At 37.6% G+C, this 65,500-nt stretch overlaps 1 protein-coding gene and 1 long non-coding RNA gene across 5 annotated transcripts; both read right to left on the bottom strand.

The window, feature by feature from the left end:
* Positions 1 to 9,109: 9,109 nt before the first annotated feature.
* LOC139940675 (uncharacterized) lies at positions 9,110 to 17,372 on the bottom strand. Its single transcript, XR_011786487.1, has 6 exons — positions 17,293 to 17,372; positions 16,442 to 16,556; positions 15,143 to 15,239; positions 14,235 to 14,342; positions 12,905 to 13,029; positions 9,110 to 11,756 (listed from the first exon to the last, which is right to left on the bottom strand). It is a non-coding gene; the product is annotated as an uncharacterized lncRNA (long non-coding RNA).
* A 1,487-nt stretch (positions 17,373 to 18,859) lies between these two features.
* LOC139940638 (protein NDRG1-like) lies at positions 18,860 to 65,157 on the bottom strand. 4 transcript variants are annotated; one of them, XM_071936987.1, is made up of 13 exons: positions 64,936 to 65,152; positions 49,255 to 49,305; positions 43,157 to 43,217; positions 38,641 to 38,758; positions 38,011 to 38,073; positions 36,708 to 36,777; positions 35,601 to 35,687; positions 32,423 to 32,503; positions 31,116 to 31,213; positions 29,799 to 29,886; positions 28,699 to 28,782; positions 25,648 to 25,699; positions 18,860 to 22,245 (listed from the first exon to the last, which is right to left on the bottom strand). In XM_071936987.1, exons 1-13 carry the CDS (start codon positions 64,987 to 64,989, stop codon positions 22,085 to 22,087), a joined length of 1,068 nt encoding a protein of 355 aa, XP_071793088.1. In that variant the 5' UTR covers positions 64,990 to 65,152; the 3' UTR covers positions 18,860 to 22,084. The 4 variants fall into 4 exon arrangements, with proteins under 4 accessions (XP_071793088.1, XP_071793089.1, XP_071793090.1 ...); XM_071936988.1 differs by lacking the exon at positions 64,936 to 65,152 and adding an exon at positions 62,580 to 62,762; XM_071936989.1 differs by lacking the exon at positions 64,936 to 65,152 and adding an exon at positions 51,429 to 51,566.
* Positions 65,158 to 65,500: the final 343 nt, after the last annotated feature.

Genomic DNA, 65,500 nt, shown 5'->3' with positions numbered 1-65,500 from the left:
CCTTAATCCTTGTAAAGCGAACTTGGACTTTGATCAAGTCCTCGTTTGCTCTTCTGTCCGGCATTGGTCCGACCAATCCGGCACAGGTGATAGTGAGATATTCTTTGTCTCGCTACCCTCTGTATGTTGGCTTTGCGCCTCTCTCATCCATGCTATGATGGTTGGGTCCCTTAATCCTTCTAAAGCGAACTTGGACTTTGATCAAGTCCTCATTTGCTCTTCTGTCCGGCATTGGTCCGACCAATTCGGCACAGGTGATAGTGAGATATTCTTTGTCTCGCTACCCTATGTATGTTGGCTTTGCGCCTCTCCCATCCATGCTATGATGGTTGGGTCCCTTAATCCTTCTAAAGCAACTTGGACTTTGATCAAGTCCTCATTTGCTCTTCTGTCCGGCATTGGTACGACCAATCCGGTACAGGTGATAGTGAGATATTCTTTGTCTCGCTACCCTCTGTATGTTGACTTTGCGCCTCTCCCATCCATGCTATGATGGTTGGGTCCCTTAATCCTTTTGAAGCAAACTTGGTCTTTGATCAAGTCCTCATTTGCTCTTCTGTCTGGCATTGGTCCAGGTGAAACTGGGAATCCTTTGCCCCACTACTCTCTTTATCTTGGCTCTTCGCCTCTCCCTTCATGCTGTGATGGTTTGGTCCTTTAATAATATTTCAAGCTCAATCCAGTCAAATGAAATGCCCTAACTTTAAGTTGTACACCCTTTCATTCAGTAAAAAATAAACGCAGAAAACTGCACAAGACGTGATCTGTGTGCAGCACGTTGGGCGAAAGTGTTTTAAAGTTTGTGAAGAAATTGCAAGAGCCTGAGCACACCCTTGGTAATGTGTCAGTAGATAAAAACCACTTGTTAGAGCAAGACGCTTTGGGGCAATTCTTGGTTGTGGCTGTTTTTTTCTCCCTTTTCATAAAATGTTGTAGGTGTACGATTTAGACTTTTGGTGTAAAAACTCATGTTTGACGCTCCGGCAGCAGTATCGTCATTGCGAGCGCACGGCAAAAAGGTTTTTAGCTCTTCGTGAAAATTTGATTCAAGGTTTGTGTCTTTCGTCAACGTGGAAAAATCCTTCATGAAGCTGCAGAAGACATATGTCTGGTGAGTACCTTTCGATGCTTGCAATGCTTATTTATTTTTGACTAAATGAAAACAATAATGTCCAATTTATAAGAGAAATGCATTTTATTTACTAATGGGAATTTCAAAGAAAAACAAAGGGATTTTTTTGCATTTTACCTGCCTTTGAGTAGCTTTGCAGCTTCCAAAGGCATTGACTGGTTAACAATTAGATGTCTAGGCCTAGCCTAAATTTATATGAGATGGACTCTCCTTGATCTTGTGGGTTTTTTCTAAATGATATCATACAAATGTTTTCATAATTATTAGGAAATCATTAACCCCTGTTAAGCAGAGAATACTGTTAGAAACGTCAAGACCCAATCGCCTCTTTTCAGAGCTAACACTCACCCTAAGAGATTTACACATGGTTGTACCCACAAGTTTACTATCTATTAATGTACAAACAAATTACTGATCATAACAACTAACACAAAAACTTTTTATATAGCGACCAATACAAACAACTTTTTCTTAATTAGAAATATATATATATTTTAGTTCCGTTAAGTTTTGCTACTAACATCTAAAAAGAAATAGCTCTCTAAGATTTTATTACTAACAACAAATGTACACAATGCAGAGGTATTTTAATAACATATATTAAACAAATTAATTATTAAACATGTAAAAATGTTCTAATTGCGCTAAGTGTTTGGTAGCTATTCATGCGACTAACATCTAAAAAGAAATAGCTCTCTATGATTTAATGACTAACAAAAAAGTACTTATTACAAAAGTATTTGATTATATAGATTATTAGAAATTAATGATTTAAAATGTTAAATTTATATAAGTTGGTCTGACCAATTGGTTGGATAATTATGAGGAAATCATTAACCCTGCAGGTTAAGAAGAAAACCAAACATTAATGTCCTCGATTCAAACTTGTTAAAGTATTGTCAGTTCAGAAAAGGTTTTTAATCAACCCTGCATTAGTTTTTGCGCACTGATGGCTTACAAATGTATTTTGTATTTTTTCCTTTCAGGATTAGAGATGTAGCTCCTAGTTCCCTGAAATCAAGTGCAGAGGGAATCTCCTCTACTGATATCTTGAAGGCTGCAGGGTACGCAGATCAAAACATCAGTATGATAAGACATCTTTAAAGCAGTTCATCTATAGATCATGAAAGAACAATCCAGCAATAAGTTGTCATCAATATTGAGTCATTGTAGGTGCAATATTTTGATATTGATAATGTTTGTAATCGTCCTATAGTGGGCTGTTTTATTTGTAGCACCATAAGTACACCATAAGCAAGCAAGCACAAATGCGTTTTTTTATGCTATGAAATTAGCGAGCGCGGCGGTCGAAAGGAATTGACGGAGGAGTGCGGCGGTCGAAAGGAATTGACGGAGGAGTGCGGCGGTCGAAAGGAATTGACGGAGGAGTGCGACGGTCGAAAGGAATTGACGGAGGAGTGCGGCGGTCGAAAGGAATTGACGGAGGAGTGCGGCGGTCGAAAGGAATTGACGGAGGAGTGCGGTGGTCGAAAGGAATTGACGGAGGAGTGCAGCGGTTGAAAGGAATTGACGGAGGAGTGCGGCAGTCGAAAGGAATTGACGGAGGAGTGCGGCGGTCGAAAAGGGACCTGGACACGTGCACGTGGCATGTGGGGTCCTACTTCCGGCTCGGGCCACTGGGTGGTTGATCTTAAAGGTGCATTTGGGCTCCTCATCTGTCAGGATGGTGCCGGTGTTATCACAAGTATGGTTGACCAACGGAAGTAGTCCCTAGTCCTTTCAACTAGGGACCGCGTTACTAAGGGTAGGGAGGCTGTCCTGGCGCCGAAGTTGGGACAGTGGACCGGACCCGTCCCACTTAGGGGGCGGTGCAATTGGCTCTTACGATCTCAGAAAGCGCGTGGGGCCGGTATCCTGGAACCTGCACGATGGTAGCCCTGCTAATTGAACTAAGCTAATCAGGATGACAATCAGCAAAATCTGATGACAAAAAAATGCTTGCGATGGTGTACTTATGTTTAATGGTGTGCTTTAAATATAAATGATTTGTAGAATGTATTGAACATATATTACGTCAACGGTGGGAGAGTGTTGAAGGTATGTCACCCCAGTATGATGTCTTGCAGTGTATCCCGTTATAGTCTGTCTCCTATCATGGGAGTGTCAGCTCCTATAATGGTGACATTGCAAGAATGCACTTATCATGCGAAGGTGCGTGCTGCTTCTGCATTGATGCCGAGGTGAATGCCACTTCTGCATTGATGAGGAGGTTCAGGATGCTTCTGCCTTGTGCGGAGCTGCGTGCTGCTTCTTCACGGTCAAACTCCCCCGGACTCAGGAAAATATAGCCAATCAATTAACTATGTTGAAGAAATCCCCCCCCCCCCCCATGAAAGAAAAAATTCATAATGCAATTAATCCCTCTTAATAGACGACTGAGTGTTGAAGGCGTGTCACCCCAGTATGATGTCTTGCAGTGTATCCCATTATAGTCTGTCTCCTATCATGGGAGTGTCAGCTCCTATAATGGTGACATTGCGAGAATGCACTTATCATGCAAAGGTGCGTGCCACTTCTGCAGTGATGCGGAGGTGTGTGCCGCTTCTGCCTTGTGCGGAAGTAGTGCTGCTTCTTCACGGTCAAACTCCCCCGGACTCAGGAAAATATAGCCAATCAATTAACTATGTTGAAGAAATCCCCCCCCCCCCCCCCCCATGAAAGAAAAAATTCATAATGCAATTAATCCCTCTTAATAGACGACTGAGTGTTGAAGGCGTGTCACCCAAGTATGATGTCTTGCAGTGTATCCCATTATAGTCTGTCTCCTATCATGGGAGTGTCAGCTCCTATAATGGTGACATTGCGAGAATGCACTTATCATGCGAAGGTGCGTGCCGCTTCTGCATTGATGCGGAGGTGCTTACCGCTTCTGCATTGATGCGGAGGTGCGTGCTACTTCTGCCTTGTGCAGAGGTGTGTGCTGCTTCTGCACAGTCAAGATCCAGAATCATAAGGACAAAAGAAGTTAACAGGACTGTAATGATAATGATACTGAAAAATGTAAAATTTATACACAATAAACGAAGACGACAATTAAATAAAAAAAATTAAAAGAGGAATGTAAAATGTTCCTGTGTGGTTTGCTTTTAGAGTGTCTAATTTTGTCCATTTATTTTGTCCACTTATTGAAGTGTCTTGTGTCTCTTTTTTTGGTAAAAAAATACGACTCAGGCGATTTTTCTTGAAGCGAGGCAGCTGCTGATGGGTTGAACGTGAGTCAGGCGGGTTGAAGCGTGAGTCGGGCGGAAAATAAAGTCGTCGTGCGTTTTCTGCTGCCGAATAAAAGTTTTCACCTTGTAAAGTTGCCATAAGACCATGAAATATGTACTGGAATATGTTATTTTATTGTTCCATAATTCACAGATAATGTATATATGTTACCAGATATGTTAAAGGGTTACACGACATGTACAAGTGTATATTAACATGTAAAATATATGAAATTTTATCAAATACTAAATCATATATAAAATGAATTATGAAGAAAGCTAAACTGGGGGGAAATAATTAATTAACCTCAACATCAAACAAGGAATTAACAATATTGTAGATTATATGTACATACAAATTACTGATTATAATAACTAACAAAATAACTGATGTATGTTATAGTGACTAATACAAACAACTTTTTCTTATTAATAAATATATATGTATTTTAGTTCCGTCAAGTTTTGCTACTTAAATCTAAAAAGACATGGCTCTCTATGATTTTATTACTAACAACAAATTGACACATTAAAAATATATATATATATATATTAACAATGAATTATTTAACATGTTCAATTATTTTAATTGCACCAAATGCTTGCTAGCTATACATGCTACTAACATCTAAAAGGAAATAGCATTCTATTATTTGATGACTAACAAAAAATTAACACATTACAAAAGTACTTGAATATATACATTATTAGTAAATGGGTAGGTTATTTTAATTGCTCTAAGTGCTTGCTAGCTAGACATGCTACTAACATGAAAAGAAATAGCTTGCAATGGTTATATTACTAACAAACAATTTACACATTACAAGAGTATTTTAGTAATATGTATGAAAAATTAATGAGTAAACATGGTTAATTATTTTAATTTGCATTAACTGTATGCTTTACTCTATGATTTAATTAACAAATGTTTGTGATGATTGTCTTTAGTAGTTCATGAATATTACAATAAGTATGTGATTAAGGTAGTGTAATGCCTCCTACTAACAATCAGTAACGAAATTGAGTTGTAATTAAATTTAACTGTTAAGACTATTTAAATACATTTCACTTTTGTACATTATATCACCATGTTTTTTTTTGTGTTTTCTTAATCTAAAATAATTTGAATATTTTTCAAAATTAAACGCATGTAATAACATTGTTAAAATGCTTTAATAACTAAAATAAAAATGTTTATACATGTAGGTCAATTTACATTAATTTTACAATTATCTAACTCTTAACAAGCCTATGTTTTAAAAATGCATAACTAACATGTAAAAATAAAATACTAACAATGAAATGTGTTTTTAGAACTAATTTAAACATGAACAATGTTAAAAAATAACCCTGATAAAATATTGGCAAACACCTAAGTATTAATTAAGTAATTAATAAAATCATTTGTAGGGGTAACAGATGAGATAAAATAAATTAAGTTGGGAATTGGGGTCCACCTCCAGGTTTATACAGACTGCTCGATGTTATCACTTTAAACTACAGTATAAAATAACATGTTATTTCTTTCTAATTATTTGAGTAAGTGTTATCACTATTGGGTGGGTTGGGGTATAAGTTTGTAGTACATGTAGTTTCAAACTTTCTTAATTAAGATACAACAATTACTAAAAGTTTTAATATTATGAATAATATAATCAATGTATATACTCTATCAATGTAGATTAATTTATTTAATACTTTACGTAAAAAAACGCTCTAATTATTACAAGTTTAGCTTTTGCCGGCGAAAAAGACTCTGCTGGGGTCGAAACATCGGGTCGAGTCGAAATATTTTTTGCGATACAAACTCTGCGGTGTCAGGATCGACGTGTTCGCCATCTCACTGATGCTACATCTGAGTCGTCCTGCTGATGAAGACTGCAAATTAAAGGTGCGAAAATAATTCCAGGGTGTTGTGATTTAAAGTTCACTAGTGGGTGGGGGGGGGGGGTGGCAATTAAGGGAAATAACATAACTATGTGGCATTATTTATCAGTGTATCATACTTTATCGCTCTGTAATGTATCATTAATTATGGGTTATTATTTAACTTAACTAAATTAGTTAGATTTAATTAGCATAATTATTAGGCGTTATTTATCAGTGTATCGTACCTTATCGCTATTTAACGTATCATTATTTACGGGTCATTATTTAACTTAACTAAATTAGTTAGATTTAAATAGCATAATTATTAGGCATTATTTATCAGTGTATCGTACCTTATCGCTATGTAACGTATCATTATTTACGGGTCATTATTCAACTTAGCTAAATTAGCTAGATTTAAGTGACATTATTAGGCGTAACCTATCGGTGTAGCATACTTTATCGCTATGTAACGTATCGTTAATTACGGGTTATTATTTAACTTAACTAAATTAGTTAGATTTAAATGACATAATTAATAGGCGTTATTTATCGGTGTACCGTACTTTATCGCTATGTAACGTATCGGTAATTATTTAACTTAACTAAATTAGTTAGATTTAAATTCAATTTTTAATGGACACCAACACAGTTGTTTAATTTTAGTAGTTTAATTTTTGTAGCTCATGTAAAGGTCGAAGGTCATTGGGTGTATTTTATTTTATTTTTTATTTTACCTTTCCATTCTAAGGTTTAAATATTAGTTCCGAGAATTTTTTTTAAGAAGCCGGGTAGCGCAGTGGGCTAGCTCACAGCTCCAGGAATCCTGGAGCTGTGAGCAGGCGGGGTTCAAATCCCCTGGGGAGCCTTTTTTTACCATTAAATAAGAAAAAAAATATTTTTTAGTAAAAATGGGTAGGGCTTGAACCGGGGACCTTCAGCTCTGTAAGCCCACTCTCTCACTGCTGTGCTACCGAGCTGTTATAAAAATCTAACGGTTTTTGGAGTGATGAAGTTAAAAATGGCTGACTTAGAAATTTTTTCAAAATATTTTCTCCAAGGCTAGACCCTTGGATTTCTAGCTGATCTGAGGGCTGAGCAAGGGCTGACCAAGGGCCTTGGAGCTTGGCTTGGGGAGTAAAATTTCTAAGTGCTGAGGGGCCAAGGAGGTTGCTGGATAGCAAGTCGGCCACTGGGTTGGGCTGGATGGGATGAGGGCTTGGGATGATGGTAGGAGTGATGGGGTTGGGTTGGACTTGTGATGAGAACTTGGAGCGATAGGCAAAGCTGGTTGGGATGAGGGCTTAGGGTAATGGTTCGGGTGATGGACTCGGCTGGTTGGGATGAGGACTTAGGGTGATGGTTTAAGTGATGGACTGGGCTGGTTGGGATGAGGGCTTAGGGTAATGGTTCAGGTGATGGACTCGGCTGGTTGGGATGAGGACTTAGGGTGATGGTTTAAGGGATGGGCTGGGCTGGTTGGGATGAGGACTTGGGGTAATGGTTTGGGTGATGGACTCGGCTGGTTTGAATGAGGACTTAGGGTGATGGTTTGGGTGATGGACTTGGCTGGTTGGGATGAGGACTTGGGGTGATGGTTTGGGTGATGGGCTGGGCTGGTTGGGATGAGGACTTTAGGGTGATGGTTTAAGTGATGGACTGGGCTGGTTGGGATGAGGACTTAGGGTGATGGTTTGGGTGATGATCTCGGCTGGTTGGGATGAGGACTTAGGGTGATTGTTTGGGTGATGGACTTGGCTGGTTGGGATGAGCACCTGGGGTGATTGTTTAAGTGATGGGCTGGGCTGGTTGGGATGAGGACTTGGGGTGATGGTTTGGGTGATGGACTCGGCTGGTTGGGATGAGGACTTAGGGTGATGGTTTGAGTGATGGACTCGGCTGGTTGGGATGAGGGCTTAGGGTGATAGTTTAAGTGATAAACTGGAAGATTTGGGATGAGGACTTAGGGTGATAGGCTGGGCTATTTGAGATGGGGACTTTGGAGTTGGTTTGGGATGAGGACGTGGGGCGATGGGATGGACTCATTGAGATGGGAGGTTGGTTTGGGATGAGGCTTAGGGACGATGGGATGGACTCGTTGAGATGGGTGCTTAGGGGGATGGGATGTAATCTTTGAGATGGGGGATTTAAAGTGGCAGTATTATTAATTTTAAAGGTTTATTTTTTTTTAAGCCATCGATTACTTTTTCTTATTAGGGTATTAAAGGTATTTTAATAGTGGTTATTTTGAATCAAAGATTTAGTATTTACTTCTTTCAAATTGAGTTTAAAGGGGTTGAACTTATTTTTAAATATTGGAAGTGTTTATTTTAAGGTATGATGAAAAGGTAGGGTCTTTTTTGGTGGGTTAAAGGTGTGACAAAGGTTTAGTAATCATTTCTTACAATTTGAGTTTAAAGGGATGGAATTCTTTTTTAAATATTGAAATGTTTTATTTTATGGTACAATTTAAAGGTTGGGTCTTTTTTGGGTGGTTTAAAGGTGTGACAAAGGTTTAGTAATAATTTCTTTCAAGTTGAGTTTAAAGGAGTGGAAATTTGTTTAAATATTGAAATGGTTTATTTTAAAGTACTTTTTAAAGGTAAGGTCTTTTTGGGTGGCTTAAAGGTGTGATAAAGGTTTAGTAATAATTTCTGTCAAATTGAGTTTAAAGGTGTGAAACTTTTTTTATTAATTATATTTAAATGGTTTATTTTAAGGTGTGATTTAAAGGTAATTTAAAGGTATAACATCACTGAATGGGACCAGTCCATTTTTAAGCGGGTGGATTTTTTCACTCAAGTTTCTTTACGTCTAGGATCAAATAACTTTAATAATTGTAACCATAATACATAACTTGTACAATAGAGCACGTAAAATAATGGAAGGAGAGATATTTCTTGCTACATTTATAGAATAATTTTATTTGACAACTCCAAATAATAAGATACAAACCATTAATATATTCACTTACGGCTAATACTTTCATAACTTTGAATCTTTAAGATTGATATTTTTACACTATTTTGCTCAGTTTTATTTAAGACTTATTTCAATTGTCTTATTTGATAATATGTATATGAACCCTTTAAAGGCAGTGAACACAGTTGGTAATTTATCAAAATATATTTTACCATAAAACCTTATTTGGTTATGAGCAAACAAAGAACTGTTGATAGTATAAAATACCATGAGAAATGGCTCCTCTGAAGTAACATAGATTTTGAGAACGAGGTAGTTTCTCACTCCAATAATTAAAAAAACCTCTGGCCAGAAGCCTCTTATTATCTGGAAGCACACCATTTTGTACATCAATGGTGTTTTTTCTTTCATCATTTTCTGGCAACTTCAATCATCAATTGAATCAAAATTTTCATAGACAGGTTCAGTGCCTTTAAAATTATTTGCACTATGCAAGCAGTTTTAGTAATTAAATCCAATTTCAAATACACACAATGTGTTCTTTGCTTGTAAATGGTGAGCTTACTTTTTACAATAAACATTCCTGAGAGGTAAGATTGCATCAGGGATTTATTTAACACCAATTAAACTGCCTTAAAGGCAGTGGACACTATTGGTAATTACTCAAAATAATTTTTAGCATAAAACCTTACTTGGTGACGAGTAATGGGGAGAGGTTGATAGTATAAATCTTTGTGAGAAATGACTCCCTCTGAAGTGACATAATTTTCGAGAAAGAAGTAATTTTCAATGAATTTGATTTCGAGACCTCAGATTTAGACTTTGAGGTCTTGAAATCAACCATCTAAATGCACACAACTTCATGTGAAAAGGGTGTTTTTTCTTACCTCGCAAATTAGATGACCAATTGAGCTTAAGTTTTCACAGGTTTGTTATTTAATGCATATGTTGAGATACACCAAGTGAGAAGACTGGTCTTTGACAATTACCAATAGTGTCCAGTGTCTTTAAATCTTACAATTAAAGTCAAAAGTTGTTTATCCATGATTACTTGATGTTTTAAATGCCTGAACCACATTTTATGTTTCCACTTTAGAATGCTCTCTGGAGCCTTTAAGATTGTAGTGCTATTAAAATGGACTGAAAACAAATTGACCTGGCCCTCCTCTGGTGATATCAATTTACTCAAGAACCATAATGTTTACTTTATTCTTAAAGGAACGTTACAGAATCGGTAAGAAGAAAAAAATTGTAAAGATCACAGATTTACATAAAACTTCAATGGTCTAATGATGATGATAGTAGAAAATATTCCTTTGAAATATTTCTGTCTGAAATGTCATACTATTTTGATGAGAATTATAAAATCTAATTTCGCATTTTGAGTTTATCGCTCAGTAAGCGTTTTATTAATTTTTATTTGGGCATTGATGCAATGCAAAATTTGTAATCGTTTTTTCACTATTCTCTTGTGACCCTGATGGCTGATCGTTTCCAAACTTCTACAGGTGTATATGGTGGAGTATATGGTGAATTACATAAACTGTTTTGTCAGCAAAGACCAATTCTGTAATATTCCTTTAACTAAGCTGTCTTATATCTTACAAATAAAGTCAACAAGTTGTTTATCCACAATTACTTGATGTTTTAAATGCCTTAACAATATTTTATGTTTCCAGTATAGATTGCTCCCCTAAAAACCCTGGAGCATTTAAGGTTGTAGTGCTATGAAAAGCTACTGAAAACAAATTGACCTTGGCCCAATTTCATAGCGCTGCTTAGCGGCCAATTTTGAGCTTACTGTGTGATTTCCATTTCATAGCGCTGCTAACCATAAGCACACGCAAAGTGTCCTTACTTTCTGGTGCTTACCGCACAAAATTAAATGACGTCAGAATGCAAGTCCATGGTAAGCGCGCAATATGGCCGCCCAATTTCTCTGCCGACCTGTGAAATACGCTTGTACCTTGGCAAAATTTTCTGCTACCGTTAAGCAGCGCTATGAAATTGCCCAGGCCCTCCTCTGGTGGTATCAGTTTACTCAAGAACCATAAATGTTTACTTGACTTCTTAAACAAAGTTTGTTTTATTTACAATTTTTTTTTTGAAAGACGAGAGTTCGGTAAACTCTTGTTCTTCAGCATCACATCTCAAAAATATTCATTACAAACTATTAATTAGTGTAACACAAAACTCTAATGTTTTATTTTGCATTTTGATCTTCAACTACACAACTCATCCATATCTGTACCATACAACCAACTTTTATAATTCACCATATAGGTGGTATGCTTTCAGGAGTGTGCTAATTATCTATATAAATAAAGGGTGTTGTTAATCAAAAACATGTTTCCTATTTTTTAAATCTGTAATTAATCTGAAGGGACGAACCACTCAAAATGGGTTGGACTGGTGTCCGCATAAACTCCCCATCAATGTTGTGGCATGTGTGGTTTTCTGTTTGTATAAGTGCTGCAAAAACAGACCACTTTTTGTGGTTAGTGAAAAACACCCACAGGGATTTTACATATACCTCCGTTCTGTTGTTTGACACTTAGTGGGCACTGTTGAAGGTCTTGAGAATCGTCAGGTAGATGACACACCTTCAAAATACAAACAAATAAAATCAACAACACATAAGATCAAACAAATTCTGATTCTATCTAGCAATAATCCACAAAGGAAACTTACAGAGTAAATTTGTCATAATTTTGGGTTGAACAAAGACAAATTTGCTAGAGCGCAACTTAACAAAACCCTGTGCACCATCAACTGATCAATCTAGTCCTAATTGGCTGTCTTCATAATCCAGACTACCAGTGTAGTTTGTACAAATCAGGCTCGCCAATATGTTTTGATATGGTGGAAATCATAAATTCAAATAATCTTAAATCCTTTCTTTGTCCCTCAGTTACCCGTCCCCAACCCCAACTGTGTGAGTCAAACGCCCTGAAATTGTCCCTTGGTTGCCCTTCCCCAAGAAGCCCAAATCCTTGAGTCTTGCACTGCCACTTCCAGTATGGTAAACTTGTAATACATGTAAGTTTGGGTTGAACGAAGACAAATTGACTAGAGCAGAAAAGCCCTATGTTGGCAGTCTCCACACACTCAAGACTACCAGTCGAGTTCCTACTTATCAGTCTTGCCGGTGTTTTTGATACAGTGGAAATCATAAATTCAAATGCTCTGAAATCCTTTCTTTGTCCCTCAGTTACCCTTCCCCAACCCCAACTCTGTGAGTCTAGCACTGCCACTTCCAGTCGGTTAAAAGCAGTGGACATTATTAGTAATTACTCAAAATAATTATAAGCATCGAACCTTACTTGGTAACGAGTGATGGGGGAAGGTTGGTGGTATAAAATATTGTGAGAAACGACTCCCTCTGAAGTGACAGTTTTTGAGAAAGAAGTAATTTTCCAAGGATTTGATTTCGAGACCTCAGAATTAGAGTGTGAGGTCTCGAAATAAACCATCTAAAAGCACACAACTTCTTGTGGCAAGGGTGTTTTTTCTTTCATTACTATTTTGCAACTTCGACGACCAATTGAGCGCAAATTTTCACAGGTTTGTAATTTTATGCATAATTATGTTGAGATACACCAAATGAGAAGACTGGTCTTTGACAATTACCAATAGTGTCCAGTGTCTTTAAATTACCAAGGGGAAACATAGAAATTTGTTTGTATCAAGGAAACTAGGGTAAATTTAAGAGGACTTGACAACTGCTTCAATGTTCAGGAGTTTGCCTTACCTTTTATCAAGGAGAGAGAAGTTTAATTTCCAGACTTGTTGTACATGAGGAAGCTCATTAACTGCAGGTCTCAGATACCTCCTTGGTTGTTGATGAGTAGATCTCTTTGGAGATGACAACCATCACTGTGTCGTGCAAACAAACAACACAATCATGTTTAAGTACACTTTACAAAATATTAATGAATAATTAATGCATAATGGAACACAAATGTAATTTGAGATCATCCTTTTCCCCATCATTAATCAATGGTCACTCTCACCATGGAGGAAGAAAATCACTCTAACCATTAATTCTTTGAACACATCAGTGTGAGAGTAAAACAAATATTATATTGCAATAACATTATATTGTTTATTTGAGATATTCACATGAAAGAACCAAAATCAAGTTCTTTACATCCAATATATAACTAAAGGAAAGGGGAGAACAGAATATTGAATTCAAGGAGTATTCACCAAGCTATCACTGTGTCCTTGTTTCTGCCCAAAGCAAGATAGATTAGTGTTTAATGAGGGGAAGTCAACCTAATAGATGGTCAATTGGTCATCCTGTTGGTTTGACCTTGTTCCAGGTCAGCAATGTACTGTTTAGCACACTGTGGACATAAACCAATGTTTACATTTGGAGTATAAAGCCTAATAACCCTCATGAGGCTAGGGAGTGGGGAAGTGGGAAATGACATTCCAGAGAATTATTCACCAATTAAAAAGGTCTGGGCTTGAATGGAAATCAGGGTTGAAAATCATGGAGGTCAGTCATTGGTCTGGAGACTCTTGTTTTCATCTAGGTGTTTAGAGAGAATTGCAATTCCCTTAAAGTCAATGGACATAGTTGGTTATTACTAAAAAATAATTATTGGCATAAAACCTTGCTTGGTAACGAGTAATGGGGAGCTGTCCATAGTGGTAGTTTTCGAAAAAGAAGTAACTTTCATCAAATTTCATTTGAGACCTCAGTATTAGATTTTGAAAGCACACAACTTCATGTGACAAGGGTGTTTTCTTTAATTATTATCTCGCAACTTTGACGACCAATTGAGCTCAAATTTTCATAGGTTTGTTATTTTCTGCATATGTTGAGATACACCAAGTGAGAAGAGATGTCTTTGAAAATTACCAATAGTGTCCAGTGCCTTTAAGGCATGGGTGAAAGAGAAATATTTCTTTGAATTAAAGCTAAATCCTGCTCTTCACTGAGATTTCACGGTGGTTTAGATTTTTTATACCAGGAAAAAATATACACTTCAAATCATGCTCATAGCCTATTATTATCAAAATATCCCAAATCATCTGTCTATCCATTTCAAATTGATGCTTTATAAATTTACCTGTTGATGGGGAAGACATCGTTGAGTCCTTAGCTGGGCTGTATTCCCACCAAGCATCTACTTCTGGAGAGGTAGACTTCATATGACAATGGTGTGTCTGTAGCTAGCCTAAATTGGAATAAAATATAAACAATATTTGGTGAAAGGGAAACTACTGATTAGGTTTATAAGGTGTTTAAAAAAAGAGAACAACTAAGCTCGAGGATTTTTCAAAAGGGAAACATTATGTGAGCTTTCAAAGCACTGATGGGGGAAGCAAAGCATGGTGGCGTAAACTTGCTGCCAAACCATACCAGAAATAATAATAATAATAATAATAACAAATGATTATATAGCGCGTTTCACAATAACCTTCTCAATGCGCTTGACATTAGTCCCCTGGTCATTAGGCCAATAGCATCACCTTTAGAAACACAGATGCAAGCGCCCCCTCAATGCTAGTGTTCTTGGTTCTTTTACATGTGTTACAAACAAACAAGACCTACAGCTGTATGCACCTTCCAGAGGATGAAGCAGATGTGTCCATCTCTTCAAAGAGACACAAGTGCCACAACACCCAGTGGAAGTGGTTAAAATCAACAATGAATGTTTAAAACTCTCTGGCAAAATCTCAAGTAAAAAGCAGTGGACACTATTGGTAAGTACTCAAAATAATTATTTGCATAAACCCTCACTTGGTAACGAGTATTGGGGAGTGGTTGATAGTATACAAATATTGAGTGGCTGAGAGTGGAATGGGAGGAATATTATAGCAAGGTAAAACTTGGACTGTTCCATTTCACGGGCGACCAATTGAGCTCATTCACAGGTCTGTTATTTTATGCATATGTTGAGATACACAAAGTGAGAAGACTGGTCTTTGACAAATACTTATAGTGTCCAGTGTCTCTAAAGGTTTATAAATTTACCTGCAATGGAGAAGACATCATTGAATCTTGAAGCTTGGCTGCATTCCAATCATGTATCTTCTTCTGGAGAGGTAGACTTCATCTGTCAATAGAGTGTCTGCAGATGGGAACAAAATATAAGCAACATTCTGTGAAAGGGTGTGTTGTTGTTTTGCTTTAGTTGCAGAAACGAAAGAGAGCACCATAAAGGGAATCTCAAAACACTTGCTAGACAGCTTGTGGTACCAAACACTACACGTTTCTAAGATGACATCATTTTCCCCTGGGGGTGTGTAAATTGTTTTGTGGGGTTTCAGTGACGATACCACTCTATTGGGGGTGGATCTCTGTGTACTTAAACATTGGTGCAGGTTTTCTTTAACATTTTACAATTACAATTTAATGTACATTTGTCACGAAAAAAGGAAATCTACCAATTTCATGGCAACTGTTTTGTCCCACAACTAATTAATTATGAGAAATTGACACGCTATTACTATTTAATGTACATTTGTCACGAAAAAAGGAAATCTACCAATTTCCTGGCAACTGTTTTGTCCCACAACTAATTAATTATGAGAAATTGACACGCTGTTACTATTGTGTTGTGGCTGGGTGGTTAAGACCACCGAGTTCAAACTCTGGTGTTTCTGATCAGCAGAGTGTAGGTTCGAATCCTCAGCCGTGACACTTGTGTCCTTAAGCAAGACATTTAACCATTGCTTCGTCCATCGGTTGGGATGTAAAGCCGTTGGCCCGTGTGTTGTGTAACACAGTAAAAGAACCCAGTGCACTTATCGAAAAGCGAAGGGGTTCGCCCCGGTGTTCCTGTGGCTGCTGTATGCCCCATAGCACCTTATAAGGTGCTAAATAATATGGTCTCAGAATTCATCACTGCAATTACCTATCGTTCTGAAAGTTTGTATATACTCAGCGCCTTGAGTACCTTGTTTGGTAGATACGTGCGCTATATAAAACTTTGATATTATTATTATTCGACATGGGAGGTAAAGCTTACAGCCAAGGTTAAGCAAATTCAAGGGAAATTAAATTTCCTACAATTTCTCAGAAGAGATAAAATAACTAAAGCATTTATTGTCTTTGCACGGTTAAGTCATGATTTCATTGTGACAAGCAGTCTAAAACATAGCAATAATTTTTTCAAAATATTTCAGAATGACCAGCGATAAGAAGTTGAATCCGGGAATAAACCTAGTTGGTCGTGTTACATATTTTCCTCAGAGACTACTATCATTAAACTGGATGACTGGATGTCCAATATCTTTTGATGTATCTCAAAATGCTTGTTCATCTATTTACCTTCTGTTGGTGCAGTCATCATTGAATCTTCAAGTTGAAGCTGGGCTGTATTCCCATCATGCATCTACCTCTGAAGAGGTTGACTTCATCAGTCAATGGTGTGTCTGCAGCTAACCTAAATGTAAAGACAATAAAAACAATTATATAAAAGGGAATATCTACCAATGAAGTCTTCAAGGCGCTTGAACAAAGAGCAAAACCAAGATAAACTGATCGACTTTTGTTGAAGAGATTGAAAAAAAAACATAAATTGAAGCGAGTGATCCGGAACCAGTGACTGTTATTTATTGTTAATTTTTATGGACCCGAACGGAAAAGTTTCCGTATGGCGCCACCACTTTTTCATTCGATATGAAATAATATAGGAAGTTATTTACTTGATTGATGTATCCCTTTTTGTAAAAATGAGTGAAAAAGTGGTGGCGCCATACGGAAACTTTTCCTAGAGAAGCTTTGGAAAAGTTTCCGTATGGCGCCACCACTTTTTCATTCGAAATAAAATAATATAGTATCTAATTTACCTGATTGATATATCCCTTTTTGTAAAAATGAGTGAAAAAGTGGTGGCGCCATACGGAAAGTTATCCGAAGCTTTATACCCAGGATACGAAGTGACTTGGGTCCGAAGTGACCGAAATCGCAGTGCAACGGAGGCTTGTGTGTCCTACTACCAACCACGTGCCGGGGTTCGGACGCACTTCCCCGGCAGCGTGCTCCCCGGCACCCGCTCAACAAGTTCGGAGTTGGAATTGACATCGGGGGTCAAAGTTACCCCTCACGTATCTTCAAATTCTTAATAAGAAAACTTATAACATAAAACCAGCATTATCACAATCAAATAAGCAACTCACCATTACAGTTTTATGGAAGTTGTGTCCTCAGAATTCGGTAAAAACTTGAATTGTTTGAGAACAAGCCACAGCAACTTTTGACGCAGTCAGTATGTATTTAAAAATGGCGGCTAGCCTTGTGTCATGTGATCTTGCAAGGGGGCCGGGCTTTCACAAACAACTAATAAATTTGCATAACAAAAGCAAAGTGTTCTCATTGGACAACACATTATTGGTCACCGACGGTTTGGGGTCATGAGTTTTTATCAGAGGAGGGGTGGGGGTCGAGGGGGTCGGATCTAGAGTTTGATAGCATCTGCAAGTAGCACACCTCAAACGCAAATTTTGATGAATATTATAATTGTATCGTTTGTTAAATGGGTATTATTAATGGGAATAACAGTGTGGGGAGTGGGTCTTCACTGTGTGGTATTAATGCCCTTTGTTGGTGGCTTGCTGCTGTTAAGGACCTTTACCTTTGGCTTGGTCAATCAACAGCAGCCATCCACAACTCTGGACACAATCTCAAAAAGCCCGTAAGCACAGCAAACATGCTAAGCACAAAAACAAAAACAAACTGTTGCTTCAACAAAAGTACAAATACATTTACCATTGCAGCAACTGGTACCCTGGTTTATTCTTGCTTTGTCAAGAAATTTGCTAACAGAATTTTCTGCTTAACAGCTTCCTGAAATTGAGCCCAAGGCCTGCCCAATGATTGCGTGCTTAGCAGAAATGAGAAGGGATATACCTGGCAACTTTATACTTGATGGGCCTACATGGTATTGAGGCTGGGAACCTTATTCTAAATTTCAGTAAGCATATATTTGTTGTGCTCAAACCCAGGCCATTGCCACGCAGTAAAGACCAGCTCCCCACACCTCATTTCTAATTGAAGGGGCTAGCTACCTCACTCATCGGTACCAATACAACAGACTAGACCAACTTACAATTCAAAAGTTGGAATGATGAAAATAGTTTTTTATTAATTTTTGTTTTAGATGCATTCAATAGATCGGTTCATTTAACAAACTACATTTATTCATAGCAATTATAACTACATTAATCTCTTAGAATAACCACAATGTCCCATAATACAATATTTGTCAACCAACAATTCTACAGTCATTTGTCTTGTCCATATTGAAAGATGTACTTTACAAGTATGGTCATCTCTGTTAAACTCAATATTATTAACAAACAAGCAACTTGGTTAATTAATCAGTTTTTAATAAACATTCATTGAATTTAAAACAAACAAACCTGTATTTCGTTATTATTTTTTGTGGTTATCTTTTTTGTATTTTTTCACAACTTACAACAACTTTTGAGATTTATGTTACAAAATCTGTAAAAACCATCTATTCCTTTGCAGATTGGACAAATAAAAGTTAAACATAATTGTCTTTGAAAATATTTTACTATTTAAACTATTAGAAAATGGCAAATATTTAAAGAAGACATCCAAGAAGATGTTTTAGGAGATGGGGTTATTTATTAGTATCGATATCTAAGATATTTTTGAACATCAAATGGTGAGGTGGCAGACCTATTACTAGCTAATTCTTAGAAAAAGCAAAGTGTGTGAATTACTTCCCTGAGATCTGTGGGAAAAGCACAGGCATATTATGGGTTTGGAATCGACCCAACAACCTTTGGTATGGATGTTAAAATAAATCTTTACCATCGTGCAATAATCTTGGTTCCAACTCTTGTGTATCTGATTGTTGTATAATCTATTACACTTTTACGTTGGTACAATTTACAAAGAACAACTCAAACGTCTGGAGAATAACATAATTTCTTATCTCATATCTTACCCTCTTATCTTCCAAAGAAACATAAGTGACTGAATACCAGTCTATTTGGGTTTAGTTGATAAATGGGTCTTTGTATGAATAATCAACTTCAGTTAATGGCATGTATTCACGTGTAGAGAATTCCAGCAACATATACAAACAGTGTTCCATTTTGACATGAAATCAAATGTTTAAAGGTTTGAAGTTAAACAATTTCTCTAATTTCTCAAACAATTTCTGACCAAATCATTAAGTTCCCTATAAATCCGAGTTAAAGATACCAAGCTAAGCATTAAATTAAATGCTCAGCAGAATTCTATCACACAATCAAGTGCAATAAGCCTCTTCAAAGCAAGTGACATTTTAAAAACAAATCTAAGATAATAACTAATGAAATCATAACCATACAGTGAATTTGCCTTTCGGGTTAAAACATTATACAAAGCTAAAGATAAATTCATCATAAACATACCTTTAAGAAATTCCATTGACAATTTTAGTCAATTGGGAAAAAAAGGTGCGCAAACTTGTTTAAGTGTTGAGCCATATGGACTCTTTGTTAAACATGCACAGATAAGTACAGTACAATCGGCTCGCAAATAATCTCATGTAATGCTAGACTTGTGGACAAGTCATTAAAGGTAACCTTGTATAGTTTTTCGGAGACTATTTACGGCTTGACAAGGATTGCTTGATAATACTTGTTGGACTCTGTGGAAACCTGAATTTTAAATCCCACTCAGTGTTTGTAATAATTCAGGAGGCCGGATGGCTGAAGATTGAACTTGAATATGCTTTTATTGCTGTATCTCATTTACTAAGACAGTTAAGTGTGTATCGCCTTAAAACACGGCCGCCTGCATACAACATTTACTTGTTACACACGGCCTCGTGAGGGCGCTCTTCTAATAACAAGCTGTATTACAACAGTGTTGTCTTGAAGTTAGTACATTTCTACTTTGCTTTGCACACAACGTAAAGTTCTACATATAAAATGTGCTTCTTAAACACCAATAACAACATGTGCGTAGAGAAAAATCAATCCAACTCATACCTTTATAATTTCTACAGTACAAAGCAATAAATGACAATTTGGGTGATCTAATATTAGCTAAATAAAACTGGCTTGAGCAACACAGAGCATGGGTTTCTGCCTGGTAGGGTTTTAACACACAGAGGTATGGAGCAACGAGGTTCGTTAAGTTGACCCATTAGTAATTTACCATGTACATGACTGACCAATTTCACTTCAAACTGCTAAACGTCTACAAAGATATATGTTTGCTAGAATCCATCACTGTACCTTTTCGCTGTTGATACATACAATTTAAACACAATGTAATAAAAACAAATTCAGAAAACGAAATTTCAGAAGAATTGTACTCGATGACACTTAGTTTTGAACTAAGCCTACTTGCAACTCTGAGTGGTTTGACCATTGGGCTATTATTGCATCATCGGTATATTGCCATGAACTGTTTCTCACATTTCAGATAAAAATTTAAAAATAAAAATAAAACCAATTCACTATGAATTATTTTTCACTTGTTTTCCTGCAATTTGTCTTTAGGAAACTTCAGATTTTAAAAACAACCATCAGAATACTTCACAGTACAACAAATTATATTGTTCAAAATATTTCATTTCTGTCTTCCTTAAGACATAGTGTACTTTTAAAGTTTGTATTTATTTTGTTTCACAATAAAACTTCCAATGTAAATAGAACTTTCTTTTTGTTATTTCATAAAACTATTTGTAAACTATATAATTTGGCAATGAGATGTAATAATTCATTTTTTTTTTAAGGAACATGAAGCTACGATGAATACATTTTCAATCGCTTACACGACAACAAAACCTAAAACACTCAAGGAATGTCAAATCAGAACACGTGCAGGATCGGCACAAAATGGTTGGCAAAACAGACAAATAAATGGACTAAAATTGAAATAACAGAAATATGGTAACATCAAAACGATGAAGTGAAATAGAAAGAATTGTCTATGTGAAACTTAAAATCAAGCAACACATCTAACACAACAGGACCAAACTCTTTTCTGGACAGTGACGAGAAATGAATCCAGAATCATTATTCAAATCAAAGATTGAATTGTAATATGATTAGGTTCAATCCATGATGAGAGTTGCAATTCTGGTTTACCAGTTATGACAACCTCCTCATTTTTTACACCAACAATAAAGATGTTTCAAGATACTGTTTTGGTATTCTACCAGGCTGTTTGTAGACTCATTTAGAGAGTATTTACATAAGTGCATAGTCTCTTAAAGGGAAGGTACACATTTGGTAAAAACTCAAAACAAATATTAACTTAGAAACTGACTTGGTAACGGGCATTGGAGAGCTTTTGATGGTATAAAACATTGTGAGAAACAACTCCCTCTGAAGTAACATAGTTTTTGAGAAAGAGGTAATTTTTCACTAAAATATTAAAAGACTTCCAGCTAGAAGTCTTTTATTCCTATCTGAAAGCAAACAAATTTGTCCAACAAGGGTGTTTGTTCTTTCATCATTTTCTCGCAACTTCGATGAACAATTGAGCCCAAGTTTTCACAGGCTTGTTATTTTATGCCTATGATGGGATACACCAAGTGAGAACACTGGTCTTTGACAATTACCAAACATGTACACTGCCTTTAAAGATGGCGCTGATGAATTTTGGGAAAATACAAACTCCTTGAGCCCTTTTCTTGATGTATGATTTGATTATCTTGAAGACATTGCTCCTGTTGTGTGATGTGGCAGCTCAGGCAAACCAACTCTTCATAATATGCATAAACAAAATAGGGTTGAGGTAAACATATAAAGTACGAACCAAAATTCTTTCAAATGCCACTTTGTATAAATTGAAAATGCCAGACTCTTACTTTATCTTAAATTGTTCATTTTTGTTTATTTTGTGGACAAGTTGCTTTTGACACTTTATAGATGTCCACATGGTACCCGGCATTCAATCAAACGAAACAGGGTTTGGCTTTGTTTTGATTGGATGGCTTCACTTTGCCGCCGCAGCGGTCTCATGATCAGCTGACTTCAAGTGATGATCCGCGTGGGGCTGGTCCATTTCAGACATACTCATGCTGTGGGATCGCTTCTCTTTAGGGGTTTCACCGAGGGATGCTGCTCGGCCTAAACGGGTCAGCGGGAGCGACGGTACTGCATGCAACACAAACACAAAACAAAGCACTCTTTTTAATGAAGAATATGAAGCGCACTACAGCACTATATGATAATACTGCAATTAATGTTCAATGATCATTCCGTACTATTATCTGGATGCAAGCATTTCCAATTCAAAGTTTTGCAACCTCCTACCTTTCACCAAACCTCCCCACAGCAAGAACAGATCAAGCAATTCTAAATCAGCATGAACAATACTTTAGTACCACTTTAAGAAACCAAGTAGTTTTTAAAGCATTAGGAATATTGAGATGATTTTATCAACTGACAGGCTATTTTGATATACACTTGTCATCACAGTGAAGTTTCTCTTTCCTATAATAAGTGCTATATTACATACATTCCATTAAGGATAAAATGAAAGATTAACCATAGATATTTACAATGTCGGATCAATTGACTGAAACCATTAGATGGATTGAGATATGTGGAGTTCCAATGAGTGTATGCTTTATTGGCCTGATCCTGGCCCAAGGTGTACATGACTCTGGGTCTTGCATCTGCAAGATGCAAGCCTGTACACTGGCTACAGGTTTGAGAAGTCAGATGAAATCCAAACTCCTTCCCATGAAACTTTAAGGCTGTGTCTGAATTGGCAGATGAAGTTATGGCTTTGGCTTATTGCTTATAGCATCCTAAGCTTCAATGCATGTTTATAATGACCAATAATCAAGCCAAAGCTACAGCTGTAGCCACCAGTTCAGCCCAAGTCTCATTAAAGGAACACGTTGCCTTGGACCGGTCGACGTGGTCTTTGAAAAGCATTTGCAACCGTTTATTATAAAATGCATATGATTAGAGAGATATTTTAAAAGTAGAATGTAATGATCCACATAAGTATCACTCGAAGTTGCGTGGTTTTCCTTTTACCTCGTCTACTAACACAGTCGGCCATTTGTGGGAGTCAAATGTTTGACTCCCATAAATGGCCGACCGTGTTAGTTCGCAAAGTAAAAGGAAAACCACGCAATTTCGAGGCAAATTTGTGTGGATCATTGTATTCTACTTTTAAATCATCTTTCTAACCATATGCATTTAATAGCAAATGGTTACAAACGCTTTTCAAAGACCAACTCGACCGATCCAAGGCAGTGTGTTCATTTAAGATACATGTACGTAGATTATGAAGGTGCTATGAATGATTTTGTGCTTTATGAAAAAGGTTTGTAAAATGAATACATTCAATAATGAGCGCAAGTCAACCACAGCATTAGCTTCAATTTCAAACACGGTCACATTTCACAGAGCTCGTCGGTAGAGAGTTTGCTTTTTCTCTCCCAAACTGACGTTAATAAGAAAGGAAATAGTCATAAATATTACAGTTTCACTGGGCATTTAGGCTGGTACCCTTTTACTGCTGAATAAGTTTCCCTGTATGAAGCGTCTCTATGAAGTGGATGCCATCCTCATATGCAAATAAGCATGAAACCATTCTGCACATTGTCAGAAGCAAATTCATATATCTAGACTACAAGAAGCAGTATCACCTTAGTATTCTAGATGAATTGTATTTATCCACACAGCTATGCAAACCAAAATCTTATCAATCGATATCAAGATAACTTATCAAGACATCTTATCGAGACATCTTACCAAGACTTCATATTAATACAACTTCTTAAGACATCTCATTTAGTTAAGTTAATTTCCTTGAATTTCAGAGACACAACTGCCAATGATTTAACGAGAAATATCATTGACCAAAGAAATATGTGAGACGTTTGTGATGAAACAACATGTTAAAGGGTCTGGGTACTTTTGACACAATGTCCACAGATTTACATAAAACTTTGTCATTTTGAAGATAATGACAATAGACAGCTTCCCTTAAATATTACTTGCTTAGGTGCTGTAGTTTTTGAGAAATGAGTAAAAGAATGTCACAACAACTATTTCAGTCTCAGTTTTAGCATGTAAAAAGGTATTAACCAGTTATAGTGTATCTTACCATAACATAACCATAACTGGTTAATACCTTTTTACGTCCAAAATCATTTTCTGGAGTGAGAAGAATTTTTTGTGTGTGGCTTGTTTCAGTACTCATTTCTACTATCATTATCTTCAAACTGAGTAAGTTTGATGTAAATCTGTGGTTATATGTTTTGTGTACAAAAAGTACCTAAATCCTTAAAGGTGCGCTATATAAAGTACAATGTTGACTTAATTTTGGAAATAATATACATGTACATCTAGCCTAAGCCCAAGGAATGTCAATATATAAGACCTATGCTAATTGGGTGAGCAGGCATCCTGGTGGTCAAAAGGACCAATCACAGTCCATAATCCATACTGCATTGGCGAGGGATTTTAGGCGTTTCTCCCAGAGAAGCTTTCCTTCCAAGTCTAGCCAGGGGAATTGAAGAGACTGGCTTGGACAAGTTCAAAGGAGAGAAAGGGGTGTGGGGCAGATTGGGGGAAGTGTGGTATGGATGCATGATAGATGCCAAATTTGTCCGGTTTATGATGAAAAACAAACAAGCATCAACATGCATGCAAACCATAGAAAATAAAATGAAATCATGGAAAGTAAACAATGATTAGAAATAACAGATGATTGAGAAATAAATGTATTATATCGGTTGATGAAGGAAACATTAACAACACCAGGTTTGAACATGATATGAAAATGAAGAAGTAACAAACAATAGAAAATGGGTAGGTAGTTCAAAGAAAAAGCAAGAATTCAGAAAGGTATGGAAGTAAAAGGTTTTGAGTTGGGTTAGTTTAGATGGAGAGATATAAACATAAAAAGAGAGAAAGAAATTAATTATATATTATTGACATAACGTTAATATGAACATAATTGTAAGGACAGATTGGAATATTAGATGAGGGAAGGGGTCAACCATGCAAAGGTAAACAAATTATTAGTGTCAACAACCAAGGGATGGAGGGAGAGCAAAAGAATTAGGTTAGTGACATGAATATGAAAATTGGCAATTCTCTACTTCAAAATGGACAACCCTAAATCCCATTGAATTAAGTAAAACATTTCTACTTTATAGAAAAGTTGATTTTCCCCAGTAGTACAGAAAAGCGGATTACAGAAAGGGGTTTACAGATTACGTTCGATTAGCTTCCCTGGGTCGACCCTGCGGTGCTCACTCGGATGAGCCCACGACTAGACCTAATCGAAGGACCACACTCGCCCTCTCGTGGTGACGGCATGCACCTCAGGTCACCCTAAGTGACCCACTCCACAAGCTGGGCACTGGGGGCTGACCCGTGTGAGCCCCATAAAAGTTATTCGAGCGTACCTGGGCAGACCGGGGTCGACCCAGGGAAGCTAAACAAACGCACCCATTGTGAATAGATGTAATAAATGTGTTGTTAATTTTGAAATGAGAGTAAATTGTAAGTAAATCTTGCAATACTTACGTCCACCTATTCCTTGAATGAAATACTGCATACTCTCAGCTAGCTTCTCAGGCTATAATTAAAGAACATTAAAAAAAAATTAAATAACTGAACGAGAAATGTCTGCTTATAGGAACACGTTGCCTTGGATCGTTCGAGTTGGTCTTTGAAAAGCGTTTGCAACCGTTTGTTATAAAATGCATATGGGTAGAAAGATGTTGTCAAAGTAGAATACAGTAATCTACACAAATATGCCTTGAAATTGCGTGGTTTTCGTTTTACTTAGCGAACTAACACAGTCGGCCATTTATATGGACGACCGTGTTTGTTGACAAGGTAAAAGGAAAAACCACGCAATTTCAAGGCATATTTGTGTTGATCATTGTATTCTACTTTTAAAACCTCTTTCTAACCATATGCATTTTATAACAAACAATTACAAACGCTTTGTATAGACCAACTCAACAGGTCCAAGGCAACGTGTTCCTTTAAAGGCAGTGGACACTATTGGTATTTGCTCAAAATAACTATTACCACAAAACCTTACTTGGTACCGAGTAATGTGGAGAGAATAAAAAAAGAGAAACGGCTCCCTCTGAGGTGACGTAGTTTTCGAGAAAGAAGTAATTTTCTACCTGCGAGGGTAGAGGTTGATATTGTGTATGAAAAAACTTCCAGAGCGCCACGGCAGCTCGGGCTGTATACTCCCCAAGGGAGCTGAGAAAGATTAACGGGATGTTATTGGCCCAATGACCAGAGCGCTAATGTAAAGCGCATTTAGATGGTTATTGTGAAATGCGCTATATAAGAATTCTTTATTGTTATCATTAAGCTTTTAGACTAAATTGAAACAACGCTTTCTACCATTAACAATCCTGTATAATATGGATCTTTGATTAACTCATCATGTCAACACCACTCATGAGATCTCCGTGTCATTGCCCTTTGAAAACATTTCAGATTTTGTTCTCCAGTTTTCCGAGAAGATGCACTTCATGCATGCTCTCACAAATGGTCATTACCATAAAAGCTTTTTGCAATCTATCTCCATAATGCCGAATTGACTGTCATAATAACTAACAAATGGTCAATTTATACAAGACGTTATCCTGAGCAAGCAGAACCAAATCATGAATGTTGAGACAGTAATTGTAAATAACTTCACCAATAGTAATTTCCCCTGGCACGTCTGCACTTCTTAAGTACGATGATTACAAGTTAAAGAACACGTATAAATCATCCGTTAGTGGTCCCTTCCACTCATGGCAATCCTTTCTAATAACATAGGTTTTGCACATCCTGTCGGCAATGCCTGCGATGCCCCAGGTCATTGCCTTGGGAGCCTGTCAAAGTATTCAAGTAGAATTCAAATTGTACTCAAAGTGATCAAGCTTAAACAGCACAGTATAAACAGTATAAACAGCACAGTGAATGATACTGGCAGAAACTTTCACGTCTTCATCCCTTTGTTTCTTGATTTATTTGAATAAATTTAAACCTTTTGCCTAAAGTATACAAAAGGAAATTGGAATTCCAATAAATGTTCAACCTATGACATTTACGCTCAGCTTTCGTCGCTGACTCTCGGATCTACAAATAGATTCAGTTCCAAACCTCCTCCCAGATGATATTATTTTGACGACATCTTTTACTAGAAACAAACCTGGACAGTACACTGGCAGGAGGTCAGATTGCTTTTAAGTGTGCCCAGTATACACAAGAGACTGACTGAAAATGTGTTTATCAGACTCTGTTTCTTGGGCTTTGAAGACAGGATGAGAAATTCTTACCCAGCATAAGTTACTCAAGAAATCAGAAGAAAATGAACTCACAGTCAGAAACCTAATCTTATCAAAATGGTTTACAGCAGTATTGCTTCAGATCCCATCCAAAAAAAAGGAAATGTCAAAAACATTAGGATTTGTGTAGTTATAAGTATGTCCAGGGGTGAAATAAGTACTTTACAATATGATTTGAAGCCCAGTGGGATAGAGGTTGAGCAGCCAGAATTTAAAGGTTCATCTCAGTTGGGAGTTTTCTCCAAAGAGTTGATTTTTCATCTTCAAGATATAAGTGTTTACTGAGATGACACTTAAAAGCTCAATAGTCTATTTGTCAGTAACCTATTAGCATATTCCTTACCAAGTGCCTCAAATGCCAAGATATAAATATCCAGAAAGAATTCTATCTGACATAACAACTTTTCTGGGAAATATCCCATCAATTGGAAATGAATCAACCAGCAGGATTTAGATACTGATTTACAATCCCTTAAAGACAGTGGACACTATTGGTAATTGTCAAAGACCAGTCTTCTCACTTGGTGTATCTGAACAAACATCATAACAAACCTGTGAAAGTTTGAGCTCAATCGGTCGTCGAAGTTGCATGATAATAATGAAAGAAAAAACACCCTTGTCACACGAAGTTGTGTGCTTTCAGATGCTCGATGTCGAGGTCTCAAATTCTATATCTGAGGTCTCGAAATCAAACTTGTGAAAAATTACTTCTTTCTCAAAAACTACGTCACTTCAGAGGGAGCCGCTTCTCACAATGCTTTATACCAACAACAGCTCCCCATTACTCGTTACCAAGTTAGGTTTTATTTTGAGTAATTACCAATAGTGTCCACTGCCTCTAAACCTGTCCTTTCTTACCCAGACAAATGTACAGTAACAAATATTTAAAATATCATCAGCTTGTTTATTTTGAACCATTTTATCCTGTTCACTTCATTTGTTACATTTCCACCTTGAAATAACATCATGCATCAGTGTACGACCTTTCTAGAAGTCCAACTACCAGTTCCTCACCACCTGAGCTACACTGACTGCCAAAATAACACCCACCTAACTAAGACTGTCATCAGCTTAGACTAGCCTCCTTCTATGTAATTAGATTTTCCTTCAATGCAGTTGTTAGATACATATTTGATTTCCAATCTTCATATCAATTCATCTAGACTGTTATTAGAATCCAACTTGAGAAAGTTTCAGCCAGTTTTATGATTTAAGAAGACCACCTTTCTTGCCACCAATTTTAAAAAAGAAGAGGTTCTTAAGATCAACTTACGTGTTCTACTTTGATGTCTCCACCAACGTCTTCAGCCTTTAGGAAAGTCTTCTCACCTTTGGGTAGAGCATTGAAGACTTTCTCCTGTGTTGGGTTAGAATGAAATAGTGATGAGGTCATAAGAGACAAACTAAAAGAAAGGTGTCTGGAATTTAACAAGATTCTTAGTGGTATGAGTGAAGTAACGGAAGACAAAGTCATTGCCAGATTTCCTATTTTTACAGAGGTTTAATTGAATACTTTCTCCTGTGTTGGGTTAGAATGAAATAATGATGAGGTCATCGGAGACAAACTAAAAGAATGATACCTAGAAAGAACTTAACAAGATTCTTAGTGGTATGAGCAAAGTAACGGAAGACAAAGTCATTGCCAGATTTCTTGTTTCTTATTTTTACAGAGGTTTAATTGAAGACTCTCTCCAGAGTTGGGTTAGAATGAAATAATGAGGTCATCGGAGAAAGATACCTAGAAAGAACTTAACAAGATTCTTAGTGGTATGACAAAGTAACGGAAGACAAAGTCATTGCCAGAATCCTTATTTCTTATTTTTACAGAGGTTTAAAGGCAGTGGACACTATTGGTAGTTACTCAAACTAATTATTAGCATAAAACCTCACTTGGTGACGAGTAATGGGGAGAGAGTTTGATAGTATAAAATATTGTGAGAAACAGCACCCTCTGAAGTGACATAGTTTTCGAGAAAGAAGTAATTTTCCACAAATTTCATTTCGAGACCTCAGATTAAGGATTTAAGGTCTCAAAATCAACCATCTAAAAGCACACTACTTCGTGTGACAAGGGTGTTTTTTCTTTCATTTTTATCTCGCAACTTCGACGACCAATTGAGCTCAAATTTTCACAGGTGTGTTATTTTATGCATATGTTGAGATACACCAAGTGCGAAGACTGGTCTTTGAAAATTACCAATAGTGTCCAGTGTCTTTAATTCTCTCTCAAGTCTTCCATTATGAAATGTATTCATCAGATGCACAGTTAGTAAATCCAGTGTAGCACAATTATGACAAGTAAACTTGTCGCTGTTTCCACAGCTTTTTCAAACTGTTTCTCTTGTGAAGCCATTGCAATTTCTAATTACTCACCACTTCGCTAATGTGTGGGGAGTCATGGCCGGTCACAATTAAGACAGGACAGGTAAGCTCCTTCAAACAATGAGTGATATCTGTACGGCTAGAGAGAGAGAGAGACAGACAAACATTAAACAAATAATGTCTTAAAGTATGAGATCATTTTGTGTGTATTGATGAGACTTATTCCTTGGGGTGGTGAATATTTAGATCCTTCACATTATCATAGGTTATTAAGAAGATCAACACCACTTTCGAAGTTGCCTTTATTAAGTACAAGCTGTAATTTGTGTTCATATTGTATCTGATTGTTGCTGATCAAATCATTGTATAATAATCTTGTTTTATCAAGTTATAAACCACAAGGGAAACTGTGTGGGTAAATATGCAAACAATTTAGGGTTGATATCTATTTGGTTTGCAGTAACACCATGTGTGTATCTACTTGCCAGGTAGAGTTTGTTCTTAGAGAACTGTCTTTCTTTATTCTACTACCCCAGAGTAGATTATCTGATGTTCGGGGGACTTCTCAGTTCTGAAAAGAACAGTCCTGCTTTTTAACTACTACCCAGGCGGAAGGTAAAGAAAGTTGGCTGGGACTACAACTTTAGCTGACAGGATCGTAAGTAACTGCACTACTGTGGAGTCAGTTCTTGAATTGGTCTCAACGTCTAGTCACCGTCAGGAGTCGAACAAGGACAAATTTACTCCAGTTAACTTGTGTTTAAGTAGGATTTGAAACTTTGCATGGTGGAAATACGATATGGAAAGGTTTGCGGTACACCATGATAATGACTATCTTCTCCAGAAGACGATCAGAGCATACTGATCGAAACGTCAAGTTGAAACCAACAGTTCTTTACAGAACCAACCCAACTCATTAGAAAAAGTCATTACGTGGTGTTACCGCAAACCTTTCCATAACTTGTGTTTGTTCAACTCCAAATAATTCTTGTTTTCACATCTTTTATATTTTTGATTTTGGGGTTGAACAAAGAATTGACTAGAGTGGGATTCGAACCAACGACCTCCGGATTAACGTGCCGGCGCTCTACCAACTGAGCTATCTACAGTAGCCCTATATTGGCGGTGTCCCTATTTTGTCAATATCTTTGTTCGGGGGTTATATAATAATAATAATCATAATAATTGTGGCTTCTTGTTTAGCGCACATGTCCGACACTCAGTGACGCCCCTGGCGCTGTAACATACAGTATTTCATGCCAGATGTGAGACTACATACATTTGAATTATGAGATCTAATTCTGATAGCACAAGTAATGTTTTACAAGGTGCTGTGGGGCAATTTGATGCCGAATACTCAATGCTTACCTTTGGAAGACATTAATGAAGAGAGAGAGATTGTGAGCGTTCATACGATCATGTAGACTGGAATGAAACTCCTTGGCAGCTTCAGCAGTTGCCTTCCTCTGAAACAAAAACAAATAACAAACTTGACATCTCATCTTTCTCATCAATGTGTTACCGAGTTGCCCCTATAAAGCAACCGCACAACATCGGTAAACAGTATTGTCCGAAGGCCCACACTTTGTGTATCACAACTTCTATGTAAAACAACAAACCTGTGAAAGTTTAGGCTCAATCAGTCATCGGAGTCGGGAGAAAATAACGGGAAAACCCACCCTTGTTTCAACACGTTTCGCCATGTCATGACATGTGTTTAAATTAAATTCGTTATTCTTGATATCGAGAATTGATCCAGTGTTTTAATGTTTTCTCAAAAAGTAAAGCATTTCATGGAGTAATATTTCAAGGGAGGTCTCTCACCATTACCTTCTGTAAACCCTGTAACTTATTTGTAAATCTGTGAACTTTTAATTTTTGTTCTGTTCAGAAAGTGTCCAATGGCCTTAAATTCATGAGGCCATTGTCACACGAGGCATTTTACAGGCAACCAGTTCCAGGCAATCTCAAAGAAGAAAAGACATTTATATTTCACTGTTCACACACTTTTCTTAATGGGGATCATACAAAAAAATTGAAAATTTCTTTGGTACTACCAAAGTGGTCCTGTATGATGCACTGCAGTTGGTTGCCTCAAAGTTGCCTCTAAAAGTTGCCTCATGTGACAAGGCCCTTTAGATGCAGCGACTGGGCTTTCATAAATAGTTGTCAGTCTATTGTAGTTTCATTTTTCAATCTCTCAAACTGTTGTTGTACAATGGACAGATCTGTCAAGAGTCTGGAGAGACCACAGTTTGGAGACACTGTGTATTGACGATGTGACCTGTGACATCACATGTTTACAAACGAGCCACAGAGCCTGGACTTCCTGCAGGCACGATTTGTACACAGCTCAATGGAAGAAAATCTTATATTTTATGGAGATTGCACTGTCTAATTCTTATCAACTTTTGATATGGTGAAAGGGGGCACATCTCACAACCCGTCCAGCTTTTGTTTTCAAAACTCTTGGCTTGGATTTATGACACAAAATGTCAACTTTTCCATATGACCAGTGCAGTATCTTGCCTGCCAGAATACCCAAACAATGTACAAGGTCATACTTATTGTAAACATAGTTCACATGGTCTATAGGTGTATGACCATGTTGTCTATGAGTGTACCGTGAAGCCCAATTGTAAAGTCTGTTGAAGAGGAGTGTTTAAGGCACTTACCCCACCATAGTGATGCCACAACAGGTACTTCTCAGTGGAGGGATTCATTTTGTGTAACTTGTCAAGTTTCCAAGATGCAAACTGAGGAGAGAATCAACAAAATTAGCATCATCAAAGCTAAAAATGTATATGTTAAGCTTTTTTTTACGCTTCGAGAAAGACTCTGCTAGGGTCGAAATGTCAGGCCATTACTATCTTTACATTTATACAACCGGTAATGTTTCAACACCTTTTACTGGTCATAAACACAGGTTTATACACACCCACATGACCGGCTCTCCACCAATAGGAATCGCGAAACTGTCTTAGGTATTTATGAATAATATTTTATATTGTTAATTAACACTACAGCCTTCGTTAAATGGTATGAATGCAACCTCAATCCCAGGGGTGATCGATCTCGCCGCGCCATCTTTTCCCAGCATGCCTTGCTCGATCATAACCCCTGGAAGTGTAACTCCAAAATATCCAAATATAAGGGATATTACAATTAGTCCTGTGGTTGATCCGTTCTGTATTGGACGTTAATCACTGGATGCGTTGTGTGTAATAAGCTTGGGCGGTTCCTTCGGTTACCCGGTTCTACCCGGTTAAAAATTGAAAACCGGACCGGCGGTTCCACTCTTCTGTGGAACCGGGTACCCGCTTTTGTCGGTTCCGATTTCAAAAGACCGAGTCCCAATTATAAAAGACTCTGTGGAGCCGATCCTGGGACGAACCGGCTCCAGAAATTGAGGCTTGATGTTGAAAACGGTGACCGCAGATACACTGTGCAAAGGCTTCAAGCCGACATGAGCATCAACTATCACATGTGGCTGCATTATTATACAACACACAGTGCACAGATGCATAGGCATATGCTGAGATATACAGAGTCCAAAGTCCAACCAGACAGCACGTTGTGATTGGCTGCCGATATATCCATATTCATAAAAGCTTGTCCCATGCACAAAACACACAGTACTGTATGCATGTACAGGCATGTACACTTCTATGTACAGAGACGACACACTGCATGCACTACGGACGTACAGCACTGCGGACGTACTGCACTGCGGACGTACTGCACTGCGGACGTACTGCACTATGGACGTACTGCACTACGGACGTACTGCACTACGGACGTACTGCACTACGGACGTACTGCACTACGGACGTACTGCACCACGGACGTACTGTTGCCGGACAAATCAAAGACTTGTATAAATGGACGGAGAATAGGTGCTCGGTGGCACGATGTCTGATTGACTTGGTGGGTATTCTGGTATTAATTTTTCGTTAAAAATAGATCGGCTCCAATTGTGTGCGTGTGTGTGTGTGAGCTCCGGACCGATGTCTGATTAACTTGGTTATTGGCAGTTAAAATAGATCGGCTCAATTGTGTGTGTGTGAGCTCGGGACGGGCGGCTTATGTTTTATATAGAGTGGAACCGGGTATGTCTCAGAACCGAGCTTTTTTTTGGAACCGGAACCGAGCCCCAAATTTCTGGAACCGCCCAAGCTTAGTGTGTAATAAAGTCATAAACTTGCCTTGGCGTTTAGTGTTGCGCGAAAAAAAAAAGTGAACACGTACATCTTTATACGTACGCGTTTCGGCATATAGAGCTTTTTGGAGACGCACAGCGTTTTAAATTTTGCGCGTATATGATAGCCAATGAAAGACACGGATCAGAGTTTCCCTCCCAGGGATTAGAGACGTACGCAGAGCTAGCGTGATACGGCGCGCTGCCCATGATAGTGAGGTTGGTATGAATGATCATGTTCATTTGATTTTCCCAAAGACAGTCATCGAAAACAAAGTAGAAATTCAACATCACTTCCTTATTAGGACAATTATAACCAAGAATGTATGATTAACTTTATCCCAAATGCTCCAGTTTATAACATTTGCTTTTTCAAAACTCAACATGTAAAAACCAAGTTACATGTATACACTTTTATTCTGACATAACAGTGCACTTAATAAACAGCTATATTAACTTCCCAAATTCAACAGACCGAGGCACATGACATTTTGCTGAGGCTGATTTATAGCCTTTCGTTTACATACTGCTATTTCATGATCCAAAATCCAGATGAGTAAATACACAATATGTATTTCACATTTAGGCCTATTGATTGCCGTTTAGGATTGACTGCTATTTCATGAATGTAAATCACACTGAGCTATAAAATATGTTCAAATATAAGCACATTCCATGCATTAGCTACACAGAATTTATGGTAGGGGGTGATCAGCATGTTAGTTTCATTGACATTCCCATGTGGTATTACGATGTTTAGTATCGAGATAAAAATAACTTAATACAACCCAAAACACAGCCAGTTCAGTTTGTAGTTGAATCAGGCAAGTCTAGATTTCCTCCCAAAACATATGTTTAGGTTTCTTCTAAATTATTTTGTTTTCAGACTGCTTGAGTGTGTCTGCAGATGTTTAAATGAGATGTTACTGTCATGTAAATGTAGATTGGCTTATTAAGCCTAAATAGGCACCATCTGTGCACCATCAGCATCCAAACAGTTCACACCTTTCTGTTTCATTCAGAGTTATTATACTGTTGTTTACAAAATCAACATTCCTATCTTAACTAATTTTTCCTTTTGTAAAAAAATAAAAGAAAAAAATAAATAAAGGGAAATTGCACAACACAATACTTGTAGCTCTGCAATATGTGGCTTATATTTCCCACAGGGGGTCTTGAGATGTTCTTCAATATGAAAATAACTGAAGTGATGAGAGAGGTTAAGGGATGTGATCATCTTGATTGATGAGTACCTGCTCTACATGCTTATATATATTTACTAGAAATGGTCCTTAATGCAACTCTAAGGCTAAGTGAACCATTGGTTTTTGGAACTGTTTGATTGTTTTAACCCTATATAAATGTGCAATGTAGATATATCCTAACCTGTGAAAATTTCATTTAAAAGGTAGTTGTATTTTTGAGTTATCCTCAAAAATCCAAAAGGATTTAAATCCTAATCCGAAATTGGAATACACAATCTAATTGCTAACAGTAACACTTCTCATATTCATTTTTTTTTTAATAAAAACTTATTCCCCCCCCCCCCCATAACCACATTACTGCAAAGTGAAATGATTCTTCAAACCAGGTAAGTTTGTATTGGCATTTTTTGAGAGTGATAAGAAATGTCGCTGAATGAAGAAAGTGTTTACCTTTCCCTCGGCCCATTCCAAGAAACCTGCAGAACCTGACGTACACTCCAGTAGAATCATTCCCAATATCCTCTTGCCTGCTATTCCCTGTTATATAAAATCAAATATCATTATTAGATTACAACAGTGTCAAGGTGCTCCAGTGGTTAGACTGCAGGACTTGCGATCATAAGGTTGTGGGTTCAAAACTCCAGCTAACCGCTGATTTCACAATGACTAGAATAAACATTGTTATCTAGTTACTGAACCACAATTTCTTGATTTGTTCAATTCATTGTCATAGACGTTAAACCAATGTTTGTACGAGAGAGATTGGCTGTTGCCAGCTTAGGGTTTATGTTATATCCCCCTGTGGGAGTTTGTTGAGTTCCCTTGATGGGAAGAAACAGACAACAACGCGCTTATCATACCATCATACAGTTCATAAGGATAGAAAGATACTGACAAAATAGGGAGATCGCCAACATAGGGCTTGATAGCTTAGTTGGTTTTACTTATTTACATTTTAATTTAATTATTAAAAAAAATAATCACTTCTACTGTTATAATAAAAACCAAATTCTACAAGTGTTGGGTTGGTTAGGCATTCATTCCCATCATGAAGAGAAAAACATTTGACCAATACCCAAATGCAAACACATTTGGGGATCTGCAAATCTTATTGAACACGCCTTGGGTTCCTTAATAAAAGAGATGAAGCCGAGTTATCTCAAGTCTGTTGTATAGACGATGTGACGTATGTTTACATTAAAACCGCCCTTTGTTGACAAAACACTATAAACATCATGTTTCGCCACCCAAAGAGTTGCGTAGTCATAGTAAGATTGCGTACACTTTCTAGCTGGCTGCCAAAACACAAAGGTTTTGCCCGGCGGTATGCGCGCGAATCATATTATGGTTTTCGTGTGACGTCAGAGGTCACATCGTCTATAAAACTCAAACTCAATTTGGACTAGTTCCAAGCACACCTTGGGCTCCAATTTCAAAGTTCATTTTGAAGTGATGTGCTATGAGTAAGGAACGTTAACGTGACTGGCAAGCCAGAGAAAAAGTTCTGAAGATGAAGATCTATAATTGTTAAGATTGTGATGTACAAAGTTTACTTACCGCAAATCTGACCATAATGGTAGAACCAGCTCCTTCACCAACACCAATCAGCTCTCTAGTCTCATCGATCCTAACAAACGACCATAATTAAATATTCCTCATCAATTACTAAAGTCTAATGAAATTAAATAAGTCATCAATTACCCACTCTTACCACACTCTGTAATTAAAAACCAGACTGGAGGGATGTTTCAGCTACAACAAGCAGGCCATTAGTGTAAGGGCTCATTTCATAGAGCTGCTTAATCTTGAAAAGTTACTAAGCGCAATTTAAGTATGCTTACTAGAATAAGGTTACGGGCAAAAATACCATGACACATAATATGTTTGATTTGTGACTGGTATCCCGCTCATTGTTGCTTAGCATACAATTGTTAAAGCCATTGGACCCCTTTTGTACAGAAAAAAAATATAAAAGTTCACAGATTTACAAATAACTTACAGGGTTTACAGAAGGTAATGGTGAAAGAATTCTCTTGAAATATTATTCCATGAAATGCTTTACTTTTTGAGAAAACAGTAAAACAATATCAATTCTCGATATCGAGAATTACAGATTTATTTTAAACACATGTCATGACATGGCGAAACGTGCGGATACAAGGGTGGGTTTTCCCGCTATTTTCTCCCGACTCCGATGACCGATTGAGTCTAAATTTTCAAACGTTTGTTATTTTATATAGAAGTTGTGATACACTAAGTGTGGGCCTTGGACAATACTGTTTACCGAAAGGGTCCAATGGCTTTAAGCACTATTTTCTACTAAATCAGCTCAATGAAATTGGGTAAAGGTTTTTAAATGTGCCAGACAGCACTTGATGGTTGATCAAATACATAAATAATTACCAGCAGAGTAGATTGAGTGTTTAACTTCCAGGTAGTTTGTTAAATAGGACCATTGGCAAATCAAATCACTCTTAAGCAACTGTCTGAATATATTGATGTTAAGAAACAGGTTGAACTGTCCATTATGATCAACATGTGTTACATCTCAATCTATCAATGCGTTACTAGCAGTTTAAATCTAATCATCAAACTGCCAAACAAAAATATAATTAGCCTTTTTGAGATACGGTTGACACTATAGAAGTGCATCATTTGGTTTGGGTGTTCACAGACAAATTTATCCAAACCTTATAGTGCTGCAGTACTGTGTCCACCATTATTTCAAAATGCGTTATCGTTTGACACTCAACAGGGATAGAGTGAGCAATTTCTGGCGATTGGTTCTATGATCCCAATCAACTCCTACATTTGAAGAGTGTATCACTCAATGGTACAGTATATGAGCAAGTTTACTCACCCAAGATTCTTCAAGATTTGAGGCATTTCTTCAGCAATCTGCTTCATGCTTGGATAGACGTATCTGTTGGATTACAGAACAATTCAATCATTTCATTTATCAGTAGTCACAACAAATTCAATTGACAAGTTTTTTCTATTAAGTTATAATCACTCGTAATGATACAGGCCTGATACTTCACGGAGGCAATGAAGGCGATTGACTCCAAGCCCCAAGGGCCCAATTTCATAGAGCTGCTAAGCACCAAAATTTGCTTAGCATGAATTTTCTTCCTTCATAAAAACAGGATTATCGACTAAATTTCCATTTGTTGCAATGGTTGCAATTGTTGTATTCAGCTGTCGTTTGCTTATCCTGAAAAATCCTAGGAAATCTGGCTGGTTATCCTGTTTTTATCAAGGAAGAAATTTCATGCTTAGCAATTTTTTTTGCAAAGCAGCTATATGAGATTGGGCCCTGGTCATTGCCTTGATACCCTTCAAATGCTCCAGTAGAAATTTAAAATTGTCTCATAGGGTGCCCTTTACCAAGGAGAGAATGCCTTGGTGCCTTGCCCTTTCAAAAAAACAAAGCATACATTGTACGGTCCTGATGATACTAGAGAAACTTGCAAGGAAATTTTAGTCTTACCCTTCTGGTAAATTCTCTGCTTTATCTTGCTGACCAGGAGCATTGATGTGAACAAATGAAGCTTTAGAAGCAAAGGACTCCATGCTCTTTGTCCTCAGAAACTTCACCCAAGAAGCATCTACCAAAGAAAGTTACAAATTGTTCTCTTAGAATCCTTTAAAGGTAAATGTGTACATAGTGACTCAATGATAACCAGGGCCCAATTTCATAGAGCTGCTAAGCACACAAATTTGCTAAGCATGAAATGTTTTCCCTAATAAAAACAGGATTAAGGCCCAGTCACACTGCAGCGATAACGAAAACGATAACGACGCAGAGAGAATGCATTCTATTGGTTGATTTGCTCCATGCAGAATACGCACAAGCTCACTCAACCAATGGAATGCGTTCTCTTTGCGTCGTTATCGTTATCGTTCTAGTTATCGCTGCAGTGGGACCGGGCCTTTACCAACCAAAGTTCCAGTTGTCGCATATTGCTTGTTACTGATATTCAGCTGTTGTTTGCTTATATTGAAAAATCAGATGGAAATTTGGTTGGTAATCCTGTTTTTATCAAATCAAAATTTCATGCTAAGCAAATTTTTGTGCTTAGCAGCTCTATGAAAATGGGCCCAGATTTGTATAGGTAATCTCATTCTTCTTGTAAGTATTCTAAAGGCAGTGGACACTATTGGTAATTGTCAAAGACCAGTCTTCACAGTTGGTGTATCTCAACATATGCATAAAATAACAAAACCTGTGAAAATTTGAGCTCAATCGGTCATTGAACTTGCGAGATAATAATGAAAGAAAAAACACCCTTGTCACACGAAGTTGTGTCTGTTGAGATGGTTGATTTCAAGACCTCAAGTTCTAAATCTGAGGTCTCAAAATCAAATTCGTGGAAAATTTCTTCTTTATCGAAAACTATGGCACTTCAGAGGGAGCTGTTTCTCACAATGTTTTATACTATTAACCTCTCCCCATTTTTCGTCACCAAGAAAGGTTTTATGATAATAATAATTTTGAGCAATTACCAGTAGTGTCCACTGCCCTTAAGATATACACATGAAATTACAACAACAATTGTATTGCTTTGTTGATAACTGTGTTGATCACTTTGGCAAGAGTTCTGAAATAAAGAGTTCCGGAATTATTATTGATTGAAAAGAGTCTCATTTACAACGATGAATTAAAAAAAGCTTCTTTGTTGACATCAATAAAAGGCAGAACCTTCATCAGTGAAGTGGCAATCTTGTACGGATTAAATTACCACAAACAAAAACCGAAACTCCTACTAAATGAAACTAGGGCAAAGAGAGGCCTTTTGTTATGCACTGTTTATTCAGTGTCTATCAGATGCATTTTGGTCAAACATTTAACTTCATGTTTAGACCTAGAAGGAACTAAGACATCAGTCTTGCCGTGTATTGATGAATGGCGCTATAATTAGGTTTACTCTATTAATAGGGTTTCAAGAATTGATGGCTTAATATAGACAAGTGCAATGTACGCCCACTGGATCCCAGTCCTAGGCTAATATGACATCACTACACTACAGCCTGAAGTGCAGTATCTCATCACAAGAATCAAACAATTTCTTTTATCTCGCAGGATTAGTCTCTATTTTTATCTAGAACATGGTTGACGAGAAGACATTTTACTAACTGCTAAGGATTTTCATTTAAGTGTTTCCCCTTTTATATTGACCAAAGGGTACAAATTGATTCATAGATTCCTAATACATTGTAAGTAACCCAGTTCTTTATAACTGTCGACACAATGTTAAAGTTGAGGACACATTTATTTCAAATGCACTACATTTTAAGAGTTTTTCGCAATCAGGCAGGATGTTGTGCAAGGCGATTGCTGTCTGTAGCAAGTAGGTCTACTTCATTAGAAAGGGTGAGGGGAGTTCTACATGTACAAATGTACTTCACATGATCATTGATGACTGCATCAATCAATCATGAGGTTTGGGGTTTTCTCTAGTACCAAGTAAGATCAGAATGCAATAGCGTGTCATGGCCGAGCGGTGAAGAGCACAGGATTCAAGCTCTGGTGTTTGATCAGCAGAGTGTGGGTTTGAATCCCGTTCATGACACTTGCTACGTAAAATTGGGGAGGTAGTGCTTTCTGCTCTACCGACCAGGCTTCGGACTGATGATACCCAAAACTACATCTGTATGGACTGTAAAAGGGGTAACCCTGTTTCAGCCCTAGGCTGAGTAGGTGGCAACTGCCTCTGGAATAAAATAATTGCAGCCCACACCTTGAAGTGGCCTTCCAGCCTTGTGTGTCTGGCGACTTGCATAAAAAATAAAATAAAAAATAAATAAAAAAAGTTCAATGCAATGAGAGTAGAATCGGGTAGTGCACATCATGCTAAGTTTAATTCCACATCTCCACTACAGTCAATCAATAAGTCAGTCGAGCCTATTGCAATCAAGATGTGCTCTGATCCAGGGGTCGAAATTAAGTGTATTTCCATGGTAGTCAGCAGGGCTAGTGACCAATAATTTTTAGTAGCCCTGATTAGAATGGTCTCAACTTCACTTGGTTCCTTCCCCAATACTTGCCATTCTGTTTGTCAATGGTCTAAAAATATCAAGATGAGATGAAAGGCTCCACCTATTTAATCCACCTGTGCAATAAATGGCGTTGTGTACTGTACTTTTGCTTGGCTGCTGTCAAGGGAGTACAAACCGTGCAAGGGTACACATTTGCACAGTTATTTCTGAAACTTTTCTCTGAACTCTGTTCCATAGAGTCTTCACTGTGACTGGACCTCTTCACTTCAAGTATCACGTAGTCCATCCAGTCCACTCATACCAGAACTGACTCATACTGACCTACGTGTACGACCTCATGTAGGCCTCAGCCACAAACTTGAGGAACAAAATGTGATGCACAGAAACAAAAATTTCAAGTTTCTTTGATGTTGAAGTGAGATTCACGACATCTTGTATATTCGTACAACAAATACTCAATGTTGAAAAATTCACGACAAGAAGGCTACCTGTACATTTGATATTTGACTCTTGTTTTTTACAGAGTTGTTGACAATCTGTGTGGTACGGACAGCCTTGTAGAGGTGCTGGTCACATGTTTCTCCTTGCAACTCATTGGATTGGTATATTATGCAATTTTGCATTTACTTTTGTTTTCTCAGTACTTGTTTGATTATGCGGAACGTAATACGACTTGTAGTTGTTTTAGCCAGTGTAAAGTGTTAAGCATATTAGGCCTTTAGAAGTAGAATAAATAAACTAAAGTGTAGTGTGTTTTACTGAGCTTAAAGGGAAGGTACACGTTTGGTAGTTACTCAAAACAAATATTAACTTAAAAACTGACTTGGTAACAAGCTTTGGAGAGCTGTTGATAGTATAAACCATCGTTGGAAACAACTCCCTCTGAAGTAACGTAGTTTTTGAGAAAGAGGTAATTTCTCACTAAAATAATAAAAGACTTCTAGCTAGAAGTCTTTTATTACTGTCTGAAAGCACACGAATTCGTCCAACAAGGGTGTTTTTTCTTTCATCATTTTCTCGCAACTCCGATGACCAATTGAACTCAAATTTTCACAGGCTTGTTATTGTATGCTTATGATGGGATACACCAAGTGAGGACACAGGTCATTGACAATTACCAAACGTGTACCTTCCCTTTAAGTGTACACTGTGTGTATTACGTGACTGATTTTTGTTTTGTTTTTAGATTAGTTACCTCCTCATCTACTTAGATAGGATCATATGATGAGACATTACACTGACTTTACTCTTCGCAAGGTCATCATAACAACCCAGATAGTATTTCATACCCAGCCTCAGGTTTCCTTCTTACACTGTAATAGGGTCTACATATAATGTACATTCTCTTTGCAACGAGGATGTAGCACTTGGACAAAATAGTTGCCTACATTAGATCAGTCAAGCTTTTCTTTCAAGCAGGATGTGTTGTGTATTACATGGAGTCAAATGGGAAGGCTACAGTCAAGATAATAATTACAGAAGCAGTCAACGCTTACTGCTGCCGTTTTCACATACTAGACAGGAAACATGACCCCAAACGATTGCCTGTCCTTGTATAAAGGAAGTTTATTGCCTTCAGCTGGATATTAATCTATAAGATTCACAAACAATGGCTTTAATTATTTCACAGCTCAAGTGAAAATGGCATGGACAATTTCAAAGACACACATTTGTCTCTTTCCAAATCTAAAAGTTGGCGTACAGTATCTGCCATTCTTCAATGACAATTTTCTCAATGACATTCTCGAATGTGAAATATGAGTCATTTAGACGTTCTCTTCATTGCATCTTCAACCATCTCCCAACCTGATTTAAATGTTCAAGACTCCTCTGGGATATATTTTATTCCAGGGTTGCTCAGAGCTAACACACATCAAACCAGTCCATACTTGACCTCTTGAATTGGGAAGAGTTTTGGCTACAACTCAAGATGACCCTAAGGAGATTGAAATTGGCCTCTGGTGAATTCGGGGCTCTCAAGTGTTTCTGAAATGCTTAGCACTTACGGTTCAAGCCAATGTCGTGCATTGTGACGACCAAGATCTTCTGTTTGTTTGTGATATCTCCCTGTAATAAAACAATACAAAGACAGAATTAACACATTGCTCAACTCTTTAGGTGCATCACTGAATACATGTTGCAATTTTGAAAACTGAAAGTCTTTAAGCCACACCACAGCCTAGAAAAACAGGTTTGAGGTTATGACTGAATCAGGATGGGCTAGAATATATAATACCCACTACCCCGGAATCAAGATTGGCTAGAATATGTACCCACTACCCCGGAATCAGGATGGGCTAGAATATGTACACACTACCCCGGAATCAGGATGGGCTAGAATATGTACACACTACCCCAGAATCAGGATGGGCTAGAATATGTACTCCACTACCCCAGAATCAAGATGGGCTAGAATACATGTACCCACTACCCCGGAATAAAGAGGGGCTAGAATATGTACCCACTACCCCGGAATCAGGATGGGCTAGAATATGTACACACTACCCCGGAATCAGGATGGGCTAGAATATGTACTCCACTACCCCAGAATCAAGATGGGCTAGAATACATGTACCCACTACCCCGGAATAAAGAGGGGCTAGAATATGTACCCACTACCCCGGAATCAGGATGGGCTAGAATATGTACACACTACCCCGGAACCAGGATGGGCTAGAATATGTACCCACTACCCTGGAGTCAAGATGGACTAGAATATGTACACACTACCCCGGAACCAGGATGGGCTAGAATATGTACCCACTACCCTGGAGTCAAGATGGACTAGAATATGTACACACTACCCCGGAACCAGGATGGGCTAGAATATGTACACACTACCCCAGAATCAGGATGGGCTAGAATATGTACTCCACTACCCCAGAATCAAGATGGGCTAGAATACATGTACCCACTACCCCGGAATAAAGAGGGGCTAGAATATGTACCCACTACCCCGGAATCAGGATGGGCTAGAATATGTACACACTACCCCGGAATCAGGATGGGCTAGAATATGTACACACTACCCCGGAATCAGGATGGGCTAGAATATGTACTCCACTACCCCAGAATCAAGATGGGCTAGAATACATGTACCCACTACCCCGGAATAAAGAGGGGCTAGAATATGTACCCACTACCCCGGAATCAGGATGGGCTAGAATATGTACACACTACCCCGGAACCAGGATGGGCTAGAATATGTACCCACTACCCTGGAGTCAAGATGGACTAGAATATGTACACACTACCCCGGAACCAGGATGGGCTAGAATATGTACCCACTACCCTGGAGTCAAGATGGACTAGAATATGTACACACTACCCCGGAACCAGGATGGGCTAGAATATGTACCCACTACCCTGGAGTCAAGATGGACTAGAATATGTACCCACTACCCCGGAATCAGGATGGGCTAGAATATGTACCCACTACCCCGGAATCAGGATGGGCTAGAATATGTACCCACTACCCCGGAATCAGGATGGGCTAGAATATATGTACCCACTACCCCGGAATCAAGATGGGCTAGAGTATGTACCCACTACCCTGGAGTCAAGATGGGCTAGAATATGTACCCACTACCCCGGAATCAGGATGGGCTAGAATATGTACCCACTACCCTGGAGTCAAGATGGACTAGAATATGTACCCACTACCCCGGAATCAGGATGGGCTAGAATATATGTACCCACTACCCCGGAATCAGGATGGGCTAGAATATGTAATACCCACTACCCCGGAATCAAGATGGGATAGAATATATGTACCCACTACTCAGGAATCAAGATGGGCTAGAATATGTACCCAGGGATGCCAGTGGCTCTATCCTGGAAAAAAAAATTGAAGGAAAGGGGGTCACCCCCTCTCAGACCCCAAAAAATATTTTTAAAAACATAACAGTTTTTTTTTCTTCTATAAGAACATAAAGAAAAAGAACATTCTGACCCCCCCCCCCCCCCCTCCCTTGCAAAAAAAGGCAGGCAGTGTCTGAATTTCTAACAATTTTCAAAACGTAAACAAAAATTCAAAACGTATTCAAATAATCCCTTATGCTTATTTGTGACTCTCCTAGACACATGATTTAGTTCTTCCCTTCTCAGTTGCAAAACATATCTTGTGAAAAGTAGAGTAAAATAGGGATTTACATTCATAAAATACATCATAGGATGTACAGTGAGCGAGTGAGTGCAATTGCTGGTGAGGCACATACAAAACACACCCTGTAATGTAATTCACACCGGATGCATGAGGTAGGGTCACCATGGCCATAAACCACCCTGTGCATACATGTACCATGGAGGTATGTGTACAGACTGAGGTAGGACTCTAGAATTATTTCTATACCAATAAGGGTTTGCAGTCACACCTTTCAAATTGTACTACAATGCAAAGGTTTTGTATGCAAGGTCATGCACCATTGGTAACAGTAGGCCCTACATGTACAGGAAACCACTAGATAAGAGCCCAGCACTAGGATTAGAAAAACCATGCCATTCACATCAGTAAGTTGACCTCAATCTCAGGTCACAGAGTGCAAAGTTTTGTTTACGTGATAAGCCTACATTACAATAAGGAGGTCATGTGGTGGGTGGTGGACATGGAGTGGAGTCGACCTGCTACAGTCAGTGATAAACACTGCCCATAGTCCCTGTACTGGTACAGACTGCAGGACAATGTTGAACCTGGCACTTATCATTGTACACAGTATAGAAAGTATAGCCTACATGTTTAATAGATTCCAAGCAATGGTATCCAAATACGTTTAAAGGCAGTGGACACTATTAGTAATTACTCAAAATAATTATAAGCATAAAACCTCACTTGGTACCGAGTAATGGGGAGAGGTTGGTGGTATAAAACATTGTGAGAAACAGCTCCCTCTGAAGTGGCGTAGTTTTCCACAAATTTGATTTTGAGACCTCAGATTTAGAATTTGAGGTCTGGAAATCAAGCATCTGAAAGCACACAACTTCGTGTGACCATGGAGCGACAAGGGTGTTTTTTACGTTCATTAATATCTTGCAAATTTCGACGACCGATGGAGCTCAAATTTTCACAGGTTTGTTATTTTATGCACATGTTGAGATACGCCAACTATGAAGGCTAGTCTTTGACAACTACCAATAGTGTCCAATATCTTTAACTTTGATTTACCATAGAATGCCATACAAGTATGCAGTTTTTGAGAAATGTTCTTCTGAACCACCGTCCCAAAATGTTGGTGAATAGATCAGGAGTAGATCAAATTGATATTTCTATTCTCACGGAAGTTGAACATTCATTTCAAATTTCACTGCAAACTAACAGCTCCAATTCTATGTTTATAAAATCATTGATTCGTACAAAAACAATGGACTTCATCAATGTGTTCATGACCAAGAAATAAAGTGTACACAATTGTACACGTCCATTCACTTCCGTCAAAATAAAATGCAAGTTTAATTGCCTGTAACCTTGTGTTGAGGCCAGTCCTTGAGAATATTTTTCAAATCTTGACTTCCCAAGCGATGCAATATTTATTTTCAAAACACTTAGCTACTTCCATTTCCTGCATCCTTCTGAAGCTATACCTCAAGAGGTTATGAACTTAAGCTGAGCCTTAGTCTATGGATTAGGATAAGCTGATCCTACTAATCCATAGTTGTTTCTGTCTAGTCGACCCACATAGTGTACTCGTGTATGAATGCACCATGTACACGTAGTTGTCTATAACTAATGAACTTTGTTATAAATTATAAATTATTGACTGTTTGTGACATAGACTCCGAGCCACTTACAGTATTAGAAAAACAAGCCAGTGAAATTCATACTTCTACAATATATGTGGGCTTCAAAATTAGTGACAATATAGTTGGCTTTCCATTTTTGTAAACGCTATCAAAACATTTTCCAATTTATTTTGTTTAGAATGTACCCCACTTTCAAAACAAAGTGTTTTTTTTCAGCCAATTTCTCATGAATGTAAAAACAATTTTATCATCAGAATATAATATTCCCCCTTCATCAATTAAAACCTGTACAAATCTTATTGTTTATTTACTTACAAAAATATGATATGTACTGGTATGTACATGTATTTTTCAATCAGGATACAGTACCCTGCATAATAATTGTAATTTCCTACGTGCCCCTTTAATGCATCACTCATCTTCAATCCTTTCCCATTGCTTTAGCTCCATTATAATATTTTCTCTCATTCTCCCATTCAATTGAAATTAAAATTTGCTACCGTGGAAAATAATTCAAGTTGGAATTAATTTGAGCCGACATTTACAACGTGCACTTCATTAAATCATTTTAGATGAGGCTTTTACTGAAACTGAGTATTTGTTTTACAACGGTTTGAACTTTGTGTCGAGAGATGAACAAATTACAGCATAACAGCTGCCAATGAACAGTTTTAAGTAAAAACCTCCAGTGGTCATACATATACAGCGTATAACACTTTATTTTGTTATAGAGTGTTAACCTTGCCTCACAGCGAGGTGTTTATTGAATAACCAGCTTGAAGTACTGGAGGCAATGAGTAAAGTAAAGGACACTTATCAACTCGGAGACCATTAAAACATGAGATGAGTCTGCATCATGGACATCAAGGCATAATTTCACGCTAACAATGGCTTTAAGATCAATATGTAGATTAAACAACGCAAGGTTTTATATATATTCTGATGATGTATTGTGAATTATGGCCAACCGATTACGTCAAACGTGACCTTCACAAAACTGCACAGGACGCGAGTTTCTTGCTGTTGTACACTATAAATGGCGACTAGTGTGATGTTAGGAATACCCAAAGAAGGTGATTCAAATAAAGAAGACTGTAGGTGAAGATTTGTAGCTGACCTCTGCTACATGTAGTTGTATGGACTGCATTAAAGGAACACGTTGCCTTGGATCGGACGAGTTGGTCTATTAAAAGCGTTTGAAACCGTTTGTTATGAAATGCATGTATGGTTAGAAAGATGTTTTAAAAGTAGAATATAATGATCCACACAAGTATCACTCGAAACTGCATGGTTTTCCTTTTACGTCGCGAACTATCATGGTCGGCCATTTATGGGAGTCAAAATTTTGACTCCCATAAATGGCCGACCGTGTTAGTCGACAGGGTAAAAAGAAAACCACGCAATTTTGAGGCATATTTGTGTAGATCATTGTATTCTACTTTTACAATATCTTTCTAACCATATACATTTTACAACAAACGGTTACAGAACGATTTTCAAAGACCAACTCGACCGATCCAAGGCAACGTGTTCCTTTAAGAGAACCTGATACGTTTGTCTTAAAGACACTAGACACTATTAATAATTGTCAAAGACCAGTCTTCTCACTTGGTGTATCTCAACATATATGCATAAAATATTAAACCTGTGAAAATTTGAACGCAATTGGTCGTTGAAGTTGGGAGATAATAATGGAAGCAAAAAACACCCTTGTCACAAGAAGTTGTGTGCTTTCAGATGCTTGATTTCGAGACCTCAAATTCTAATTCTAAGGTCTCGAAATCAAGTTCGTGGAAAGTTACTTCTCTCTCAGAAACTACAATACTTCAGAGGGAGCCGTTTCTCAAAATTTATACTATCAACCTCTCCCCATACTTGTTACCAAGTCAGGTTTTATGATAATAACTATTTTGAGTATACCAACAGTGTCCACTGCCTTTAATGTAGTATTGCAATAATGACATGTTAGGCCAGTGTTTTCAATTCTGGGGATGCTTACTGAAACAACCTTAATAGGACTCAGCAGTCAACCCTTAGTCATTGTTTCCATGTGGTGCTCCATTCCTATTTCCTCGTAAATCAAGAGAAACAACCTTTTGACATGTCATGGCTTTCTATGAGTAGGTAGGAGTACACATTGTACATGTTAACAACCACTCGTCAACCATTAGCAGTCAAACTAACTCCTAAAGGTTGATGTAAGCTAACAAAAAAAGTCTTAAATAACAAGTAGGGGGATCTTTAGGGTCAGCAGACTATGTAAGTGCCACGACATGTACTCTTATACTGCCTTCAGCAGTATCATTCCCTCTGCATAGTCTATGTACTTGATGGGACATAAGATAGGCACTCATGACAGTTAACTCACCTGTATAAAGCAAGTGAAGTCCCCATATTTGTCGGTCTTGACAATCTTTTCCTGTAGTAAGAAAATGAGAAGAACAAATCGTGAATGCGGGAAAAACAAAGCACTTGGGCCTTCATGTAGAAAAGAAAACTGTAGATTTTAGGCATGTTGTTTGAAATAAACAAATCAATAAAAAATTGAGTTGCAATAGTCTCTAAATAGCGGGAGATGAGCCGGGGGTACAGGGGTTTGAAAATGTCAAAAGTGAAACGTACAAAACGTTTGAATAAATTACAACTAAAAGACGAGATGATGACATCTGTGCGGATGTTCTCACATGACATACTGTACATTATTACACAATAAATGTGAGTGACCATTTAACTGCATTCACTACACCATACTATTTATTGCAGTCATTCAATCTTGAATAACATTTTAAAAAAATCCTCCAACTTTTATTCATACGTTAATAGAAATTACTTTGTAGATGGCGAGTCCCCAATCCACAGCTCTACATGTAGGTAAAAATGTGGCAATCACCAACATAAAAGTAAGTTTCAAAATATGTAAATGAAATTAATATGTGGGTGGAGGAGGGACTGGGACATTTTCTTTCTGAAATTTTGTATATACTCAACGCCTTGAGTACCTTGTTTGGTAGATATGTGCGCTATATAAGACTTCGATATTATTATTATTATTATTATTATATTTATCATGGAGCCAAACTTATTTAGAACAGAACTTGAAACAAACACAATGCGACTCATCTATAGCCATAACGAGAATATTATAGATATTTTCCACTGCTGCAAATTATAATTGTTTAACAATTTTTTGTTTGCTTTAAGAAACAGCTGTATTAAATTGATAAACTAAGATCAAGAGACATTACAAAGACTAGATGCATCAATAAAGACTATAAAACAGTCATCATTTTTAATTGTTATACCTCGGTAACAAATTGTGACGTTTGATTGGTCGAGAACCAATCATGTGACATGCAACAAAAACGTATGTTACCATGGCTTAGGATGCGCGCTTCACGTAATGCACAGCGCGGCGGGTAACATAAAAAATTAACCGGTGTACATCATCTTGATCGTTCCCACCGTTGGTCGATTTCCAGCGCTTAGTACAAAACGGGCGCGGGTTCGAGGACACAGTGAAGAATTGTTTCTTATTGGGACAACTGTGCGTCTGCTTATTAAACTAGCATACTCGTCGTAAGTAATGCTTGAAGATGACAACTAAAGGATACTTAAATAATCATGTAACCAAGGTATAACAAAACAGTTTTGTAATTTGGGGTCCATGGGTTTTGTACTCCCTCGGGGGAAAATGGCACCCTCGGCTTCGCCTCTGGTGCCATTTCCCCCCTCGGATGTACAAAACGCCCTGGACCCCGTCACGTCGTGCAACAATTGTATAATGAACACTGACCATAGAGCAAGAAAGGTACAGTATGGGAGATTTGTACATAGTACTTGATGTATCGTATGATTGCTGTTCAGCAAGCTATACCTTGTCTCTGTGGAGCCTACACCCACACACAGAAGATACCATTTAATGGTCCCTAGGATAAAGGTCATAGGTTACCGACATCCACTGGGCATCAATTTATCCTCTGTGAAAATCAGGTGTGAGAGTCATTACTAATGAAAAAGTCAAAGGTACAAATTCAAAGGTATGTTGAAATGATGGAATTTCTACCTTTTGTTAACTACTGGGGTTATAGATTCCAAGGAGCTTTTGGAAACAGTATCCAAAGCACTAGAGAAGTAGACCAATGAGCAGGATTTCTTTATTTGTGGAAAAAAAATATTGTCTGATTTTCTTCACCAGGCCGACATGAAAAATTTGAATTCAGCCAAAAGTTTGCACAATCTCCTCCCTGGAGAATGCCCTGTTTTTTCCTAATGTCTGAATTTAACTTTAAATTTTCAGCACTAAAGTGAGTGTCTGTAAATGATGAAACACATACAGACCTCCTTTCAGGGGGTGATTGGCTCTTCATGAAAAATTACAAACAGTATATCAATATCCATGAATGCTCACAAATCTATTCAAAGGAAGTTGTCTAAATGCAGTACAGTTTAAAAACTCTAAAAGTATGATAATAAAATATATTCTTTACCTATATAACTTCAAATTTACAAAATGTGTTAAATGACACTGAGGATTAATCTTACCACTAGGGGGTCCATTATTTGTAGTGCTTAGCGCCTATTGATTCTCAATTGATGACGGAAAAACTGATTTACTCCAGAAAGACAAAATGTCTGCAACATTCAAAGCCTGTCTCTACTCTATGCCGGTATTCAGTGCAAGTGACTTGATGTTGTATGGCGCCAGTATATGATTTGGTATACGTGTGCAGGGCAAAAACATATTCACTCTAGTTATTAATAATGAATGGAAGGTCAGACCACTGAGGTATAAAAAGCCCAAAGCTACACGCCAGGTACAATACTCCCCATTGAATTCAGTCAAGGTGAATTGAAAACAACAATGAATTAAATAAATTGTATACTCATGACGTCACAACCCACCTGACTACGATCTAAATAAATACAGCAATTGGATTGGTGGATAAGATGCCTCAATGCCAAGCGGACTCTTATTATGTAAATTTGGATTTCAGTGATCACCGGCTGAATTATCAATAACCTACAGAAGAATGTATAAAAATGCCCATGGTCGGTTTACCTACTACATGTAAATTACACACTGTAGGTGTGTACAAAAGGAGACTCTAGTTTGGGGACATCCAATCTCGGCTAAGGTCAGGGGTCAATGGAATGGAATTGTCTCAGTCTACTGACTGTATGTATTCAGTTTTTGTATACCTTAAATTCATTTGATGTTGGTGGTTTCTTCACTATCTATTTAGGTGTAACTGGTCAAATGAAATTGACAAATTATCATGCATTACGTCTATATTATAAATTGGTGTGTTTGAGTGTAATTTGTACTAAACCCAATTAACTAAACTAATTTTGTAATTTCTACGTATGAATAGTTTTTATATTGATTGTGTTTTTTTTTTATTTGCCAGTGAATGTCAAGTTTCTATGTTTTTTAACTTGGACAACAAATAAATATAATCTAATCTAATTATATACTGGATGACTGAACAAGGAACCATGGTGGAATTTATTACCATGTTGGGGGGGGGGAGGCAAAACTGCTGCAAGAATGCCTTGTATCAATTCATGGCTTAATTGCACTAGATAATTCACTGCCTTTTACTGTTGTGAAGCACATTTTAAGTTTATTTTAAGTGATGCAGTGCAGAACTGTGTTTTTTTATTAAAGGGTGGCTGCAGTGTTTTTTTTATTCATTTAAACGCTTAAGCATGACTTTTTAAACCTGAAATATTTTTTTATATTTTTTATTAAATGCGCAAGTATTTTAAAAATGGTTTTCAAGAGATTAAACGTTTGCATAAACGTGACGTCATGTCGGTAACCCGAGCTGTCGGGCCCCCTGGCTGTGTGCATATAGAGACGTGTGCACTGTGTGGCCTGGTACCTATTAGGCGCGTGTAGTTAGGGACCAGACTCTTTTTGCCGACGATATGTTTGAATTCCCGACGTGACGTTGATGGTAGGGGCGGTAACAATCTACAAAAGGGGGGGCATGACTTATTCGCTCATTACGCAAGTCAGATATGTCAGGAATAAACAAAACACAATTTATTGATGTTCAATACATATATCAGAAATAAATGACAGCAAAATTAACTGTTTTATTTTAATTCACTGCAGCATCCCTTTAACCATCTGCATGCGATAGTGGAAAATAACAAAAGACCAGGGCCCAATTTCATGGCTCTGCTTACCGTAAGCACAGAATCAGCACTTACGGCAAGCGTATTTCACCGGTTAGCAATGAATTTTGGCTTCTGCGCATGCGTACTCCACGTTTCCAAGCAGTCTAAGCCTACAAGCGTAGTCTAAGCCTACAAGCGCAGAAATTCGGCGCTTGCACGCTAGCGGAGAATCGTGGTTGTGAGCGCATAATTCCGCGGTAAGCAGAGCCATGAAATTGGGCCCTGAGCTACCAACATTTGCAGACCGGCAAAATTAGGGAGATTTTTGTACAACAATCAGGGGGATAATTAGAATTACATTCAACATAGAGTACAAGTTTCCGTAATCTGGGAGATTTTCAAATGTCCTCGTCAGATTATATGGAAAGATTGGTTTATTTTCAGGGAACTTTCTGCAGAGTCAGAGAAGTTGGCAGCTCTTTCAGATTTTTTTTTATTATGTAAAACTCATGGTCTCGATCATCAAAAAAACGAGTCACGAATCCAATTAAATTGATGTACATGTACTGTACACTACACCATTTCCTTTCTCTATCACTAACCTACCAAGATAGGCCTACATGATGATCCATATAACTAACAAGCAAAATAATCATTAGTCAGTTTTGAGAATAAAGCAAGAAAGAAGATCCAGATTTGTATGCATCATGTATGGTGCTCACTATTGCTTTGATGCTATCTTTGACCATTAAGTTTTTTGCAGCAATACCTCAGGGTGTGTAGGTCAACTAATTATGATTATTTGGAGGTAGGATGTACATAGTACGTACACCGCATTTGTAGTTAAATTCCTAATCCAGAAAGGTAGATTGTGATCTGCATTTTTATCACGACCACAGATCAAGATCTTGTGTTGTGTTTACACTGTCAGTGCTTGATCCAGCTCTGATCCCACTTTTTATTTTAATAATTACAGTCAGCCATACACACTTTTAAAAGCAAAATCCCTCTGCCATTCGTAGCAAACGAGAACGGACCACATTGAACTACCGTCTCCTATCTTCCTTTGCATACTTGTGTCTGGAATCCACTTTGCCAAATCTGATCCACCAACTGCAAGATTCAACCCTCTTTCACTCATGGATTTTGGACCAGGTCGGATCCTGCTTTCGTGTGTTTGTCGATAATCCAGATTGCAGGATCAGATCCGGGTCTGAACTACCTTTCTAGACTCGAGGTCGGTATGAATTTATTAAACATCTTTATTTTATTTACGACTTTAGTTCTAACCCAACAGAAATGTACTTCTGAGAAGTGATTTATGGTTACAGAACTCTTCATTACATCCGATATTACTTCCTCATAGAAAGCATACAACAACAAAACTTCCAGGTTATCAGGCATTTCAATTCCCTTGAAGCATTTTGGTCAATTTATATTTGACTTTGTCCCCATTCTATGCTAGAACTATCCTTATCCTAGCTGCATACGTGTAGATGAGCATCTGCTAACATCCATATCCAGGGCTTTCAATTAAGGGTTAAAGGTATGAATGAGTCCAGAAGAGCAGGATGAGATTGCTCCTTTAAGATAGTACTGCATCCTCTCTGGTACGCTTACATCTTAAAAGTGTCCTACTTCTGCTGGCATTTATATGATTATGGATTTGAGTGCCACTGGCTAATGTCCAGTGACTTCCCTAATGCAGTGATGACTACTGGGCCAAGGTTATTGTTCACATATTGTTAACATTGCCTGCACACATGTGCACCAATTCCCAGACCATAAAACAACTACTCTAATTATCACACATAACAAACCTGTGTATTTATATAACTGTGTAATGGCCTGTACTTCGTTTGTGTAAATTGAAAACAAGATCTCCAGCTGAGTGCATTAGTGGAGATTCAGGGACAAAATTTTTGTTTGATTACCGTCAAATTTCTATACAGATATGTAATGTGACCGATCAATAAACTGAATAAATATGTGTCTTGCAAGCCAAAAAAAAACAGTTTCTTTCTTCATGTTTTAACAAGTGAGAAAACCCGAGTGAGGGGAAATAAAACAACAATTTTGTTGTTGGGGTTGTTTTGACTTTGGCTTAGAGGGGTATCTTTCCCCGACTTTCCCAATCCATAAAGAGTAAGACATGCTTTCCCAACAAACACTGTATTTCCTACTCATTTTAAGGGCCATAGTGAACTTCCCTCATTTAGAGAACTGAATGCCACGCCCCTCCCCCAAATAAGGGTAAGGCGTTATTCTGCTTGATGGAATTAACTTCAGCCCAAATTCTTAATTTGCATATTGAACTAGACGGATCTTTGGCAGTAGATGAATGTCATCCGTCTGATTATACGCAAAGAGTGCAAAGTGAGATGTCCTTATATTGATTTCTTCATGTATGATGTGGCCAATGGCATGAATAAACTCAACGGACGTTCTGAATAAATGGATCTTAGAAAAAATGTATAAAGTACATCACACATTTAAAGGGACTATTGGTAATTGTCAAAGACCAGTGTTCTCACTTAGTGTATCTCAACATGTATGCATAAAATAACAAACCTGTGAAAATTTGAGCTTAATTGGTCATCAGAGTTGGGAGAAAATGATGAACAGAAGTCCTTTATTATTTTAGTAGGAAATTACCTCTATTTCAGAATCTATGCATGCTACTTCAGAGGGAGCTGTTTCTCACAATGCTTTATACTATCAACAGCTCTCCAATTCTCGCTACCAAGTCAGTTTTTAAGTTAATATTTGTTTTGAGTAATTTCCAAACGTGTACCTTCCCTTTAATACTGGGTGTGGAAACATGAAGTAACATTCATGGTACTGGATCCACATAAATAGAAAAACAAACATTTGAAACGAGGGAGAAAGCTTTGAACAGATCTGATGTACGTGACTTCATTCTAATCGAGTACATGTTCATGTAAGAGCAAGGCAGTTTTACCTGTATTACTACTGTACAGGTTACCTCGATGAGGAATATCAGGCCTGATACTTCACGGAGGCAACGAAGGCGATTGCCTTCGTTGCCCCTTGTCATTGCCTTGGTGCCCTTAAAATGCTCCAGTAGGAATTTACAGTTTCCTCATAGGGTGCCCTTTGCCAAAGAGAAAATGCCTTGGTGCCCTTGCCCTTTCAAAAACGAAGCATACAGCCCTGGAATATGTACTGGAACATTCCTAGGGCAGGCCTGATGTTTGGCCCTTGGGGGATTAAGTAGAACAAAGTAAAAGGGCTGTATGAGTTTCTATAGTTATCATATTTATTTACCATTTTGCTTAGCTTTAAAGGCAGTGGACACTATTGGTAATTACTCAAAATAATTATAAGCACAAAACCTTATTTGATAATGAGTAATGGGGAGAGGTTGATAGGATAAAACACTGTGAGAAACGGCTCCCTCTGAAGTAACATAGTTTTTGAGAAAGAAGAAACAACGAATTTGATTTTGAGACCTCAGATTTAGAATTTGAGATCTTGAAATCAAGCATCTGAAAGCACACAACTTCGTGTGACAAGAGCGTTTTTTCTTTCATTAGTATCTTGTAACTTCGACAACCAATTTAGCTCAAATTTTCACAGGTTTGTTATTTAAATGCATACATATGTTGAGATAAATCAAATTAGAAGACTGGTCTTTGACAATTACCAATAATGTCCACTGTCTTTTTAACGGATCAAACTTAGTAGGAAACTTCAAAGTAGGGCACCAGGGCAATCTCCATTGGGCATGGAGTCATATTGCCCAGACTACAACCAGGACTACAATGGAATGGTTCAGTGAGGTTGGGTTTCTTTAAATCTCAGGTTGCAGACACACTGTATGCATAATTGGTGCTGGGTATAATGCATAGTACGTGGGTGTTGCTTATGTCGTCATACAGTGCATTATCCTGCAGTATACAGTGATGTACAAATAATGCTGTAATTCAGTAGTGCGCACCAGGCTTCATCACTGTCTACTCCCAAGATGTTGCCAATATACACACTTATTCTACACTGACAGTCATGACTTCATGTATGAGTGATTGTACTCATCAAATATTAATTGTTGGAAGTGTGTGTGGTGGTGGTCGGGAAACTAATACTCCATGTTGCCATGGAAACACACCATTCAATTGAAAACATCAAAGACACTTAGCAGTACAAAATGCAATATGCAGCTGACACATGTATGTACTGTAAGTGTCACATAAAACCACCCTAACGTGACATTATAGCACTAGCACTGGGTTCACACAGTCCTACTGGTTGTATTACATTGTAAATTGCACTTCCAAACAGATAATTTCACCATGGAAACTTAGCCTACTCGATGAGACTTAACAACCAAGATTTCACATTGAGTTCAACAAGAAATTTAAAATACCGGCCAGTTTTAATATCGATGTGACAAATATTTAAATAACTGTCCTTTACAAACAATAACAATAACTAGACACATTGGGTGTTTTCAAACAAACAAACAAACAAACAAACAAACAAACAAACAAACTAACAAACTAACAAACAAACAGCTGTTTTGTTTGTTTTTCTTTGATTAAATAATTGTGATGCGATCAAGCTAAATGAGTCGTTTGTCGGTAAATGCATTATTGAATGACGGGCCAAAATAGATCAACAGGGGTGTATATCTTGGTGTTTCGACTTCCATTACTTTTGAACAAAAGGTGGTTTATCAACACAGGGTTTTCATATCCTTCAAGCTGAGTGTACCTCTCTCAAATAGATTCAAAAAACAAAAATTGACAAGGGTTGACAAAAGACTTGTCTTGATCGCATCACAATTGATTTGTTGTTGGTGATAGTCAAATAATACTAATACTAAACAGCTCATAAATAATAATAACAACAATCACAACCAACTGTTTGAACTATAGAGGCCTACAACATAATGGCATAAACATGAATAATTCTTTACTGTAGTGCAATACGTGCTGTATATAATGACTTGACTACTAGCTCTACTGACCTCAATGCACGACGAACAACTCAATTAACCTAAAGAGTCAATAATACTCCATGAACATACATGTATAGGGGCAGTGGTCCCCTAGTAATGGCATGGTCTCATAGCAACACTTGAGTGCACTACACAACAATTCACAAATCTCTCCGTAGAGAAGTACGACCCCTTGCTTGTACATGTACATTGTGCATTTAACATTTCCATGCTCACTTACCAGCCTACATACCAGTATGATTTCATTTCTGGTAGGCCTATACATACTCAAACTTCATGGGAAAATATAGAGCACATGTCCCTTTAGGCTTCCAAAATACTTACTAAAAGCAGTGGACACTATTGGTAATTACTCAAAATAATTATTAGCATAAAAACTTTCTTGATTACTAGTAATGGGGAGAGGTTGATGGTATAAAACATTGTGAGAAACAGCTCCCTTGATGTGACGTAGTTTTCGAGAAAGAAGTTATTCTCCATGAATTTGATTTCGAGACCTCAAGTTTAGAATTTGAGGTCTCGAAATCAAGCATCAGAAAACACACAACTTCGTGTGAAAAGGGTGTTTTTTCTTTCATTATTATCTCGCAAATTAGACGATCGATTGAGCTCACATTTTCACAGGTTTGTTATTTTATGCATGTTGAGATATACCAACTGTGAAGGCTAGTCTTTGACAATTACCAATAGTGTCCACTGTCTTTAAGTACATTTATTGTAATACTATTTTTTTTTTCAGAATGAGTACTCATTTATTTACAGAAGATGACTAGATTTATTAAATCACACAGTGTTAATTTCCCTAGACACAGCTTACTGAGTTACCATAGGCCCTGACTACATCCATGGATCCAAACCTCAACTCATATCACAATCTACACAGCAATTATTTTAATGTAACGAGAATTCAAGAAGGAATTTCCTTGAGGTCAAATTTTCCAGATGTTCCCAGGACTTTCTTTATCCACACCTCAACCTGGGAACTGAGTCACTGTCAATAACACTGTCCCAGGAAATTCCATCGCCACTCAAGGAGCTGAAAAAATCCCTGCAACACTCTATCCAGCTAGCACACCCACATTGGCCCAGACTTTGGCCAGGTCTGGCATTATGTGGCATGGACTGGCCCAGCTGATGCCACCTCTGGGCCGCACCTGGCCCAGTGGTGACATCAGTCACACTCCAGTACCAGTTCATGCCAAATAATGCCAGACCTGGCCAAAGTTTGGGTCCGGCCAGGCAAACAAAAACAAATTCTATGTACAGTTTACAGTGTGCTGATCAAATACAATTTTAATTGTAATTTATCATTTTGTTTAAATAAATTTAAAATTTAAAATTTAATTTTAAAAACTATTAAACTTGAATTTAAAATTGGATTAACTAATTTTTAAATTGATAAATCTTTCTTCTTTAAAAACAAAAAGTATGCTTTTCCGAGCACAGAATTTGCAAACAGTTCTATATCTTTGCAAGGCATATATTGGCAGGCATTTATTGCAATTTATTGTAAACCAACCGAATTTCCCAATTCAAATGAACTTTTTTAAGTAAGCCGTCTCTAAGTAAACTTCTACATAATGCTAACTGCATAATTGATTATTTTGTTTTATATACAAGAAGATAAAACGTTTCTTTTGTACAGGTATACCTTGCTAGCCTTGCCTTGAAATAGGGTCAAAGGTTTATTTACAGATAGTACTTCCGCTCATTAATTGACAGACCTTACACCTGGATGTACTTGAACCCTAAGGTTTTGAACCTTAGTCCATGAGGCCATTAATGCTTTTTGTGTCAAATGATCATACCCAATCTGCTTTTGTTGGTTTTAAAACGTTAATATTCAAGTGAACATGACTAGACAAACAAGAGGAACACGGTAATGTTGTCTACTGGTGTTGAAAAAAAGTGTGTTGACTTGGGAAATTTAGGACGTAAAATTAGAATGAATAAATAGTGGTAGGCTTGTAAATTTACATCCCTCCAGGGCCAAATTTCATAGAGCTGCTAAGCACAAACATTTGCAAAGAATTAAATTTCTTCCATGATAAAAACAGGACTACCAACCAAATTTCCATTTGATGCATTTTGTTTGTTACTGGTATTCAGCTGTTGTTTACCAACCCTGAAAATCACGTGGAAATTTGGTTGGTGATCCTGTTTTTATCTCGGCAAAAATGTCATGCTAAGCAAATTTTTGTGCTTAGCAGCTCTATGAAATTGGGCCCAGGTCCAATCCTGAAAATGTTTGATTATGAGCTACAGTGGCCAATAGGCTGCTTGATCATTAAATGGTCTCCAAATGCTAAATGAACAAAAGCAAAGAAACAAAATAATTGTTGTTAAGGTTTGTTTTGTTATCTGAGACCAATTATTGAAACTTCAGTAAATTGAAATCAATAATGCGAAGGTGTAAAGGCCTACAGTTGACATACACATCATGCAAGGTGCCATTTTCTATACGTTATCTCAAGTACATCTACACAGTGTAAATAGGTTGGTCTAATCTTTGTACAGTACTTGACAGCATTTTTTTTATTTTATCAGATTGGGCAAATACAACGCTTCAGGGCAATGCCAGGACGTTGTTTGTTTTTTACAAAGATAGTTGATATTTCAATATTTTATTCTCTCCACATGATAAAAGATTGCAGCATTTGTGGCACGTAGACATGACATGTATTTATACATGTACTGTAGTCTTATTACATAGTAAGATAGTAGAAGCAAAGGCCACTCCTTCCTTCAGTTTGCACACAATTTTTAACAGTATTTTTGTATTGCAAAAGACAGAAAGAGAAAATCTAAGAATGAGTTCACAGGACAAAGAAATTTCCAAACCTGTCTTCTGAACAGCGTCAATTCTCCAGTTAAAAAAATAATAAATTTTAAACCTTTGCTGTGTGTAAAATAACAGAATAGCAGAAAGGCCTATTCATGTTTTTTCTCAGTGTCAGATCTTTTAATGCAGCACTTCAGCACAATTTGATGTTTATATTAATAAATGACAAACCTGACAAAAAACAGTTTTGATTCCTGATTTGAATCTTAAAATACATTAATCCAAAAAGTACACTGATTGCAATCATGCCCTGCTGAACCTGTTTCGTTGTTGCAGACAGAGGACACCAACCCATTTTGTCTATCCAGGGAGCATAAATTGACTCTCTGCATTAGTAATCTAACCCCTTGACCCAAACACTTCTCTTTCTTGTAAATTAATCCAGGCAAACAACTTGTGTATACTATAAACCATAAATGCAACAGGATAATTGGGAAGTCCATGTACTGTGTGGGCAGGCCTAATCTTCAAGGAGGCAATGAAGGTGATTGCCTCCAAGCAACCGGACAGGCCTTGTGGAGGCACAATATGAGTCATGCAGGCACAGTATGGTGGAATGGAAAGTGAACATTCACGAGCTGGAGATCCATGGATGGCAAAACTACGAGATGCAAACTTAGTACCGATAGGCAGTGGACACTATTGGTAGTTACTCAAAATAATTGTTAGCATAAAATCTCACTCGGTAACGAATAATGGGGAGAGGTTGATAGTATAAAACATTGTGAGAAACGGCTCCCTCTGAAGTGACGTAGTTTTCAAGAACGAAGTAATTTTCTACAAATTTGATTTCAGGACCTCAGATTTAGAATTTGAGGTCACGAAATCAAGCATCTGAAAGCACACAACTTCGTGTGACCAGGGAGTTTTTTCTTCTGAGATTATTATCTCGCAACTTCAACGACCAATTGAGCTCAAATTTTCACAGGTTTGTTATTTCATGCATATGTTGAGATACACCAAGTGAGAAGAATGGTCTTTGACAATTACCAACAGTGTCCACTGTCTTTAAGACAATCTACAAAACTATAAAGGTTGTGCATGAGGATTGACAAACAACTAGAACAAATTTGGACTTTAAATGTGATAAAAGCAATCAACTTATTCACACTATAGCAAATATTCACTGAGTTTCAAATTCTCCACGAAAAACTGTTTGAAACTGTCAACAATCAGCAATAATACAGTAAGGGCAAGGCAAACTTAAAGCAGTTCTCAACAAAGAGATTAAAATGCCTAATGGTAGATTTCAAAAGAGGAAACAACGCACTGGGTTTCCCTCAATTGCCTCAATTGTCAGGCCTGGTGCGTAACCATTACTTTTCTGAGAATCCTGCAATGTCTTTTAAAAGATCATTTGATCACAGGACAGCCATCGTCAAGGGAACACAGGGTAGCCATGCCATTACAGGACGTTATTTCTACCTTAATTTTAGCAATTTGTCTACAAGATCAGAGCTGTGACAAGGCAAAGCACTGCGTTATTCCAACCTCCACGCTAATACAAACACACCCCTTGTCTCCGCAGTAATCACCTTGAATCTTCCTTGTGGGTAGCATACAGGAAATTGACCATTAACCACAAAACAACTATTGTCAGTCAAGTCCTGTCCTTACAGCAAGTTGTCCAGGTACCCAGAACCTCACTGGTAATTTGAAACAGAAATTGACTGTCTCATCAGATTAGGGTACAAACATTTCAGACAGAATTTCTATAATTTTTAAAGTTAAAGGCACAACTTACCGTTGGTGCTGCCCGTAAGGAATACATCTTACAATGTGGATGAAGAATCTCTCTAATTTTTAGTCACAACGATAACTTCTTTGATGATGTTTCATCAATTAATTGTTGCACTCAATAACGATCACTGGTTGACACCCCTTAAAACACACACCACATCTTTCATGCCAGTACCGCCAGCTACAATGTCTGTTTTTAAGTGTGCAATAGTTGTACCTTGTGCTTCGTTTTTACATAATTACGACCCGAGATTGGTGAGAAGGACTCTGCTACCTGACCTCAGATAAGGACACCAAATAGACTGCTATCTCAGTCTATTATACTAATTTTATACCCTGGCTGAAACCACATTCAGGATGCCTGTAGTTTTATTTTTATTTGTTTACGCAAGTTGCCAGACACACGAGGCCAGAAGGCCACTTCAAGGTATGGGCTACATATACAATTATTTTATTCCAGAGGCCGATGCCACCTACTCCTGAAACAGGGTTACCCCCCTTTACGGTCGATGGATAGGCTTGGGTATCATCAGTTCCGAAGCCTGGCTGGTAGAGCAGAAAGCATTACCTCCCCAATTTTAGGTAGCAAGTGTCACGACCAGGACTTGGACCCAGAATCTGCTGGTCAAACACCAGAGATTGAGTCCGGTGCTCTTAACCGCTCGGCCATGACACACCACAGATGTGCAACCATTGAAATTAATCACTTTACGACACCATTAAACTTCTTCTATAATTGGTTTAAGGATTAAAAAGGTTTTGGTCAACCCTTACTCTGTCTTCCTCATTGAAATAACTGGGTAATGGTGACTACATTATCCCTTTTCACGAGAGTTGAAGACTAATGTCCCTTGTTGTGGGCACCAGTCGTCTGTCTTGTTTTATTACACTTCATAAAAACAACCTTTAGATTAGCAGGTAGCCCAGTGAAGTGTGTCATCATGCATCCAGGGTTTTCAAATGTTGTCGACAGATAAAATACTCATGAATTCATGAATTGGCACAATACACAAGTATTTTAATCAAGCATTTCAATTTAATTAACCTGATTTGATATAACATGGACTGCCCCCCCCCCCCCTGACAGAAGAAGATTGCACAACGAAACTGTAACATCAAACAGAATTTGATTGTTTTGGTATTGAAGGGAAGATCAATTCCACTATAAATATTTCTTGGATCAAAAGAGGAACAAAAAGTGTTATTAATTCAGTTTGTAAAAAAAAATGTTACTGCTTCAAATTTAAAAAGGACAGGTTTGATGAAATGTAGTTTTCTCTTTGGTTTTTGTTCACTGTTCAGCTTTACAGACCCAAGTATATGACCCTGCACTATGCACAGAGATCTCTTTACTGAAGTCAAACTTTATTGATTTTTTTAACAGATTGCAAGGTTTGACCTTAGGATTTAAAGGTGTGTTCAGACTTACAGACAATCATCACATTCAGCCAGTGCTCTAGAAAAAGGCCAAGGAATTTAAACAATACTTTAAAACATTTTACTTTTATTCGAGTATTAAAATGAAGGGTCAATTGGGGTCAATAACTTGAACACACGCTTTTAGTTCAATGTAAAAAGGGTTCTTTTTGTTTAAACCATACTCAGTCCTATAAGTATAAAACAAAGAAATTACAATACTTTTTGAAGTAAAGTATTGCAAGAAAAAGACCGAATTTGAAACCGGACAAAATTGTGACAATCATCCATGCAAAGCAGTGAGTAATCTTAACATAAACCATTCGCAAACCATCACCTCATCATGACAGTTTTACTGCACTGTGACGCCTTTTATTTTTAAATTAAGCCATACATTTACAATTTACTTATCAAATGTCATGTTTAATTAAATATAAATAGAAAACAGGAGTTAATATTACCTACATGTAGATGTTCATAAAATAAACAAATGGCAGGGAATCAATGTTTACTTTCCATTACAGAGCAAATGTTGTATTTGGTTGTATTTTGTACTGCTTTTTATTTAGGCTACCGACTACTACACTAGTACTGTACTGACCTGCACAGACAGTGCAGGGGGGGCAGGGCCACTGCGTGCACTGCAGCTGAACAATATGAATTCGAAAGTAAAAAGTTAAGGGTAGGTTTGAAAGCAATTAATTGCTGTGTTGTGAGTACAGTGATAATTATAATGCTATATTATAATACTGCTTGTATTTGTACGCTTTTTCTTTACAGCCGAAAAAATATTAATTTGAGAAAGAAAACAAAAACAGAAAAGCAGACCGCTCCTTCGCTGTGGCCCAACATGGCATTGGCAAAAACACTTCAAATCAATTCTACATCAGTTTACTCAAGCAGAACATCACAACATCACATTATATTTGTTTAATTGTACTCACCACAGGATCGGATGCATGGGACGCATGTACATTAGAAACACTGGACGACGCCATATTTGTCTCTTGTTCGGTAAAAGGTGCAAAATATGAAATGTAGTCAGCTCAAAAATCACTCTTAAAATCTGGAGTACGGACGTTCAGAAGTCGAAGAAGTGTTACTGCATACAACGAGCGACAATGTGTAAAATGCGGGTGCGATATCTTTTCACTCAAGATAACGTACGTACAGGCGTACGTCTCATCGATTGTTTTCGGTAATTTTCGGCTGAGCTCGGTTTGGACCTCTCCACTTTATCTGAAGGAGGGTTTTCACTTTCTTTTAACTTTATTAATTTTATAAAAATACATTTAATATTTTATATCCATTATTATCAACAATTTTACTTTCAATTACAATACTCAATAATTGTTTGTACTTGTTTGGTAAATATAAGACAGTTTGTTTAAAATAGTTTTATAATTTTGGCCCCTCTAAGCAAAATGATTTAGCCCAAACGTGAGACAGCACGTGACCTTGAAGAGGTAAACAAGAATGGTAAACAGAGGGCACAGACTACCTTGAAAG

The sequence above is a fragment of the Asterias amurensis genome, chromosome 8, assembly GCF_032118995.1.
Source record: "Asterias amurensis chromosome 8, ASM3211899v1".
NCBI lineage: Eukaryota > Metazoa > Echinodermata > Asteroidea > Forcipulatida > Asteriidae > Asterias > Asterias amurensis.
This window is presented reverse-complemented; position numbering and strand designations above follow the sequence as displayed.

Excerpts from the sequence above, each read along its gene's own strand:
- LOC139940638 (XM_071936987.1), bottom strand. The coding sequence starts at position 64,989 with ATGGCGTCGTCCAGTGTTTCTAATGTACATGCGTCCCATGCATCCGAT. Across the intron at positions 38,074-38,640 it reads GCAGAGAATTTACCAGAAGG|ATACGTCTATCCAAGCATGA; the intron begins GTAAGACTAAAA and ends GTAATCCAACAG. Across the intron at positions 22,246-25,647 it reads CATTCAAGGAATAGGTGGAC|TACCGTCGCTCCCGCTGACC; the intron begins GTAAGTATTGCA and ends TGTTGCATGCAG.